Source organism: Rhinopithecus roxellana, chromosome 12 (assembly GCF_007565055.1).
Source record: "Rhinopithecus roxellana isolate Shanxi Qingling chromosome 12, ASM756505v1, whole genome shotgun sequence".
In the NCBI taxonomy this organism is placed as follows: Eukaryota; Metazoa; Chordata; class Mammalia; order Primates; family Cercopithecidae; genus Rhinopithecus; species Rhinopithecus roxellana.
This window is the reverse complement of record NC_044560.1, coordinates 73,946,800-74,018,888: the sequence shown is the minus strand read 5'-3', so window position 1 is coordinate 74,018,888 and position 72,089 is coordinate 73,946,800. Positions and strand designations below refer to the sequence as shown.

At 40.9% G+C, this 72,089-nt stretch overlaps 2 protein-coding genes and 1 pseudogene across 3 annotated transcripts; 1 reads left to right on the top strand and 2 right to left on the bottom strand.

Annotated features, from left to right (window-relative positions):
• Positions 1-18,564: 18,564 nt before the first annotated feature.
• Positions 18,565-18,702, bottom strand: LOC115892430 (annotated as a pseudogene).
• A 3,306-nt stretch (positions 18,703-22,008) lies between these two features.
• LOC104672968 (centromere protein W-like) lies at positions 22,009-22,275 on the bottom strand. Of its 2 annotated transcripts, XM_010376838.1 has the most exons (2): positions 22,150-22,275; positions 22,032-22,109 (listed from the first exon to the last, which is right to left on the bottom strand). In XM_010376838.1, exons 1-2 carry the CDS (start codon positions 22,273-22,275, stop codon positions 22,032-22,034), a joined length of 204 nt encoding a protein of 67 aa, XP_010375140.1. The 2 variants fall into 2 exon arrangements, with proteins under 2 accessions (XP_010375139.1, XP_010375140.1); XM_010376837.2 differs by having other exon boundaries at positions 22,009-22,275.
• Positions 22,276-31,841: 9,566 nt separating this feature from the next.
• LOC104672969 (zinc finger protein 737-like) lies at positions 31,842-54,082 on the top strand. The gene is given in 6 exon segments (XM_010376839.2): positions 31,842-32,021; positions 42,752-42,878; positions 44,021-44,116; positions 51,557-52,914; positions 52,993-53,098; positions 53,101-54,082. Coding segments are annotated over 6 exon segments (1,851 nt in total). The 5' UTR covers positions 31,842-32,018; the 3' UTR covers positions 53,262-54,082.
• Positions 54,083-72,089: the final 18,007 nt, after the last annotated feature.

The window sequence follows — 72,089 nt, the reverse complement described above, 5'->3', positions numbered from 1 at the left end:
ATAGGCATACAGTGAGAAAGGATGCAGGGCCCTGAAATGCTAAGCTGGAACTAGTCTTAAATGGCTTTACCAAAAACATACTTCCCAGGCCATGCACCCATATGTGAAGCTTTGTTGATGTTTAAACATAACATTGTATGGCTGTGTTCCATTCTGAGATGGTATGGATCCATATAGGTGAGAGTAAGTTTATATCTGCAATCCTCAGTGTAGGCTGGGGAATTTTAAATGTTTGTTGATTAATATGTTTTGTATACATAAATATCTCCACAGGTGAAGTCATATAATTCTGTATGTGTGTGTTTATCTGTCTACCCATGACTATCTATATACAGATCTAATTATCATTTTTTCCATATGCAGACAGAATAAAGATATAAGAGGTCAAACGATAAATGGGTGTTGGTACTTATAGCAAGTTAAAGAAAAACTTCAATAAATGCATAATCTTATTTGCCCTTTAAATTCCATCGATAAGAGCACACAAATGGAGGTTAGCACATCTGTTAGCAAAAATGTACTAAGGCCATGAGAGTCATTTATTGCCAAGTCAAAAATGTCCTTTTTAATTCTGGTGAACGTGAAAACATGGATAAACTAGCCTCAGCTTGAAGGCCTTAACACAAATTTGCAAATGAGAAATAATTCTTTTTAAAGCTTCCCTCAAATTTAGGGCTTTTATTTTCAAATATGTGACATAGAAATAGAATCTTTTTTTTTTTTTTTTTTTTTTTTTTCCGATGGAGCTGGGTGTGGTGGTGGGTTCCTGTAATCCCAGATACTCGGGAGGCTGAGGCAGGAGAATGACTTGAACCTGGGAGGTGGGGGTTGCGGTGAGTAGCAATGGAGCCATTGCACTCCAACCTGGGTGACAGAGTGAGACTCCATCAAAAAAACAAAACAAAACAAAAAACTCACAAATGAAAAGTAAATCAGAGGTTATGTCCCTACTCATGCTCCTCAAGATAGATGAATACAATTTCATCAGGCAAATTTAATAAGCCAATAAGCTCAAGTTAGGTGTTTTCAAATAGCAAATTAGCTGAGCCCAGGAGAATCGCATTAGCCAAACAGCTCAGCCCAAGTGATTCCATTTACCCAATCAGCTCAATTTAGGCAATTCCAATCAGTAAATTTCCTCAGCCCAGGTGATTACATTTTGCCAATTGACTCAACCCACGTGATTCCAATCAGTAACTTAGGTCATCCCAGGTGATTTCAAACAGCCAATTAGTTCAGCCTTAACAATTTCAATCAGTCACTGAGATTAGCCCTGGTGAATCTAATTTGCCAATTAACTCAGCCTCGATGATTCTAAACAAAAAGCTCAGCTCATGTGATTTTAGTCAGGAAATCAGCTAGGTTCTAGCGAGTCCAGTTAGCCAGTTAGTTGAAACCCTGTGTTTCCAATCAGTCAATTAGCTCAGTTTAGAAGTATCTAATTAACCAATTAGCTAAAGTTAGCTGATTCCAATAAGGCAATTTGTTCTGCCCAGGTGGATCGAATCCGCCAATAATCTGAATAGTGACTGTAGATTCATTAAGTCAGAATGGTGGATGTAAAAAGCACTTTTCTACACCGAGAAGAAAAGCAGGGCCCAGACATACTAATATCTGGAGTGCAGTGGCACAATGATCTCGGCTCATTGCAACCTCCACCTCCCAGGTTCAAGCGATTCTCCTCCCTCAGTCTCCCGAGTAACTGGGACTACAGGCGCCTGCCACTACGCCTGGCAAATTTTTATACTTTTAGTAGAGACGGGGTATTACCATGTTGGCCACGCTGGTCTGGAATCCCTGATCTTGGGTAATCAGCCCACCTCAGCCTTCCAAAGTGCTGGGATTACAAGCGTGAGCCACCATGCCCGGCAGGAAACTTTCTTCTGTAGATTTAGAAACAGATATAAGACATGTATGGTATGTAGGAAAACACATATAAAAAGTAAGGCTTATATACATATGTCTAATTAATGTCTATTTATGAGTATGTCTTGAAAAAAAAAGCCCCAAAGAAAAGTATGTAACAGGTCATTACCTTACTCATTTTCCTCAAGACATGGTCAATGAACTCAACTCATGTGATTCTAGTCGGCTAGTTAGCTCAGCCCAGGTGATTCCAATCAGCCAATTAAATGAGCCCAAGTGATACCAATTAGTCAATTATATCAGTAAAGGTGAATCCAATTAGTCAATTAGATTAACCCAAGGTGATTCCAATCAGCCAATTTTCTTAGCCTAGGTAGATCCAATCAAACAATTATCTAAATAGTGACTACAGGTTTATCAAAGCAGGCCCAAACTAGTGGGTGTGGAGAGCACATACATACACTGAGAAGGAATGCAGGGCCCTGAAATGCACACCTGAACAGCATGAATAACATGGCTTTGCTGTCAGCTTATTTCTGAAGCCTATGCTACTGAAGGTGAAGGGTTTTTTAGTGTTTATATAAACAATATTGTATGGCTATGTTCCATTCTGAAATGCTACTGACAAAAGAGATTGAAAGTAATTATATATCTGTATAATTTGTATATGCCAAGTGATTAAAAATGGTCTATTGGGGAACATTTCTTGTATATATAAATATTTACCTAGATATACTCCTATAATCCTGTATGTAAGTTTTAAAAATCTATTTACCTGGTCAGCTGCAGTGGCTCAGGCCTGTAATCTCAGCACTTTGGGAGGTTGAGGTAGACAGATCATGAAGTCAGGAGTTCGAGATCAGACTCGCCAATATGGTGAAACCCCGTCTCTACTAAAAACACAAATTTGCTGGATGTAGTGGTGCATCCTTGTAGTCCCAGCTACTTGGGAGGGCGAGGCAGGAGAATCACTTGAACCCAGGAGGCGGAGGTTGCGGTGAACTGAGATTGCACCACTGCACTCCAGTTTGGGCAAGAGAGTGAGACTCCATCCCCCTCCCCCCAAGAAAAGTAACTTCTATACATGTATAAATATATTTGCCCTGTAAACTAGATCTAGAAGAGTACACTAATAAAGGTATGCTCTGACATACATCCTGCTGCATTTAACATATATAAAGGAAGCATTGGTCTTTGTTGCTCACTTCTGGAAGATGAGCATGCACTAACCAACGGAAGTCATTCACTGCCATGTCAAGGTTGATCCATCCCTTCATGTTGAACATATGGCCAGAGGTAAACCAGCCCCAGTCCTAAGATACTCACCTAAATTGTAAAATGTTTATTATTTTTTCTCATCAGGGCTTTCTTTAAGACATGGGATCAACTTCATTTTTATGAGTATGTGATGTAAAAGTACAATTTTGTCTTTTCATCTTTGTGACTGAAGTATCTTTACGGTAATGGGACAAAAGTCTAGCACTCTTTCTGGAAGATAGGCCATCATAGTGAAAGCAAATATGACTGTACATGGTACCAGGCCGCATTTCAACCAGACCATAGTGATCATATACAGAAGTGCCAATGGTGGCTCTTATTAGCTAGCTCAAAACTTCTTTCTTCTTTCTGAGTAAGGATAGTCTTACCGATATCAGACATTCCTGCTTTTTTCAACTGGATGGACAGAAGCCCACTAGGCTGATATATTGAGATTCAGAAATGTAAAGACCTGGGTGCCAGGTAAGAAGGACATTTTCAAATTTATGAAAAAAACAAAAGTGTGGCAAACTTTTGACTTGGATTTTATAAATCTTCACTGAGATAACTGGCTGATTGGATTTATGTAGTCTGGAAGTAAAGAAAATAGAAATGACCTTTTAACCAACATTATTTCAGTGCCTTTTTTCTGTAAATATAAATATGCATATAAGATAGGTTGATGGGTAAACATATACACAAAGAATGAGTCACATATGTATGTATAGGTCAGGTTTATTCGTGCATATGTCCCATGTAGGACAGAGGTCATCTTCATCTCTACCCCTGCATCCCAGATAAGTTAAATAAGCAAATTAGCTCAGCATGCATGATTGCAAAAAGCCAATTAGGTCAGCTCAGGTGAATATAACCAACTGATTAGCTAAACTGGGAAAGTGTAGACATCAAGCTAGGCTCAAAATGATGGATATGAATAATACAGGCATACTCTGAGAAGAAAAGTAAGGACCTAAAATGCTAAGCTGGACATAAAGCCTTATATCACACTACCAAAATATTACTTCACAGGCCATGCTCATGAACATGAAGTTTGTTCATGTTTTGTACATAATGCTTTATGGCTGTGTTCCAATCTGAGATGGTATAAAGCAATACAGGTGAAAAGTAAGTCTTCATCTGTGTCTTCAGGTTAGGCTGGAAAATTAGAAATGTCTATTGATGAATATCTTTTGTATGCATAAATATTTACATATACAAACTAATATAATCCTGTGTGTGTTTATGTACTTACGTATATCTATATCAACATCTATCTGTAATTCTGTTAACATTCATGCAGAATAAAGACATAGCAAGTCAAAGTATAAGTGAGCGGTGGCTCATACCTGTAATCCCAGTACTTGGGGAGGCTGAGGCGGGCAGATCCTGAGGTCAAAAGATCGAGACCATTGTGGCCAACATGATGAAATTCCATCTCTACTAAAAACACAAAAATCAGTTGGGTGTGGTGGCATGTACCTGTTGTCTTAGCTACTTGGGAGGCTGAGGCAGGAGAATCGCTTGAACCCAGAAGATGGAGGTTGCAGTGAGCCCAGACTGGGCCACTACACTCCAGACTGGTGACAGAGTGAGACTCCATCAAAAAGAAAAAATGGAATAAAGGGCATCCAAATTGGTAAAGAGGAAGTCAAACTGTCACTGCTTGTCGATGATATGATTGTATACCTAGAAAACTCTAAAGACTTATTCAGCCGGGCGCGGTGGCTCAAGCCTGTAATCCCAGCACTTTGGGAGGCCGAGACGGGCGGATCACGAGGTCAGGAGATCGAGGCCATCCTGGCTAACACGGTGAAACCCCGTCTCTACTAAAAAAAATACAAAAATCTAGCCAGGCGAGGTGGCGGGCGCCTGTAGTCCCAGCTACTCCAGAGGCTGAGGCAGGAGAATGGCGTAAACCTGGGAGGTGGAGTTTGCAGTGAGCTGAGATCCGGCCACTGCACTCCAGCCCGGGTGACAGAGCGAGACTCCGTCTCAAAAAAAAAAAAAAAAAAAAAAAAAAAAAAGACTTATTCAAACAGCTCCTAGATTTGATAAATAAATTTAGTAAAGTTTCAGGATATGAAATCAATGTACACAAATCAATATCACTGTATACACCAAGTGACTGAGCTGAGAATCAAGTCAAGAACTCAACCCCTTTACACCAGCTGCAGAAAAAATATACTTAGGAATATACCTAACCAAAGAGGTGAAAGACCTCTACAAGGAGTATTAGAAAACACTGCTGAAAGGCCGGGCGCGGTGGCTCATGCCTGTAATACCAGCACTTTGGGAGGACGAGACGGGCAGATCATGAGGTCAGGAGATCAAGACCATCCTGGCTAACACGGTGAAACCTCGTCTCTACTGAAAAACACAAAAAAACTAGCCAGGCGAGGTGGCGGGTGCCTGTAGTCCCAGCTACTCAGGAGGCTGAGGCAGGAGAATGGCATAAACCTGGGAGGCAGAGTTTGCAGTGAGCTGAAATCCAGCCACTGCACTCCAACCTGGGCAACAGAGCGAGACTCCGTCTCAAAAAAGAAAAGAAAAGAAAAGAAAAGAAAACACTGCTGAAAGAAATCAAAGATGACACAAACAAATGGAAACACATCCCATGCTCATGGATGTGTAGAGTCAATATTGTGAAAATCATCATAGTGCTGGAAGCAATCTACAAATTTATGCCATTCTTGTCAAAATACCACAATCATTCCTCACAAAACTAGAAAAACATTCTAAAATAAAAGAGCCCGCATAGCCAAAACAAAACTAAGCAAAAAGAACAAATCTAGAGATATCATATTATCTGACTTCAAACTATACTAGAAGACTATAGTTACCAAAGCAGCATGGTACTGGTATAAAAATAGGCAAATAGACAAATGGAATAGAATAGTGAATAAAGAAATAAAGCCAAATACTTTCAGCCAACTGATCTTCAACAAACTAAACAAAAACATGAAGTAGGGAAAAGACATCCTATTCAACAAATACTGCTGAGATAATTGGCAAACCACATGTGGAAGAATAAAACTGTATCTTCATTCCTCACTTTATACAAAAATCAACCCAAGGTGGATCAAAGACTTAAATGTAAAACTTGAAACTATAAAAATTTTACAAGATAACATCGGAAACACTCTTCTAGGCTTTGGCTTACGCAGAGATTTCATGACCAAAAACCCAAAACCAAATACAACAAAAACAAAGATCAATAAATGTGACTTAATTAAACTAAAAAGCTTCTGCAATTTGGGAGGCCGAGGCGGGCGGATCACGAGGTCAGGAGATCGAGACCATCCTGGCTAACACCATGAAACCCCGTCTCTACTAAAAATACAAAAAAAAAAAAAAAAAAAATTAGTCGGGCGTGGTGAAGGGCACCTGTAGTCCCAACTACTCGGGGGGCTGAGGCAAGAGAATGGCGTGAACCTGGGAGGTGGAGCTTGCAGTGAGCCAAGATGGCACCACTGCACACCAGCTAGGGTGACAGAGCGAGACTCTGTCTCAAAAAAAGGAAAAAAAAAAAAAAAAAAGACTACACATTGGGTACTGTGTACATTGCTTGGGATATAGGTGCACTAAAATCTCAGAAATCGCCACTAAAAAAGTTTTTCATGTAATCAGACATCACCTGTAGCTGCAAAGCTGTCGATATAATAATAAAAACAAATCTCCGCCCCCAAAGTCCCGTAAGATTAAGTTTATATGCTTTGGCATTTAATTTTTTTAAAAACGGTCTCTGTCATCCAGGATGGAGTGAAGTGGCTTGATCACAGTTCATTGCACTCTCCATCTTCTGCGATCAGGCAGTTCTCCTACCTCGGCCTCCTGGGTAGCTGGTACTACAGATGCAGGTAACCATGCCGAGCTAATTTTTGTATTTTTTGTAGACATGGGGTTTTGCCATGTTGCCCAGGCTTGCCTCCAATCCCCGGGCTTAAGCAGTCTTTGTGCCTTGGCCTTCCACAGTTCTGGGATTACAAGCGTGAGCCACCATATCCAACTAGACTCTTATTTTTATGTGGTATAGAAAAGCTAAACATATTTAGATCTGCTAGTTAACAGAGAATTTGAAAAAAATCTATTAAAAATATAAAATGGTTTTTGTCTACAAATACTGATACCAAACAGTTCAAAATTATTTACTAGAGATTTCACTAAAAATTAGGTTTTTAAGAGTTAATGTAATTAATATATATAATTAAAACTACTGGATCTAAGAAAAACAATTTTGCATAGTATGCAAACAAAAGCAAAAATATGTTTTCAATGAAGAAAGTTAAAAATATTTTGTCTTGTTTGAAATTACTTAAAGATTGTCTCAAATTGAGAAAACAAAAAGAACATAGATAAAAATAAAATACAGAAAGTTTAAAAAGTAATTAAAAGAAACCTGGGAGCTGTGGCTCATCCCTATAATCCCAGCATTTTGGGAGGCCGAGGCAGGCGGATCACCTGAGGTTGGGAGTTGGAGACCAGCTTGACCAACATGGAGAAACTCCGTCTCTACTAAAAATACAAAATTAGCCCGACATGGTGGCACATGCTTATAATCCCAGCTACTCGGGAGACTGAGGCAGGAGAATCACTTGAACCCGGGAGGCAGAGGTTGCAGTGAGGAGAGACTGCGCCATTGCTCTCCTGTCTGGGCAACAAAAGTGAAACTCCCTATCAAAAAAGAAAAAAAAAGGTAATTAAAAGAGATTATAAACTATGTATGGAAATCTAGAGTGGTCAAAATGATAGATTTGGTGGATTTATTTATAAAGTTTTGTGAAAATTAGCTTTTAATTTTTTTAATTTTAATTTTTATTTTTTGAGACAGAGTCTTGCTGTGTCACCTAGGCTGGAGTGCAGTGGTGCAATCTCGGCACACTGCAACCTCCACTTCCTGGGTTCAAGTGATTCTGCTGCTTAGCCTCTCTGGTAGCTGGGACTACACGTGCCTGCCACCACGCCCGGCTAATTTTTGTAATTTAGTAGGGACAGGATTTTGCATATTGGCCAGGCTGGTCTCGAACTCCTAACCTCAGGTGATCTGCCTGCCTCGACCTTCTAAAGTATTGGGATTCCAGGTGTGAGCCACTGTGCCTGGCCAAAATTAGCTTTAGTATTGATAACACACTAATAGAAAAGTAAAAGTTGATTTTCTCTTGGAACAAAAATTTTACGTATTATTACTATAACACAATAACATATTTTTATTCACCTTTTTAATTAATTTAAAAAGAGAGAGAGTAGAGATAGGGTTTTTCTCATGCTGTCTTTCTTGGGTCATTTGATTGTAAAACTAAATTTCCTGCATCAAACAATAAATGGTTTTGTTTTTGTAAATCTTCTAATAGGCCAGGCACCGTGGCTCATGCCTGTAACCCTAGCTCTTTGGTAGGCCGAGGAGGGCAGATCACCTGAGGTCAGGAGTTGGAGACCAGCCGGGCCAACATGAAGAAACCCCATCTCTACTAAAAATACAAAATTAGCTGGGCATGGTGGCGCGTGCCTGTAATCCCAGCCACTTGGGACACTGAGGCAGGAGAATTGCTTGAACCCATGAGGCAGAGGTTGTGGTGAGCCAAGATCGTGCCATTTCCAGTCCGGGCAACAAGAGAGAAACCTCCGTCTCGAAAACAAAACAAAACAAAAAACCAAAACAAGCAAACAAAAAAAACCTGTGAGGCCGGGCACGGTGGCTCAAGCCTGTAATCCCAGCACTTTGGGAGGCCGAGACGGGCGGATCACGAGGTCAGGAGATCGAGACCATCCTGGCTAACACGGTGAAACCCCATCTCTACTAAAAACTACAAAAAACTAGCCAGGCGAGGTGGCGGCGCCTGTAGTCCCAGCTACCTGGGAGGCTGAGGCAGGAGAATGGCGTGAACCCGGGAGGCGGAGCTTGCAGTGAGCTGAGATCCGGCCACTGCTCTCCAGCCTGGGCGACAGAGCGAGACTCCGTCTCAAAAAAAAAAAAACAAAAAAAAACCTGTGAGCCCAGATAAGACAAAAATTAATTGACCATTACAAAAGTACTCTGCCACATTTTTAAAGTTATATCAGCCAGTACAGAAATGTTTTAGATATGCTGTTTAAATAAACTCTGTGGTCCAAGTCAAATTAACTATGATAACCTCTCAGGAATAGTGGTGTGCACCTAAATTGGGGGAAAGTAACCCAATGTTTAAGAAATGTTTAAGAAGTGTTTAAGAAGACATAAACTTAATGTTAAGTGTGGACTCACGGAGAACCTAGGCAGCCACTTGATTTTTCCTGAGTTCTTTTTTTAGAATTAAATTATATATATATTTTTTGAGATGGAGTTTCACTCTTGTCACCTAGGCTGGAGTGCAATGGCATGATCTCTGCTCACTGCAACCTCCACCTCCCAGTTTCAAGCAATTCCCCTGCCTCAGCCTCCCAAGTAGTTGGGACGACAGGTGGCTACCACCATGCATATTTTTTGTAATTTTAGTAGAAATGGGTTTCACTATGTTGGGCAGGCTGGTCTCGAACTCCTGACCTCGTGATCTGCCTTCTTCAGCCTCCCAAAGTGCTGGGATTACAGGTGTGAGCCTCCTTGTTCGGCCCCTATTCCTGAGTTCTTGAAGTTTCCATTATTAAAAACTCTGCATTTCACTACTCATCACAGAAAAGATAAAGTAATTAACATTAAATATAAATTTAGTGTGTGTGTGTTTGTGTGTGTGTGTGTGGTGACGATTCTAAATTACTACACTAAGTTAAGACCAATTTTTTTTTGTCAAACTTATAATTCTTAGAAGACAATTAAGTTTATGTATGTTTCTGCTACCTTGTGGGCCATTTAAACATTTATACAGAAATTGTCATTTTTTTTTTTTTTTTTTTTTTTTTTTGAGACAGAGTCTCACTCTGTGGCCCAGGCTGGAGTGCAGTGGCAAGATCGCGGCTTACTGCAACGTCGACCTCTTGGATTCAAGCGATTCTTCTGCCTCAGTCTCCCAAGTAGCTGGGACTACAGGCACATACCATCATGCCTAGCTAATTTTTGTATTTTTAGTAGAGACGGGGTTTCACCATATTGGCCAGGCTGGTCTCGAACTCCTGACCTCGTGATCCACCCGCCTCAGCCTCCCAAAGGGCTGGGATTACAGGCATAAGCCACCTCGCCAGGCTTTTTTTTTTTTCTTTTTTGAGACTGAGTTTCACTCATGTTGCCCAGGCTGGAGTGCAATGGCGCGATCTTGGCTCACTGCAACCTCTGCCTCATGGGTTCAAGCAATTCTCCTGCCTCAGCCTCCCGTGTAGCTAGGATTACAGGGGGCCGCTAATACACCCAGGTGATTTTTGTGTTTTTAGTAGAGACGGGATTTTATCATGTTAGTCTGGTCTGGAACTCCTGCCCTCTGGGGATCATCACACCTCAGTCCCAAAATACTGGGATTACAGACATGAGCAACGGACAGAAAACTGCACACCTGGCAACTGTCATTTTTAATGCATGTTTTCTGGTAGTATAAAAGCTTTCTGATGCAAGAAGGATGATGTTTTAACAGTAGCTAAAAGGATACTAAGACATTTTTTCCCTCATGAAACCTTTCTGAAAAGGTGTCCAATTACAAAGATATTTATTTCACTAGAAAAGTTGTAAAACTGTTAAATAAGGTATTACAGATATAATAGTACTGAGCAAGGCTAACTAAATTCACTAGATTGCTTTTGTAATTGCAATCGATGACAGTCGGATCCATCTAGAGTGGAAAAAAGGTGTTGACCTTTATAAAAGGTCATTGGAAGCCTTTTGTTTTTTGTTTTTTGTTTTTTGTTTTTTTTTTTTTTTTTGAGACAGAGTCTCGCTCTGGCCCAGGCTGGAGTGCAGTGGCCCATCTCGGCTCACTGCAAGCTCCGCCTCCCGGGTCCACGCCATTCTCCTGCCTCAGCCTCCCGAGTAGCTGGGACCACAGGTGCCTGCTACCTCGCCCGGCTAGTTTTTTTGCATTTTTTAGTAGAGACGGGGTTTCACCGTGTTAGCTAGGATGGTCTCGATCTCCCGACCTCGTGATCCAGCTGTCTCAGCCTCCCGAAGTGCTGGGATTACAGACTTCAACCACCACGCCCGGCTTTTTTTTTTTTTTTCAACTAAAGTTGTGCTAAATAAAAGAATGTATCTAGTTTACTTACTGGATAAACAGAGAAGTATCTGTGCAGTTGCTAGTATTTGTAGTTGCACATGGAGAAATACATCGAGTATTACAGAGATACCATTGTAGGAAATTAATGAACAGACTGCTTGGTTGAAATGAGTAGACCATTTAACAAGCTAATTATTTGATCTATTTAATCTTGGTTGGTTCATGGGGTCCTTGGTTAGAAAGCATACTTCAGGCCTGCAGTGGTGGCTCACACCTGTAATCCCAGCACTTTGGGAAGCCGAGGCAGGATCACCGGTCAAAATTCGAGACCAGCCTGGCCAACATGGTGAAACCCTGTCTCTACTAAAAATACAAAAATTAGCCGGGTATAGTGACACATGCCTGTAATCCCAGCTACTTGGGAGGCTGAGGCAGGAGAATCACTTGAACCCAGGAGGCAGAGGTTGCAGTGAGCTGAGATCGTGCCATTGCACTCCAGCCTAGGTGACAAGAGTGAGATTTCATCTCAAAAGAAAAAAAAAAGGCATACTTCTAGCTCTTGACATTATTTTCCTGATAGTCAAAATAATAGTCTCCCTACTGCACTCTATTGTCTCAAAAGTTATAAATCTTTGCATGCAGTCATCTCAAGTGGTCTGTCTTTAACCGGAATGATGAAAACTTGAAGATGTATGTGACCATAAGAACACCATAACCTATGAATGACCTGATAAGAACGGAAACCTAAAATAATGGCAACTGAGAGTGACACTAAGACCCTAAGTTTTGGTGACACTCTGACCTATGTGAAAACTTAATCAAAAGGGGGAAATTTTTTAAACAAAATTATTCGAGGCCATCATTCTGGACTGAGCTTGTTCGCTAGACCCAAACAGACCAAACCAAACCAAAATGGGGTCATTCATGCTAAATGTGACATAGTCAAACTGCAAATTTAAAGAAATAGGTAGATTCTAAAACTGGCCACGTCTTGTTTTTCTTTGGTAGAAAGCAGATTTCAATACAAGGAGGTTTCTTCTACTGTAATCATTTAAAAAAATAATAACCTGAAGTACTTGTTTTCACTTTATAAAACCCACAGTTCTGGCCGGGCGCGGTGGCTCAAGCCTGTAATCCCAGCACTTTGGGAGGCCGAGACGGGCAGATCATGAGGTCAGGAGATCGAGACCATCCTGGCTAACACAGTGAAACCCCGTCTCTACTAAAAAAATGCAAAAATGCTAGCCGGGCGAGGTAGCGGGCGCCTGTAGTCCCAGCTACTCGGGAGGCTGAGGCAGGAGAATGGTGTAAACCCGGGAGGCGGAGCTTGCAGTGAGCCGAGATCCGGCCACTGCACTCCAGCCTGGGCAACAGAGCCAGACTCCGTCTCAAAAAAAAAAAAAAAAAAAAAAACAACTTACTAAACTTATTAAAAAAAAAACAAAAAACCCCCCACAGTTCTGCTATTTTATAGTGGAATTTGAGACTAAATAAGTATTGTAATGGTGACAAAGTAATATCAATGTCTAAAGTTTTGGTTTATTTCTTGAAATTGAGGAGATAACCAAAAGGGAGATACTGCTAAATTAATTATAGCCTAAAGCTGACCCCTTTTATGTTTAATTTTGGTTAATAGGATTTTCTGTACATAGTAAATGAAAACCTAGCTGAATGTGTACATAGATTGTAACCTATTCTTGTATCAACCACTGTGTTTTTGCCAATAAAAGAACATCAACTGGTCAAACCATATTCAAATAAGGCAAATCCCAAGCTGTAATAAATCTGGCTGTTTCTGTACCTCACTTCTATTTCCTGTATATCACTTTGCTTTTTCTGTACATAAATCTTTTTTTCCATGTGGCTGTGCTGGAGTCTCTCTGAGGCTACTAGGGACCCACAGGCTGCTTAATTTGCAAATTATTCTTTGCTCAATTAAACTATGTTAAACTTAATTTGTCTAAAGTTTTTCTCTTGTAAAAGTCTTCAAATGTTTCGTATGATTAAAAAAAAAAAAAAGTGATGTGTTGTTGGGCTTTGATTATCTAAAATAAGTTATGTTTTCCAAATTATTCCATATCAGCTATGTCAGCTACTTTTTCCAAGTTATTCTATGTTCTTTCAAAATGCTTTTGCAATTTCTTTTTTGTTTTTGTTTTGTTTTGTTTGAGACAAACAAACAAAACACTCTGTCTCACTCTGTCACCCAGGCCGGAGTGCAGTGGTGTAATCAATCATGGCTTAATACAGCCTCCACCTTCCAGGTTTAAACAATCCTACCCTAGACGCCTGAGTATCATCATGCCTGGTTAATTTTTTTAATTTCTTTTATTGAGACAGGATCTTACTGTGTTGCCCAGGCTGCACTTGGACTCCTGAGCTTAAGTGATCCTCCCATCTCAGCCTCCCAAAGTGTTAGAATTACAGATATGAGCCACCATGTACCTCAGTAATTTCGTGAGATTTTTCCCAATAGTAAACAGTACTATGTGGGCACAAATCTAAAAGCAATCTGGTTTCTATTTTTGAAGTGTCACTTTCCAGGATTTTAAGAGTCTAGGGCAGCTACTTGAATAGTGCGCTCCGTGGAGGTACACAGGCTTTGGAGTGATAGTTGATGCTGAGTCCCAGCCCAGCCACTTAGTAGCTGTGGGTGTTTGGAAAATTTCTTGATGTGAAAGAGTTCTGTGGACCGCATATGAAGAAAAAGCAGAATGGGCTGGTGCGGTGGCTCACGCTTGTAATCCCAGCACTTTGGGAGGCCGAGGCAGGCAGATCACGAGGTCAGGAGATCTAGACCACCCTGGCCAACATGGTGAAACCCCGTCTCTATTATTAATACAAAAATTAACTGTGTGTGGTGGTGTGGGCCTGTAATCTCAGCTACTCAAGAGGCTGAGGCACAAAAATAGCTTGAACCACTGCACTCCAGCCTGGCGACAGAGCAAGACTCCCTCTCAAAACAAACAAACAAACAAACAACAGCAGAATGATACTGATTGCAAATATGGTAGCAATTTTTCATCCCTCCTGTATTCATGTCCATTGTCAGGTGCTTTTACAGCCATTCCCATCAAGATCCAGAATCTATTTTCCAAACACTTGCTCTGGCTGGCCTTACTTGCTCAGGGCAGTAGAAACCTGGGAACATGACAATGTGTTAGTATGGGGCCTAGGGTCAAACAGTTTTGACTACTTCTGTTTTCCTTTTCTTTTCTCTCTCTGTTTTTTCTCTTTTTTTGAGAAGGAATTTTTCTCTGTCACCAAGGCTGGAGTGCAGTGGCATGATCTTGTCTCACTGCAACCTCCATCTCCCAGGTTCAAGCAATTCTCCTGACTCAGCTTCCCGAGTAGCTGAGACTACAGGCATGTGTCACCATACCCAGCTAATTTTTGTATTTTTAGTAGAGATGGGGTTTCACGATGTTGGCCAGGCTGGTCTCAAACTCCTGACCTAAGGTGATCCACCTGCCTTGGCCTACTAAAGTTCTGGGATTACAGGTGTGAGCCACCATGCCAGGCCTGCTTCTGTTTTTCTTTCAGAATGCTGCCGTCTTCATGAAACAAGCCCATATTAGCCAGCTGGAGGATAAGATACCATGGGGAGGAGAAGCAAGATGCCCCTGTTAACAGCCCAAGACGCAGAAGCTCACCCCTAGAAGAGAGCTGCCTTCCTAGTCAATGAGCAGCTCATGATACATGTCCGAAGGAGCTCAGCTAAGAACAGAAGAATGACCTTCTGTTCCTAGAGTTCTTAGAGAGATGAATGGCTAAATGACCGAGCAGTTCAATTATGAGCTAATCAGTTTTGGGATGGTTTGTTATGCTGCCAAAGGTAACTAATACATGCACCCAGTGCAGATAGAATGCCAAGATTTCATGACAAGTTGATTACTAGTTACCTTCTAATGCTGAGCACCATAAAAGTACTGATATTTTTCCCTATTTAAAGTTAGATGTCTTGTAAGATAATGTTGAGAAATGCAGAACTATTGTTGCTGGGTGTGGTGGCTCATGCCTGTAATTCCAGCACTTTGGGAGGCCAAGGTGGGGCAGATCACCTGAGGTCGGGAGTTCGAGGGCAGCCTGACCAACATGGAGCAACCTCATCTCTACTAAAAATACAAAAAATTAGCCGGGCATGGTTCCACATATCTGTAATCCCAGCTACTCCTCAAGAGGCTGAGGTAGGAGAATCTCTGGAACCCGGGCGGCAGAGGTTGCTGTGAGCTGAGATCATTCTATTGCACTCCAGCCTGGGCAACAAGAGCAAAACTCAGTCTCAAAAATAAATAAATAAATAAATAAATGCATGTGGACATGTGGACATGTATGCATGTGATTGGTGCTTATATTCACTCAGTTTCCCACACCACAGGAGAAGACAGATAACCACAGCCTGACCATTAGGGTCAAGGCCAAATAGCAAAGTATGTTTGCCTTTAATCTATTTTCTTCCTATGTAAACATTAAAGTTCCAGACTGTGAACAGATCTGAAGACATAGAGTTTTCTTCCCCTGTGACCCCATCATCCTTTGTTCACTGTCTGTTCTCTGAAAGAAGGGTGGGCAACAGGTGGTAAGAGTGGTTTACCTGTGGTTATTTCATTCCTGCGGCCCTCAGGTGTGGTATTGATTGAGGTCTTTGGCTCACTCTTTATTTTTACTTTTCAGTCAGGTCGTTTGTTTTATTGTTGTTTGAAAACCATTTCTATATTTTGGATAACAATCCTTATCAGATATGTCTTTTGCAAATATTTTCTTCCATACTGTGTCTTTCTTTTCATTCTCTACAGTGTCTTTCACATAGCAAAAATACTTAATTTTGGTAAATTTGACATCAATTTTTTACTTTTAGAAAATGAACTCGTGGTATTTTATCTAAATTATAATTGCTAAATCCCGGGTCATCTAGATTTTCTCTAATTACATTCTAGGAATTTTTATAGTTTTGCATTTTAAATTTAGGTCTGTGATCCATTTGTGTTAGTTTTTGTGAGGCTGTAATGTTTGTGATTCACACTTTTGTATGTGGATGTCCAATTGTTTTAGCATGATTTGTTGAAAGGATTCTCTTGGCTGCATTACAACTGCCTTTAGTCTTTTATCAAAGATTCATTCAGCATATTAATATGAGCTTACCTCTGGGCTCTGCATTCATTCCATCAACTGATTTGTCTATTCTTTTACCAATATCACACTCTCTTGATTACTATAGCTTTATATTTAATCTTGAAGCTGAGTGGTGTCTCAGTCATCCAATTTTATGTTCTCCTGCAATATTGTGTTGGCTATTCTAGGTCTTTAGCCTCTACATGTAAACTTATTCTAGGTTTTTGCTTGTACATATAAACTTTAGAATCAGTTTGTCAATAGCCCCAAAAGAAGTTTGTGGAATTTTGTTTAAGGTTGTATTGCATCACAGATCAAGCTAGGAAGGACTGACATCTTGACAATATGGAGTATTTGCATTCATGATCATGTTGTATCTCTCCACTATTTTTTTCTTCTTCTGATTTCTTTTATTAGATAAAAGTCTTTCCGGCCGGGCGCGGTGGCTCAAGCCTGTAATCCCAGCACTTTGGGAGGCCGAGACGGGCGGATCACGAGGTCAGGAGATCGAGACCATCCTGGCTAACGCGGTGAAACCCCATCTCTACTAAAAAAAAAAAAATACAAAAAACTAGCCGGACATGGTGGCGGGTGCCTGTAGTCCTAGCTACTGGGGAGGTTGAGGCAGGAGAATGGAGTAAACCCGGGAGGCGGAGCTTGCAGTGAGCCAAGATCCGGTCACTGCACTCCAGCCTGGGCGACAGAGCGAGACTCCGTCTCAAAACAAAAACAAAAAATAAAAAATAAAATAAAAGTCTTTCTTTTTTCTTTCTTTTTTTTTTGAGACGGAGTCTGGCTCTGTCGCCCAGGCTGGAGTGCAGTGGCCAGATCTCAGCTCACTGCAAGCTCCGCCTCCCAGGTTTAGGCCATTCTCCTGCCTCAGCCTCCCGAGTAGCTGGGACTACAGGCGCCCGCCCGCCACCTCGCCCTGCTAGTGTTTTTTTGTGTGTGTGTGTGTTTTGGTAGAGACGGGGTTTCACCGTGTTAGCCAGGATGGTCTCGATCTCCTGACCTCGTGATCCGCCCGTCTCAGCCTCCCAAAGTGCTAGGATTACAGGCTTGAGCCACCGCGCCCAGCCTCTTTTTTCTTTTTCTTCTTCTTCTTTTTTTTTTTTTTTTTTTTTTGCTTGGAAAGAGCCTCACTCCATCCCCCAGGCTGGAGTTCAGTGATGCAATCTTGGCTCACTACAACCTCCACCTCCCGGTTCAAGTGATCCTTCTGCCTCAGCCTCCCAAGTAGCTGGGACTACAGGTGTGTGCCACCATGCCGGGCTGATTCTCGTATTTTTAGTAGAGATGGTATTTCACCATGTTTATTGGTACTTTCACCATGTTATTTCTCCTGCCTCAGCCTCCTGAGTGGCCGGGATTACAGCTGAACCCGGGAGGTAGAGGTTGCGGGTGAGGCGAGATCACACCACTGCACTCCAGCCTGGGCAACAGAGTGAGACTCTGTCTCAAAAACAAACAAATAAACAAACAAAAGTTTCAATATAGGCATAAGACATCTGTTAATTTACATTATAGAACATCCTCTTAAGATTAGTTTTATTGCTGGGCGCGGTGGCTCAAGCCTGTAATCCCAGCACTTTGGGAGGCTGAGGCGGGCGGATCATGAGGTCAGGAGACCGAGACCATCCTGGCTAACACGGTGAAACCCCGTCTCTACTAAAAAATACAAAAAACTAGCCGGGCGACGTGGCGGCGCCTGTAGTCCCAGCTACTCGGGAGGCTGAGGCAGGAGAATGGCGTAAAACCCGGGAGGCGGAGCTTGCAGTGAGCTGAGATCCGGCCACTGCACTCCAGCCTGGGCCACAGAGCGAGACTCCATCTCAAAAAAAAAAAAAGATTAGTTTTATTTCTTTTTTTTTTCTTTTTTTTTTTTTTTGAGATGGAGTCTTGCTCTGTCGCCCGGGCTGGAGTGCAGTGGCCGGATCTCAGCTCACTGCAAGCTCCGCCTCCCGGGTTTATGCCATTATCCTGCCTCAGCCTCCGGAGTAGCTGGGACTACAGGCGCCCGCCACCTCGCCCGGCTAGGTTTTTGTATTTTTAGTAGAGACGAGGTTTCACCGTGTTAGCCAGGATGGTCTCGATCTCCTGACCTCGTGATCCGCCCATCTCGGCCTCCCAAAGTGCTGGGATTACAGGCTTGAGCCACCGCGCCCGGCCAGTTTTATTTCTTTTTTTTATTTTATTTTTATTTTTATTTTTATTTTATTTTTTTTTCCACAAATTATGCAGTCGAGTTTCCCACATTTGGGGAAATCGCAGGGGTCAGCACATCCGGAGTGCAATGTATAAGCCTCGCCCTGGGAAAACCACCTTCGTGATCATGGTATCTCTCCTGCCAGGTAAGTATCAGTTTTATTTCTTATAACAAAGAATCTTTATTTGTTTCTTTTTTTTATAAACAACATCTTACTTTGTCACTCAGGCTTGAGTGCAGTGGTGTGATTATAGCTCACTGTAGCCTGGAACTCCTGAACTCAGGTGATCTTCCTGCCTTGGCCTCCTGAGTAGGTGGGACTGTAGTTGCATGTCAACATGCCCTATTAATTTTTTTTTTATAGAGAGAGACAAAGTCTCCCTATGTTGCCCAGCCTGATCTCAAACTCCTGGCCTCAAGTGATACTCCTGTCATGGCCTCCCAAAGTCCTTGGATTATTGGCATGAGCCACCATGCCTTGCCTATTTTCTCCAAAAGTTTTTTTCTAAAAAACAAAAACAAAAAAAAAAAAAAAAAAAAAAAAGAAAAAGTGTACTGTCTTCTGTTGGTTGCATATTAGAATATAGGTTATATAGAGTATCCTACTTTGAAGCAGCCCATTCCAGAGTCTACACAAAGTTGTTCTTCCTGAACTGCTTTAAGACAATTACCTTATGTGGGACAAGGGCATGGGGCAGTCCCCCAGAAAATTCACCAACTGAAAATAACTACAGAAACAATATGTGCCTGTTCCCAAACAGAGCAAGAGTGTCTGCTGTAGATGGTCAACCTTTCCAGACAGTAGTAACATCTACGTTCACCAAGAGACATATACTGTGAACTCTGAGAACAGGTTACAATGTGTATTGAGTCAGGAGAAACTCATCCATCAGACCATAGCCAAAGACAGTCAAATATTAAACATCTTCTCTGCACATGTGGAAACATCAGATGTGCAAAAATAAAACATTGGGAGACAAGGTCCTCACTGCATATTTGTGAGCTTCAGTCTCCAGTGAGACACATTGAGCCCACATCTCCTATTTCACTACTGCTGCATCTGTCATACACCACATTTCATATATATTTCATACTATGTTTGAATTTTATATTCCATTTGTCTCTAAATCTGTTCATAAATCAAAACTATATTATTTAACTTTTCAGTTCCTTACAACACATCACAGAAGATGTCACTTCACATTTCTTTTCCAAGCCCAGGCTGGAATGCAGTGGCATGATCTCGGCTCATTGCAACCTCCACCTTCCAGGTTCAAGTTAAGCTCCTGCCTCTGCCTCCCAAGTAGCTGGGATTACAGGTGCACCCCACCACACCTGACTAATTTTTGTGTTTTCAGTAGAGATGGTGTTTCACCATGTTGGCCAGGCTGGTCTCAAACTCCTGACCTCAGGAGATCTGTCCGCTTCGGCTTCCCAAAATGCTAAAATTACAGGAGGGAGCCACCACACCTGGCAAAGAGCTGTAATTGTTATTGGTAAATTGTAACTGGAGTAAATTTTTCAAAATATCTTTTTTTTTTTTTTTTTTTTTTTTTTTTTTTTGAGGCAGAGTCTCACTCTGTCGCCGGGGCTGGAGTGCAGTGGCCGGATCTCAGCTCACTGCAAGCTCCGCCTCCCGGGTTCATGCCATTCTCCTGCCTCAGCCTCCCGAGTAGCTGGGACTACAGGCGCCCGCCACTTCGCCCGGCTAGTTTTTGTATTTTTAGTAGAGACGGGGTTTCACCGTGTTAGCCAGGATGGTCTCGATCTCCTGACCTCGTGATCCGCCCGTCTCGGCCTCCCAAAGTGCTGGGATTACAGGCTTGAGCCACCGCGCCCGGCCCAAAATATCTTATTTTTTGTTCAAGTTCAACAGCTCATTTTCCTTTATTCAGCTATGAATAATTGAGATCTATCCATACTGACTTAAAACACCTAAGTTAATTTTTTTTTTTTTTTTTTTTAACACAAAAACGTGGGAGTTAGGCATACCTGGGCCAGTATGGCAGCTTCATGAAGCCCTTAGGGATGTCTCTGCTCCATCACCCCTGACATTCGTTTTCCATTCTTCATGGTCCAAGATGAGGCTAAAGATCCAGAACATCTATTAACATCCATATTTTTGAAAACCAAAAAAGCTCTTTTTAAAATCATTGTTGTTCCATCTATGCAATTTCTGAATTTTATTTTATTTGTGCTGTTTTCTTCAATTTCTATTTTAGGATCAATGGTGTATGTGCAGGTTTGTGAAATGGGTGAATTGCATGTCACTGGGGTTTGGTGTACACATTATTTCATCAGCCAGATAGTGAGCATGGAGCTTGATAGGTAGATTTTTTTTTTTTTTTTGATGGAGTTTTGCTCTTGTTGCCCAGGCTGGGGTGCAGTGGCCTCATCTTGGCTCACTGCAACCTCTCTGCATCCCAGGTTCAAGTGATTCTCCTGCCATAGCCTCCTGAGTAGCTGGGATTACAGGTTCATGCCACCATGCTCGGCTAATTTTTGTGTTTTTAATAGAGACCAAGTTTCACCATATTAACCAGAATGGTCTCGAACTCCTGACCTTGTGATCTGCCTGCCTCGGGCTCCCAAAGTGCTGGGAATATAGGCATGAGCCACTGCGTCTGGCCCAATTTTTGTATTTTGAGACAAGGTTTTACCATGGTGGCCAGGCTGGTGTCGAACTCCTGACCTCAGGTGATCCGCCCGCCTCAGCCTCCCAAAGTGCTGGGATTACAGGCGTGAGCCACCATGCCTGGCAGATAGGTGGATTTTTGATCCTCACCCTCCTCACACCCTCTACTCTCATGTAGACCCTGGTTATTTATTGTTTTCTTCTTTGAGTTGTGTGTACTCAATGTTTAGCTTCAACTTATAAGTGAGAATACTCAGTATTTTGTTTTCTATTCCTGCATTAATTTGCTTATAATAATGGCCTCCAACTGTATCCATGTTGCTGCAAAGGACGTAATTTTACTCTGTTTTATGGCTGACTTGTATTCCATGGTGTACATGTGCCACGTTTTTCTAATTCAGTCAACTGTTGATGGGCATGTAGATTGATTACATATCTTTGCTATTGTCAAAAGGGCTACAGTGAACATATGTGTGCATGTATCTTTATAGTAGAATGATTTATATCCCTTTTGGTATATACCTGGTAACAGGATGGCTGTGTCAAATGGTTTAAAGTTATTTGAGAAATCTTCACACTGCTCTTTCCACAGTGGCTGAACTAACTTACATTCCCTTTGCTCTGCAACCTGACCAATATCACATTGTGGTTTTCATTTGCATTTCTTTAATAATTGTAATGTTTACCATTTTTATTTATTTATTTATTTTTTACTTATAGCCAATATTTAATAATCCCAAATTGATGTGTAAAAAAGTCTTTATGATCTGTTACCGCCCAAAAGAAAGCATCATAATAACTTTCAAGAATATATTCTTTGACTTCTAACCTCTGCTTTTCTTTAGAATTATCTTTGCTGCAGCCAGTACATGCTCCTTGTTAATGACTCTACACTTACTCTCACAAGCGTTTGTCCTGGACTCTTCTGCTAATCGATGAACAAACAGTAAGCAGTTCAGATGGACCAGTAAGTCACCACTTTTCTCCAGACGAAGTTGAGGCTTCTGTAGCTTGAAGACTCGCTTTAGAAAGCCACGGGGAGCCTTCCGCTTTATCTGCTTCTTCTGGGAGACTATGGTCACCAGCGCCATCCTCTCCGTCAAGTACCAGCTGCCTCAGCTTCCGAGGTGCCCTCTGTATCGCACACAAGCTCCGGGGACACTGGGCCAGCGATAACAATCCGGTCCCTCTTACGCTTCTTCCATGTTTACCATTTTTAAATGTGCTCTTTGGCTTTGTGTATGTCTTCTTTTGAGAAGTGTCTGGTTTTTGTTTTGAGATGGAGTCTTGCTCTGTCACCCAAACTAGAGTATAGTGGCAGGATCTCTGCTCACTACAACCTCCACCTCCTGGGTTTAAGCGATTCTCCTGCCTCAGTCTCTTAAGTAGCTGGGATTCCAGGCACCCACCACCGCGCCTGGCTAATTTTTGTATTTTTAGGAGAGATGGGGTTTTATCATGTTGGCAAGGCTGGTCTCAAACTTCTGACCTCGAGATCCACCTGCCTCAGCCTCCCAAAGTGCTGGGATTACAGGCGTGAGCCACAGCGCCCAGCTGAGATGTGTCTGTTGATGTCTTTGTTCATTCTTTAATTGGTTGTTTATATTTTGCTTGTTGATTTGTTTATGTTTCTTTATAGATTCTGGATATTAGACCGTTTTCAGATGCATAGTTTTCTTTTTTTTTTTTTTTTGGAGACGGAGTCTCGCTCTGTCGCCCAGGCTGGAGTGCAGTGGCCAGATCTCAGCTCACTGCAAGCTCGGTCTCCCGGGTTTATGCCATTCTCCTGCCTCAGCCTCCCAAGTAGCTGGGACTATAGGCGCCCGCCACCTCGCCTGGCTAGTTTTTTTTTTTTTTTTTTTTTTTTTGTATTTTTTAGTAGAGACAGGGTTTCACTGGGTTAGCCAGGATGGTCTCGATCTCCTGACCTCGTGATCCGCCCGTCTTGGCCTCCCAAAGTGCTGGGATTACAAGCTTGAGCCACCGCGCCCAGCCCAGATGCATAGTTTTCAAATATTTTCTCTCATTCTGCAGGTTGTCTATTTACTTTATTGATGGTTTTTTTCAGTGTGTAGAAGCTCTTAAGTTTAATTAGGTCCTGCTTGTGAATTTCTGTATTTGTTGCAGTTGCTTTGAGAGTCAGCATCATGAAATCTTTGTCAAAACCTATGTGCAGAATGGTATTTCCTAGGTTTTCTTCTAGGGACTTTACAGTTTTAGATTTTATATTTGAGTCTCTAATCAACGTTAGGTTAATTTTGTACATGGCGAGAGATAGAGGTCCAGTTTCAAACTTCTGCATATGGCTAGTCCATTATCTCGGCACCATTTATTGAATAAGAAGTTATTTCCCAATTGATTGTTATCATCAACTTTGTCAAAGATAACATACTTATAAATGGGTAGTCATTCTTACATCAGACAAAACAGGCTTTAAAGCAAAAACAGGTAAAAATAAAAAACACAAAAAGGGACATTATATAATGATAAAAGGACTAGTCCAACAGGAATATATCACAATCCTAAATATATATGCACCTAACACTGGAACTCCCAAATTCATAAAACAATCACTACTAGACCTAAGAACTGAGATAAATGGCAACACAGTAATAATGGGGAATTTCGATACTCTACTGACAGCACTAGACAAGTCATCAAGACAGAAAGTCAACAATAACAACAAAAAACACAACGGACTTAAACTATATCCTAGAACAAATGGACTTGACAAATACTTACAGAACATTCTACCCAACAACTGCAGAATATACATTTTATTCATCAGCACATGGAACATTCTCCAAGATAGACATACGATAGGCCACAAAACAAGTTGCAATAAATTTAAGACAGTCAAAATTATATCAACTACTCTCTCAGACTGCAGTGGAATAAAATTGAAAATCAACTCCAAATGAACCATCAAAACCATGCAAATACATGGAAATTAAATAAATTTTAGAAATTAAATAAAACCATGGAAATTAAATTAAATATAAATTTAAGATCCACCCGTTTCTGAATGATCATTGGATGAAATCAAGATGGGAATTAAAAAATTTTTTGAATGGAACAATAATAATGGCACAACCTATCAAAACGTCTGGGATACAGCAGAAGTGGTGGTAAAAGGAATGTTCATAGCATCAAGAGCCTCCATCAAAAAAAGTCTGAAAGAGCATAAGTAGACAATGTAAGATAACAACTCAAGGAACTAGAGAAATAAGAACAAGCCAAACCCAAACCCAGCAGAAGAAAAGAAATAACAAAGATCAGAGCAAAACTCAATGAAACTGAAACCACCACCACCAAAATCCAAACCATAAATGAAATGAAAAGCTGGCTCTTAGGAAAGATAAACAAAATTGATAGACCATTAACAGCATTAACCAAGAAGAGAGAAGATCCAAATAAGCTCAATTAGAAATGAAACACAAGATATTGCAACCCATGCCACAGAAATACAAAAGATCATTCAGGGTGACTGTGAACACCTTTATGTGCACAAGTTAGAAAACCTAAAGGAGATGAATAAATTCCTGCAAATGTACAACACTCCTAGATTAAAAAACAACTCTGAACAGACTAATAACAAAAAGTGAGATTGAAATAATAATTTTTAAAAATTGTCAACCAAGAAAAAAAAAAAAGTTCAGAACTAGGTGGATTCACGGCTGAATTATATTAGACTTTCAAAGAAAAATTGCTGGGGGCAGAGCCAAGACAGCTGACTAGAAGCAGCATCCCATAAAAAAGAACTATAATAGTTTGTGCATCCTGCACCACAACCTGAAGTATCCAGGTTCTCTCATCAGAACTGACTAGGTGGCTGGCGTGACCCATGGAGAGGAAGGAAGAGCAGTGTGGTGCGCAGCCCACCTGACACCCACATGGGCCTGGGGAGCCCCGACCACCCAGCCAAGGGAGGCAGTGAGTGAGCGTGCTACCCATCCTGGGAGACTGTGCTTTTTCCATGAAACTTGCAACCCATGGATTAGAAGATTCCACTCATGAACCCACACCACTGGAGCCTAAGGTCCCAAGTGTTGGAAACAAGAGCTCAGAGTCACAAAGCTGAGAGTTGCAAAGAAAAAGAGCACTGAAACAAGGAAATTCTCAGCAAGGCAAGGCAAATTTACTTCTGCAGAAGGGTGCCAGTCATGTCTCTGGCTGTTGTGAGAGCACAGCATACAAGGGAGGGAAGGGGTTTTTATCCCTAACACAGTCCCTACTTCTGTGTCTTGCCCTCTTTGGCTGGAGTCAGACCGCACAATATAAACTAACTCGATGGCTATTTTAAATCGAGACTGGCAGGAAGGTTGTTTACAGAGCAAGTAACTAGGAGCGAGGAGCACTTCTTCCAAATAAGGAAGAAATGTGGGTTACAGATTGCGAAGGGGAGAAGAGATGTTTACAGAGCAGGTAGCTAGGAGCGGGAAGGTACAAGGAAGTTGATTTTGAGAACAAAGAACAAGGAAGTTACCCTTTGAAGAGGAACTTATTATGCCTGACACAACCCTGGAGCTGAGCAGATTCTCAGCAGCCTGTGAGCTAGAATGTGCTTAAGCCTGCCAAGTTCCCACTGGAGGGGTGACCAGCACCACAGTTGCAGCTGGCTGCTGTCTCAACTGTTTGAGCTTCTTGGGGGAGGGACAGCAGCCAGCACTGGGACTTGAAATGGCCTAACAGGCTAAGCTCCCTGGGTGGGGAAAGGGCAGCAGCCATCTCCATAGCTCCTGGCCGCACTTTTCCCCTGCTAGATCCAGGGAAACTGGATAGCTTGGTCTCAAGAGGTGTCCCCCACAGCCCAACACACTAGTTGTTCCAGACTGTGGCCAGAATGTCTCTTGAGGCCTGACCCGTCCCTCATCACTGGGCAGGGCCTTCCTGCAGGAACTCCAACAACTCCAGCCAGAGGCTCAGGGACAGAACTCTGATGTTTCTGGGCCTGAGCCCCTAGCGGGAGGGGTGGCTGCGGTCCCTGTGGACCAGCAGACTTAGCCTTTCCTCCTGCTAGTTCTGAGGAATTTGGGCAGCCCAAATGAGTGGGTTTCTCCTCAGCAAAACACCCCCCTCCACAAAGGAACAGTCAAAGTGCTTCATTAAATGGGTTCTGCTCCCCGTGCTATCCCCTGGTGACCCTTCAACAGGGCTTGTCAGACACCCTATACAGGAGCGATCCTACTGGCATCAGGTTGGTGCCTCTTGAGGGCAGAGATCACAGAGGAGGGAGCAGACACTCTGCTGTTCTCCAACTTTCTTGAGTGACATCTCCAGGCACAGGAGTAAACCAGATGAATAGGGCCTGAAGTGAACCCCCAGCAAACTGCAGCAGCCTACAGAAGATGGACCTGACCATTGAAAGAAAAACAAACAAACCGAAAGAAACAACAGCATCCAAAACAAAAAAGCACCCACAAAAACCCCATCCAAGGCCGGGCATGGTGGCTCACACGTGTAAAAAGATTAACTTGTTTTTGTGCTTGGCTATTGTTTTTAAATAACTAACATATAGAAATAGTTTGAAATAGAAATTTCTCTGAGACAACGCTGGATGAATGCCTAAAGGGACTCACACAACCTGTTCCGAGACTTGGTGACCATTGTTTGTGTCCATGTTCAATTGAGTTCAAATTTAATATTTAACTTTTCCACTACATTTGGCCTCAGTTGGATACTCAATTGTATTAAAATACCCTCACAGATATATGGGGAACACACAGTTGATATAGATTACAGACACGAGGTAAGCACAGGAGAATTAAAAGCACAATTAATAAAAATTAAACCCAACATGGCTTTGCAAGCAGAGTAATATTGTGAGACTTGCCAGGTATATACACACCACATTCAGTATGCAGTAAGGCCCAAACCCCTCCTTGGGCTCTGGTAAGCATCTCTAATACCATGTGATTTTGCAACACAACAGTACACAGCTGAGCAAATTCATCTGATAACAACATAAGGCCAGTGCTACTACCATTAAGAGCTTTTTCTACATGTAAGGTAAATGTTTTAATCTATTGCTGAAGCAGGATTGTATAGACAGCAGGGGAGAATACTGTGATAGGGTACCACCGCCAGGGAGGCCAGCGTATTTGTAACCAGCCAGGTTTGTAAGCATCTAGATTACTGGGGAGGGGAATATTATCGTGGATAGTGAATGAAATTAATGACCACACCCAAGTACATCTCCCCAGCAAAAGCGGCAGCAGGTATCAGCACCCATAGGATCTACATACACAGAGGGCCCCCCTGGGGACAGCAGTGGAGCTACCATAATCATAGTGTACTAATTTCTTATTAAAATAGGAAAAGGGATTGTGGTTCACTGGGTGCAATATTGTTGATTTGGAGTATGTGTTGACAATTGACCGGAGAAACCCCAGAGAAACATTAGAGAAGTCATTTACGGCCTCCAGACAAAGCAGGGGCTATATGGAATCCGGCCACCAGCACAGCAGGTTTCCAAAATATACGGTTCCAGGACTATTGGGCAGGATACCAGAGCTTTCAATACAAGGTGAGGGTGCCGTTCACCTTTTGTCTGACTTGGCAAAGATAGATTCTTTAGTGTGGTCAAAGGAAGTCCAGGTTGGATTGCAACTGTTGTTGTTATGGCCCCATTGGTAACGACATAGCCATTCAGAAATACTGTCAGGGATGATTCTCCAAGTTTGCCCATTTTTGGCGGCCTCCGGCAACTCGACGTACAGCCAACATAGATTGCAGTTGGCTTCTGTTGCAGCAGTGGCTACCCAGGTGATGAATTTATTCTTGGCCTCAGACACAAAGACACAGGTGCTGACCACTAGTAGATAGGTTATTCCCTGTAATAACAAAAATGGAGGGGAACATGATACTGTTTTTCATCTTTAGGAAATGGTACTATGCCTTCATTTTCTGCTTTCATAGCTACAAGGTCACCAGCCTTAGGATCGGGATCTGATGGACGCTGTACCCATATTTTGACTCCAGGATTTAAGCTACCTGTACCAGGGGAGCTGAATCCCCCAGTTCTGCATGTAGACTCTATTGGACAGAGATTTCCTCAGGGGTTGATTGTGGACAAGGTACCACTAACAATTGAGCAACCAGCTTCTGTGGTTTTATAGCAAAAGAATCTGGAGTGGTATTGTGTAAAATGACCTTTAACTCTCCCTGGTAATCGCTATCAATTATACCACCATACGCTAGAATGCCTCTCATTGCAAGGCTTGAACATGTTGCAATCCATTTACCTGCATTCAAGTTTGCAGTTATGGTGGAAATTTTGACCTGTTGATCTTTCTGCTGATTAAATAGTCTGTCAAGAGAAAGCAGAGATGCCTGAGCATCAACATGGAAAACAGGGTCGGACGCAGTGGCTCATGCCTGTAATCCCAGCACTTTGGGAGGCCGAGATGGGTGGATCACAAGGTCAAGAGATTGAGATCATCCTGGCCAACATGATGAAACCCTGTCTCTACAAAAAATACAAAAATGAGCTGGGCATGGTGGTGCGAGCCTGTAGTCCCAGCTACTCGGGAGGCTGAGTCAGGAGAATTGCTTGAACCTGGGACGTGGACGTTGTGGTGAGCCCGGATAGCGCCACTGCACTCCAGCCTAGCAACAGAATGAGACTGAGTCTTAAAAAAAAAATTAGCTGGGCATGACGGCCCATGCCTGTAATCCCAGCTACTTGGTAGGGTGAGGCAGGAGAATCTCATGAACCTGGGAGGCAGAGGTTGCAGTGAGCTGAGATTGCATCACTGCACTTCAGTTTGGTGAAAGGGCTAGAAAAAACAACAACAACAACAACAACAACAAAACCAAACATGGAACACAGTGATAATGGTAGTGTGCACCAGGATTCAGATACCTTACCAGTATTGTTCTCACCAAACCTCTTTATTCCCAATTAGCCATTTATTTCATTGCCAGTGGGGCACCCAGGTGGTAAGACCATTTGCTACTGACCAAGAGTTGGTATACAAGTGACAAATCCCTCTGGTCTCCTCCTGAATAGCTTAGAGGATGGCTACCAGTTCAGCTAACTGAATGCTCCCACCCCTTCCTTCATCAGAAATGCTTATGTTTTTAAGAGGATTATAAGCCACAGCCTTCCAGCATCAGGTCCCACCAATGTATTTGGTGGATCCAACAGGAAACCAAGCATATTTCTGATCCTCTGGGCTTAGTTCTTCAAAGGATATGCCCCATTTGACAGGCATCACGGGGTGGTGTTTCCCTCTGTATCTGCAGAACTTATTCAGTGTTTCCTGCACTGTCAAGTTTTGTCCATCCTCATGTAAAAGTAATACCCCCTTTGGTTTTGGCTTAGCCTGGTTTTGTATGTCCCATTTCCATTTTATGATGCTACTTTCTTGAGTGTGGGTTTGGTGGGTTTTGGGGGAACTCATGTCTCAGGTCATAATAGCAATTTCAGGCCTCATAAAAACATCATGGTTGAAGCAGAGGTGTTCCATTTGGAGCAAAGCCCAATAGCAAGCTAACAATTGCTTCTTGAAAGTGGTATAAGCTTTTCCGGCCTCTGGTAGTTTCTGGGTCCAAACCCTGAAAAGTACCCTCTTCCCATCTTGTTTCTGCCCAAGGCTCCAATTAGCATGTTGATCTAGGACAGTTACTTGGAGTTCTACTGGCCCATCCCGTATGGGCCATAGATCCAGGGCCAGTTGCACTGTTTGTTTAGCTTGTTCCAACGCCATGCTGTCTTTCTCTCCCCAGTGAAAGTCATAGCGTTTTCCAGCGATTGCATGCAGAGGTTGTAAAATGTTACCTAGGTGGGGAATATGATGTCTCCAGAATCCAAACAAGACAGTACATTTCTGGGCCTCCTTCTTAGTGGTGGGGTTTGCAAATTCTAGTATTTTAGCTCTAGCTTTTGGTAAAATGGACTATTTCTTTGCATTCCATACAACACCAAGGGATTTTACACTTTGTGCAGGTCCTTGAATTTCACTAGGGTTAATTTCCCATTTTTGAGATAGGAGCTGGGTTTTTACCTGCTTCAAGCCCCGGTTGACTAGTTCTTCAGTTTTACCCTGACCAGGCCGCCTGGACAACTGCTTTTTTCAGCAAAAGGCTGATAGCTTTGAGCTTGATCAGTCAAGACATTGACTGGCATTGGGCCAGGGCCAGTCTGGAAGTCAGATTAGCATTTTCCTTTTTCAGCTTACATTTCTCTTGTAGCAACCAGACTGTATCTCGATAAATTAATTTATAAGCAGTAAGCAAACACCATCCACTTTGGGATGACCCCTCAGCATCTCCCTTGCTGACCAGAATCCCCTGCAGCACTTCACGCACAGTCAAAGGTTTAAATTGCACTAATTTAGATTCCCAATTCTCACAAAGGCCAGTTCCCCTGGACCATTTACTCAACAAGAAGGAGAATTGGGGGAGTTCCCATCCTGGGATATGGGAAATCCCTGAGCCTCCAGCCCTGTCCTTCTGGTCAAAAAGGGGCACACTTTTGTTTCCAAATCCTATTTGTGATGCCAAAAATGTTCTGTGCTGGAAATGTTGAGAGGGAGAAGAAAAGACACACACACAATACCTTTAAGGGTAAACAACCTTTATCCCACGTAAATGGCAATGCAGACATTATAGACTAATAACATAATAAGCAAATGACATAATAAGAAAATAAATATAAGCAGATTGATATAATAAGCAAATTGCAATAAGAAGAGGAGACAGGAAAAGATATATATTTACCCTCACCAGGCTATGGAGGATTCACCACCAGAAAGGGAAGCAACAGCCACGACTCCAGAGTCAGACACCTGTCTGTGCACAGATTCACCCGTCCTCCACAAATCACCCTGGCTTGATGAATCGGCTCTGTCTAGGCAAAGGGCAAGGTGAACCCCTTGGGCTGTTACACAACCTCCGCCTCCTGGCTTCAAGCGATTCTCCTGACTTAGCCTCCGGAGTAGCTGGGACTACAGATGTGCACAACAACAAACGGGTAACTTTTTATATTATTAGTATAGATGGGGTTTCAACATGTTGGCTAGGCTAGTCTTGAACTCCTGACCTCAAGTGATCCACTCACCTTGGCCTCCCAAAGTGTTGGGATTACCGGCATGAGCCATCCGTGCCTGCCCCTAAATGATTTCTTTCTATCTCCTATAGCAGTTTGAAATTACTTAAAGGTTGTTTCAAATTGAAAAAATAAAAAGAATGTGGATAAAAATAAAATATAAATAGATTAAAAATTACAAGATATTACAAAATACATACGTAAATCTGGAGTGGTCAAAAATGACAAATTTGATTTATTTATAAGGTTTTATTAAAATTAGCTTTAATAAATAATATACTATTACCAAAGTAAAAGTTATGATTTTCTGTTATGTATTATTAACATGACAGCAAAATACTTCTGGTCACCTTTTGAATACATTCAACAAGAGAGAGATTTAAAAAAAGAAATAAAATTTTCCCACGCTCTAGGGTGGGCGTGGCTCAGCTCAGGGAGGAAGCCCTGTTTGAAAAGGCTGCTGCTTAGGCTGTCGCTCTTTGTTCACTCAGCCCAGCGTCTAATCACATCTTCTGTCACTCAGGGCCTGAGGGGGCGAGGCCTTAAGCATTATCCAATCAGGGACGCTGGGCTGGAAACCGTCCAATCAGGCACGCAGCCAGAGTGACCCGTAAGGCTTCCGGGTTTGGCGGGGCCTTTGTGTCTCGCTGTAGCCGGAACTCCAGGTGTCTTCTTCACTGCTGTGTGTCCTCTGCTCCTAGAGGCCCAGCCTCTGTGGCCCTGTGTCCTGCAGGTATTGGGAGATTCACAACTAAGACGCCGGGACCCCCTGGAAACTTAGAAATGGTGAGAGTGCCGGTCCGACATCCCGAGAGAGGGGGACGCGCTGGTTGGAACCGGTGGGAAGTAGCTGTGGCGGGACTCAGGCCTCCGGGCAGTCAGCTCCACAATCTGCACCCCAAGTTCTCCTTGCCCAACTCGGCCTCAGTCCCGTTCAGCCATAAGATGGCGGCTACGCTGACAGCCGGGCCCACGGGCCTCCTGTCTCTTCCCTGCGCAGTGACCGTGCTGTGGCCCGGAGCGCTCTGTGGGCAGCTCTGCACCCGCAGCGCCCCATCCCTCCCAGAATGTGCAGGGACCACCGGAGGGTCGTCAAGGGAGAATCCTGACTCGGGGTGCGGGTCAGGGAAGAGCTGGAAAGGGAAAAGCTTTGGTCCGTGGGGTTCACAGTTTCTGTTTTCTGCGATTAAAAATTTATGGGGCCGGGTGCGATCGTTCACGCCTGTAATCCCAGCCCTTTGGGAGGCCGAGGCAGGCGGATCACTTGAGGTCAGGACTTGAAGATCAGCCTGGCCCAAATGGGGAAACCCCATGTCTACTAAAAATGCAAAAATTAGCTGGGTGTGATGACAAATGTCTATCATCCCAGCTTCTCAGGAGGCAGGAATGAGAGAATGGCTTGAACCCAGGAGGTGGAGGTTGCAGTGAGCTGAGATCCTGCTACTGCACTCCAGCCTGACAACAGAGGAAGACTGTCTTAAAAAAAAAAAGTAAGCACCTTAAAATTTCCTTCTCTTATGTAAACTGTGTTTGAGTAACTTCCCTGGATTTTTCAAACACTTAGTTTCAAAAACCAAGTGAATAACTGATATGGAAATTAAAGCTTGAACCTAAGAACTCCAAGCTAAGGCTAATATTAAGCCTGCAACAGGATGTTATTAAAGACTCAGTTTTTTTCTGGGGAGCCTCCCCTGCAGATTTCCCAGCTTGCTCATCCCAGCCATGGAAGGAGCCTTTATCCTGAGAGAAGCTACAGAGCCCTAGAAAGCTGGGGATCCACGGGCAGTTGCAGTTGAGATTAAGATGAAAGGAAACTGAGAGGGTCTTACTGATGATGAAGTTTTTATGTTTTGCGGCACTTTCTACACTTCGTAAAATAAAAAACATTAGATTTATGTAAAAAAAAAGAATTCCAAAAAATTATTGCAACAGCAGAAAGTGCCAACTAAGTATAAGATCTTTATGGCTTGCAAAGATGTAGGCAGAAAAGGGCGTTCTTTTTTTAGGGAGGAGCAAACAAGATTAGAAAGGAGGTGGGAAGGGAATAGCAAATGGAGAGTGAAAAAGTCAGATTTTAGATCAGAGAATGTCTTACCCTGAAATCAGCGTGTTCTTAGGAGGGACGTAAAATGGGGTTGTATGTTGACTCAGACTGAGGGTAGCACAAAGTTCAGGAGCCTGAAGGAGGGAGATAAGCTTAAGAAAAGTTTGACTAAGGATTATTTTATTTTAGGCTAAGTGTAGTGGCTCACGCCTGTAATCCCAGCACTTTGGGAGGCTGAGGCAGGCGGACCTGAGGTCAGGTGTTTGAGACCAGCCTGGCCAAAATGGTGAAATCCTGTCTCTACTAAAATACAAAAATTATTGGGAGGCTGAGGCGGGCAGATCACCTGAGGTCGGGAGTTCGAGACCAATAAATAAATAAATAAAAATAAAAATAAAAATAAAAAATTCAGGTATGGTGGTGCATGCATGTAATCCCAGCTTCTCATAAGACTGAGGCAGGAGATTCGCTTGAACCCAGGAGGTAAAGGTTGTGGTTAGCCGAGATCGCAAAACTGCACTTCAGTCTGGGTGACAGAGTGAAGAAATATTTTATTTTGAGCATGGAAGACAAATTCAGCTGATTTTTTTAATGAGAAAAAGGAGAAAATGTTCAGTGTGTGTGTCTGGCTGTGTGATAAGTAAGAAAAGAGAGCACCATCTAAGTCATAATGGGAAGAGTGTTTCTTTCCATAAACTGTTCCTGGAGCACACAAAGGATGGAGAATTTTATTAATCACAAATACTTTCTAGGTTTATCTATGTGTTTCATCTTTCCCCATCTCTTTTCTTTGTTCTATGCTTTTCTTCCATTTGGCTTTTCCTGGGCTGCATCTCATATATGAAACTGGTAAACCTAACTACAGTGTTTTGCTGAGCTCTGTGAGTAGCTCTACCAAATTATCGAACTTCAGGGAGATTATGGGACTCCCCAGTTTTTAAACAGTAGCTCAGAAGCATAGAAAAGCCCATGGGGTTTGTGACTGGCATCTGCAGTGAGGACAGTGTTGTGGGACCAAGCCCTAAATCAGGGTCTGTGTTGACGCTGGGTGGTGTCAGAATTCAAATATCAGACAATGTGTTGGTGTTGGAGAATTGTTTGATTTTCAGCAAACTCTACAAATTTGGTGCCAGAAAAAAGATATCACAGAGGCCTGGCCTGGAATAAAACTCTAGGTGTTTGGGAATGGGAGCTCTGCTGTCTGGTACACAGGCTGTCACACTGCCCATTGTCCTGTGATTCCAGGTATTCTCCCAGGGTGACAGAGGACTGAAAACTTAGAAGAAAGGAGCTCTGATGACAGACCCCCTTTTCCCACAGCTGCCACCACGGGATTCCTACCCACTCACAAACACACACAGTAGACATTGACATGGCCACACTCCTCTGAGGTGTAGGCACCACCCTCAGGAACTTCACCATGGCATTTTTGATCCTAGTGTTTCTTGGCAAGAACCCACAAGTCTCTACAAGTCTCCTGACATATCCCCACCCCCAGATATTAAATCTGCAGCAGCAACCTGTTTTCTCTACCAACCTAGCATTTTGGACCAGCTGTTCATAATCTCATATGTCTGCATGCACACAGTAATAAATCAGAGTACAGCTGCATTGGGACTACTATCTGTAGCAAAAATCGGTCCTCTCACCCACATTGCACTCTCCCACCCAGGGATTTAATTTTTTTCTTTTAGTTTTTATTTTTGTTTTGGGGTATACTTGGGTTTGTTTTGGTACATGGGGGTTTTGTGTACAGATTATTTTGTCACTGAAGTATTAGCCATAGCACAAAACAGGTATATTTTCTGATCCTCTTAGTCTTCTACCCTCTACCCTCAACTAGGCCACAGCATCTGTTGTTCTCCTCTTTGTGTTCATGTGTTCTTATTATTTAGCTGTTACTTACAAATAATAACATGCATTTGGTTTTCTGTTTCTGCATTATTTTCTTTTTATTTCTTTTTTTTTTGGAGACGGAGTTTCACTCTTGTTGCCCAGGCTGGAGTGCAGTGGTGTGATCCAGGCTCAGTGCAACCTACATCTCCCAGTTTCACGTGATTGTCCTACCTCAGCCTCCTGAGTAACTGGGATTACAGGTGCGTGCCACCACGCCCAGCTAATTCTGTATTTTTAGTAGAGATAGGGTTTCTCCATGTTGGGAAGGCTGGTCTCAAACTGCTGACCTCAAGTGATCAACTGCCATTTGACTCCCAAAGTGCTGGGATTACAGGCATGAGCCACTGCACCAGGCCTCTGCACTTGTTTTCTAAGAATAATGGTCTCTAGCTTCACTGATGTTATAGGAAACAACATGATTTTGTTTTTCAATGGCCACAAAGTATTCCATAATATTTATGTACCGTATTTTGTATTTATTTTATTTTTGAAGACATGGTCTCCCTTATTGCCCAGGCTAGAGTGCCATCGCATGATATTGGCTTACTTTAGCCTCAACCTCCCAGGCTCAAGCAATTCTCTCCTGCCTCATCCTCTTCTTGGGACTACACATGGGCATTACCACACCTTGCCAATTTTTCTTTTTGTATTTTCCGTGGAGACAGGATTTTGCATTGTTTTCTCAGACTGGTCTGAAACTTCTAAGCTCAGGCAGTCCACCTGCCTCAGCCTCCCAAAGTGCTGGGATTACAGGCATGAGCCACCGCATCTGACCATACCATGTTTTCTTTATCCATTCTACCATTGATAGGCATTTAGGGCCTGTCCATGTCTTTGCTATTGTGAATAGTGCTGCAGTGAACATGCATGCGGATGTGTCTTTATAATATAATAATTTATATTTCTTTGACTGTATACCCAATTATGAGATTCCTGGGTCAAATGATAATTGTGCTTTTAGTTCTGTGAGGAATCACCACACTGCTTTTTATAGTTGTTGAACTAATTTACACTCCCACCAGCAGAGTATAAGCATTCCGTTTTCTCTGCAACCTTGCCAGTATCTGTTATTTTTTGACTTTTTAAAAATAGCCATTCTGACTGGTGTGAGGTGGTATCTCATTGTGGTTTTTCTTTTAATTTCTCTAATCATTAGAGATGAGCATTTTTTTCATATGCTTGTTAGCCACATGTATGTCTTCTTTTGAAAAGCATCTGTTCATCTTTTTTGCCTACTTTTTAATGAGGTTGTTTGTTTTTTTCTTTTAAATTTGTTTGTTTCTAATAAATTCTGGATATGAGATGTTTGTCAGAGGCAAAGTTTGCAAATATTTTCTTTCTTTTTTTTTTTTTTTTGAGACGGAGTCTCGCTCTGTCCCCCAGGCTGGAGTGCAGTGGCCGGATCTCAGCTCACTGCAAGCTCCGCCTCCCGGGTTTACGCCATTCTCCTGCCTCAGCCTCCCAAGTAGCTGGGACTACAGGCACCCGCCAACTCGCCCGGCTAGTTTTTTGTATTTTTTAGTAGAGACGGGGTTTCGCCGTGTTAGCCAGGATGGTCTCGATCTCCTGACCTCGCGATCCACCCGTCTCGGCCTCCCAAAGTGCTGGGATTACAGGCTTGAGCCACCGCGCCCGGCCGCAAATATTTTCTTTCTTCCGTAGGTTTTCTGTTTACTCTGTTGATAGTTTATTTGCTGTGAAGAAGCTCTTTAGTTTAAATAGGTCCCATTTGTCAATTTTTGCTTTTGTTGCAGTTGCTTTTCGTAGCATCATCATGAAGTCTTTGCAGGTTTCTATGTCTAGAATGGTATTTCCTAGGTTGTCATGCAGTGTTTCTTATAATTTTACATTTAAGTGTTTAATTTATCTTGAGTTGATTTTTGTATATGCTGCAATGAAGGGACCTAGTTTCTGTCTTCTACATAGTGCTAGGTAGTTATTCCAGCACCATTTATTAAAGAGAGAATTCTTCCCACATTTCCCTTGTCAGCTTTGTCAAAAATCTGATGGTTGCAGGCGGGTGCCATTATTTCTGGGCTCTCTATTCTGTTGCATTGGTCTTCAGCTTGAGTCTCTCCAGCCTGGCTTATCATTGGGCCGATAGCCCAGGGTCACTGGAAATTCCCTCAAAATCACGTAGGTGTCTTTGAGGCATTTGAGGATGTTCAGAGCAGAATTATGTTAGGCTGACAAGAGTGGTTAATTTTCCTTCTGTCTCAGTGTAAGAGAAATGAGTCATCCTGTGTTTGTTCATCCCCTTGTTGGTTGGTACTCAGATGAGGGTTTCTCCAGTTTTCTGGTACTTGGACGATAAAGAAGGAAAAGATCTGGAGACCCAAATGGATAAACTAGTTGCTCCCATTTTATAGGGCCATTAAAAAAAAACTATTAAGCAGTCTTGGTTCCTACAATCCAGAAACTTTTAATCTAGACAAGCAACTGGATAAATAATTGAATTATGCATCATACGCTTGGTACAATAAATAGATGTGTCCAAAATCTGAGGCTTTATTTAGGCCACTTTCTTTATATTTTTGAGACTTCTGATGTCTACATCTGAAAGCATATTTATGAACAGAATAATTGTTATTATAAGTTCTTTTTTTTTTTTTTTTTTTTTGAGACAGAGTCTCTGCCACCCAGGCTGGAGTGCAGTGGTGTGATCTGGGCTCACTGCAACCTCTGCCGCCCTGGTTCAAGCAATTCTGCTTCAACCTCCTGAGTAGCTGGGATTACAGGTGCCGGCCACCACTCCCAACTAATTTGTATATATCTTTTTTTTTTATTTTTGTATTTTTAGTAGAGATGAGGTTTCACCATCTGGTCAGGCTGGTCTCAAAATGCTGAGGTCGTGATCCACCCATGTCATCCTCCCAAAGTGCTGGGATTATGGGCATGAGCCACCATGCCTGGCCGTATAATTTCTATTTCTTTTACCTTGCCAAGTGTACATATTTATTTTCTAATAAAATTACCCTAGAAAAGCTGGGTGTGGTTGCTCATGCCTGTAATCCCAGCACTTTGGGGGGCCAAGGCAGGTGGATCACAAGGTCAGGAGTTCGGGACCAGCCTGTCTAATATGGTGAAATGCCATCTCTACTAATAATATAAAAAACTAGCCGGGCGAGGTGGCAGGCGCCTGTAGTCCCAGCTACTCGGGAGGCTGAGGCAGGAGAATGGCGTGAACCCGGGAGGCGGAGCTAGCAGTGAGCTGAGATCGCGCCACTGCACTCCAGCCTGGGCGACAGAGCGAGACTCCGTCTCAAAAAAAAAAAACAATTAGCCAAGTGTGGTGGCACGCATCTGTAGTCACAGCTACTTGGGAGGCTGAGGGAGAAGAATCACTTGAACCCTGGAGGCAGAGGTTGTAGTGAACCAAGAAGGCACTGCTGCACACCAGCCTGTGTGACAAAGTGAGACTACATCTCAAAAAAAAAAAAAAAAAAAAAAAAAAAGGCCGGGCGCAGTGGCTCAAGCCTGTAGTCCCAGCACTTTGGGAGGCCAAGACGGCCGGATCACGAGGTCAGGAGATCGAGACCATCCTGGCTAAGAGGGTGAAACCCCGTCTCTACTAAAAAATACAAAAAAAAAAAAACTAGCCGGGCGAGGTGGCGGGCGCCTGTAGTCCCAGCTACTTGGGAGGCTGAGGCAGGAGAATGGCGGGAACCCGGGAGGCGGAGCTTGCAGTGAGCCGAGATCGTGCCACTGCACTCCAGCCTGGGTGACAGAGCGAGACTCTGTCTCAAAAAAAAAAAAAAAAAAAAAAAAATTACCCTAGAAAGCCTTAAAGGATTTGTTTAAATTGCGTATTAGAATGTAGTATAAAATAGTATAAAGTTCATAGGTTTTCTAAGCTAGAAAATATTAAAATTACAGAAATTCTGGGATTTAAGGGGTTTTTTTAGGTAAGCTTAGAAAAAGCAAAACTGGTAGTACCGCAGTGGCATAGAGAGCAGAATTTTACATAGGGTCCTCACCCTGCTCCAGACCTGTTCAGATTCACCCTTTTTGGAGGTCTTGCCTCAGGTAACTGATTAGAAGAGATCAGAGTTTTGGCTGGTGAATCTTGCTGCCTTTCTAGAGCCGGTGGTCACAATTTCCTGAAACCGCAAAGCAGATAAATGGGATAAATAAAGTATGTATTTTAGGGTCCTAGTTTTTAAATGTTCTATTAAAACCAGTGCTTGCAGAGACATTGTATTTAGAAACTTGTTTTCTATTCCTGCAGATCCAATAGTTGCTCCATAAGTCACAAAAAAGTAAATATAAACAGAATAAAACTTCGTCTAAACTACATTAACCTCTTTCTATCTCTCTTTCATCTGTCTATATTTAGCTTTTATTCTGTACAATTTTTAAAAAATTGATGACAGAGAAACAGAAGAAGAAATAAAAATGCTGGGCCTTTTACCTAAATCTTGAAAATTGTTAAATCCTTAGTACCAGCTCCCAGGGTGTTATAAGAATTTAATCACATAATGTGTTATGCCCAGCACAGTGCTTTGTATCACACTCTTGAGCACATAGTACCTGCTTAATAAACATTGCATCAGCACATGGGTATATATTGTTTTTTAAATACAGACTTATTCAGACATTTCTGCCTTCTGTTTCCTCTTGTAAACTTTAAAGAGCCAGCAAAGAATATAAAACTTTAGGATGGAGATGGGTTGTCCTTGTTTGTACAAGTATTTAGTTGTGACAAGTGCTGAGTGTAAGGGACCCTGTGCTGTGCCTGCTTCTCTGACTAATGGTAATAATGAGTCAATGGGGAGCAACATCAGCATTGACAGGGGGCTTGTTTAAACACCCATTCATGGACCCTTTTCAAACCTCCAGAGTCACAATACATAAAGTGGCACTGAAATTACCAAGTGAATTACAAGCTCGTTAAAGCTTGAGAGGCAATACTTAGCTTAGTGGTTATCAGCCCAGGCTTCTCATTAGGATCACATGGCCAATTTGCAGAAATCTCTTATGCCCTCCCCACAGTTTGTTTATTGTTGTGGGTGGAAGCATCCATGTTGTTTTAATAAAGGGCCTCATGTGACTGTAAGGTGAGGCCTGAATCAGATATGAAGGCTGCAAAATGCATTCATGAGAATTAAGTTCCACCTTTGCACTAAAGGGTGGCTGCGGGGCCTGTTCTGTTTGGGTTTGATAGGGACACGTCAGTGTGGCACATTTTTCCATTACTGTAGCAGAAATGGGTGATGTCTGTGGCAGGGGAGGGCACCTGAGGACAGGAAAGGAGAAACTTCTATTTTCATCTTCATGGAGCATCTCATTGTTCCTGAACCTCTTCTGTTTTAAAGGACAGAAATGGGTGGACTTTTTCTGTCTTTTTCTGCCAGTTGATGTCATGCTAGCAGGTAAACATGTGGTACTGACACTTTTAAAGACATATTCTCCAGATGCAGGTGTAATTAGTCCACAGAATCTCATCTGAGAAGGAATTCCAGTGAAGGAGGAGATAGGGAAAAAAAAAAAAAAAAAGGCTTTTTCTTCAGGTAAACATGCCTCAGCCTGAAAAGCTGTGTCCACTCCTCTGCCTCCTGGACTGCCATGCGTTTAGTACTTTCAACCCTTTACTTCTCTACTTGTGTTTTTCCTCCCTAAGGATTTTGGTTTAAGTGCTTCTTAAAATTCTTATAAGAGTCAAAGGTGTCTGAAAAATATTTCTTTGCTGTTTCCCAGAGCGTTTTCTTCATTCTCTAAATCACAATTTCTCATATGCCATGCAGATTTCTCAACAAGAATTTATGATCTGCAGTATTAAAAATGTTCCCTTTGTGGCTGTTGAACATGGAAAGATGTGGATATTCAAGATTTCTGTTGGGGAAAACTGTGGTCCTTAGTAAAGACAGAGAACATGTAATGTTGAGGTTCTATTCGTGTGTGCCATCAGCTGTATGCGGAACAGGATTAAGAAATTGCTTATTGGCCGGGCGCAGTGGCTCACGCCTGTAATCCCAGCACTTTGGGAGGCCAAGGTAGATGGATCACCAGGTCAGGAGATTGAGACCAATCTGGCTGACACGGTGAAACCCCGTCTCTACTAAAAATAGAAAAAGCCAGGTATGGTGGTGGGCGCCTGTAATCCCAGCTACTCAGGATGCTGAGGCAGCAGAATAGCTTGAACCTGGGAGGTGGAGGTTGCAGTGAGCCGAGGTTGCAGTGAGCCAAGGTTGGGCCACTGCACTCCAGCCTGGGTAGCAGAGCGAGACCTTCTCAAAAAAAAAAAAATAATAATTGCTTATTTAGGTTGGGCGTGGTAGCTCATGCCTGTAATTCCAGCATCTTGGAAGGTCGAGGTGGGCAGATCACCTGAGGTCAGGAGATCGAGACCAGCCTGGCCAACATGGTGGAACCCTGTCTCTACTAAAAATACAAAAATTAGCTGGGCATGGTGGCAGACCCCTGTAATCCCAGCTACTCGGGAGGCTGAGGCAGGAGACCCGCTTGAACCCAGGAGGTGGAGGTTGCAGTGAGCCAAGATCACACCATTGCACTCCAGCCTGGGGGACAAGAGTGAGATTTCACCTCAAAAAAAAAAAAAAAAAAAAAAATTTGCTCATTTAAAATGGGATGGCATTTATTACCCAGAAAGTTCTGAAAAAAACTTATTAGGAGATACCTGCTCTCTAGGGTGCTAAATGAAGCCTACTTAAAATTACTACTAAAAATTACAGAACATAGGAGTTACCTGTATTTTGAGGTTTGTGTAAAACTGATGATTCTTTATGATTAAATCAGATTTTATTTACTTTTTTGAAAGAGGAATATTTCAATAGTGATGCTGTGTTCTTCTCTGTGCATTAGCACATCATAAAAATTTCTCCTAGTGCAGTTAATGGTTAATGATTCACTTGCTTAAATGGCTCTGACAGATTTTTTTCACTATATAGCTGATTATTTTTCTCTTCATTATTAAGTATATTTATGCAGCTCATGTGAATAAACCATCACATTTAATCTGGCAGTTGTCCTTTTTTCTTAATTTTGTCTATATATTTTTCTTTGGAAAATATATCTTATCTTTGTTACAGGCCAGAAAAACTGAGAAAAACACAGGCTCTTCCACTTACTGGATGTTTGACAAAATTTCCTTCTTGGGCCAAAAACATTGACATTATTGGTGAGCTTGTTAGAAATTCAAAAAATCAGACTTTATTCCAGATCTTCTGGAAAAAAACCCCTGCACAATAAGGTCTTCAACTTATTGTATATATTTAAATTTGAAAGGTGCCTTCTAACTCAACATATCTTTTTCATCTGAATATTCACAACTCATTCCATATGGTGTAAACATAGCACTCAAAAATGTACATGTTTGTGTTCCTTAATTTTACACTTTACTATCTAGAAAAATATATGAACTGATGTTATGGATCTTATGCTGTTCTTTTTCTCAGAGAATACATTAGATAATATTTCTGTTTTGAAAGTTATTTTATTGGATAATTTTAGTCCTATAAGTCAGAACCATTTGTCTTTACTCTCTCATTTCACCTTAAGTCAAATTAAAAATTCCACTCATGATCACTTGGTAAAAACGTATGTGTGTGTGTTTCAGGGGCCGTTGCAATTTAGAGACGTGGCCATAGAATTCTCTCTGGAGGAGTGGCATTGCCTGGACACTGCACAGCGGAATTTATATAGGAATGTGATGTTAGAGAACTACAGAAACCTGGCTTTCCTGGGTGAGGATAACTTTAATACATTATTCATAATATACACAAAAGGTTTTATTTCTCTTTTTTGTAGAATTTTTTTAGTAATGTATGCTTTTATAAAAGAGTTTCAGATCCACTTTTTCAATAAAATCTTCAGAATTCGGTCATTTAGAAAAGAAACTCTTTGGTGCCTCTTGCCTATAATCCCAGCACTTTGGGAGGCTGAGGTGAGGGGATTACCTGAGGCCAGGAGTTCAAGACCAGCCTGGCCAACATGGTGAAACCCCATCTCTACTCAAAGTAGAAGAAATTAGCCAGGCATGGTGGCACGCGGCTATAATCCCAGCTACTCAGGAGGGTGAGGCAGGAGAATAGCTTGAACCCAGGAGGCAGAGGTTGCAGTGAGTTGAAATCATGCCGTTGCACTCCAGCCTGGGCAACAGAGCAAGATTTCGTCTCGAGGAAAAAAAAAGAAAAGAAAAAAAATTTCTTCAAGATGTTTCATCTTAATCCAAGCTTTCCATATTTCTTTCCATATTTCATATCCAAGCTGTAATCTTTACTCCAAATTAGTGGTAATTCCAGAAATTTAGTGGCATAAAATATTGTAGCTTCCACCTGAAAACCTAATTACCACCACCAATTTTTGATTCAGTAGTGCCAGGCAGGAAAATTAAGAAACCTACAAATTGAAAGTTATTTTCTTTCTTTCTTTATGTTTTTTGTTTTTGAGACGGAGTCTTGCTCTGTCACCCAGGCTGGAGTGCAGTGGTGTGATCTCGGGTTACTGCAACATCCACCTCCCAGGTTCAAGCAGTTCTGCCTCAGCCTCCCGAGTATCTGGGACTACAGGCGCACATCACCATGCACAGCTAATTTTTGTAGTTTTAGTAGAGATGGGGATTCACCATGCTGGCCAGGCTGGTCTCGAACTCCTGACCTCGTGATTCACCCGCCTCGGCCTCCCAAAGTGCTGGGATTACAGGCGTGAGCCACTGCACCCGGCAAATTGAAAGTATTTTCTAAATATTTAGAAATTTCTGTTATAAATTTGTATTTTGGTATTAATTTACTAGAATATTTTATTACATTGTCTTTGCTGAGCACATTACTAGCTTGCAAGTGCAGAATATGAGCAAGATTCATGTTATTTGTTTTTAATAAAACAGGTATTGTGGTCTCTAAGCCAGACCTCATCACCTGTCTGGAGCAAGGAGAAAAACCTTTGACTATGAAGAAACATGACATGGTAACCAACCCCTCAGGTAGGTGCGAGTGAAAATGAATACAACAGATGACACAGATAAGAGGTCCTGAGGTCAAAGAGAAAGCCAGTCCTTAAAGTGTGATTTGGGAAGCTGTGTTCCAAAGGAAATAGTTCCTGGGCAGCTGTTTTTGTTTTTTTTTTATTCTTTTTTAAAATTTTGCTCTTTTAAAGGGGCATCTTCTGCTTATGCTTTTAAATTCTGTAAAAATTCTACTTTTCTTTCAGTGAGCTCCCTTCAAGTTCACAGTGAGAGCCAAAGTCCTCTTCATGGCATGTGAAAGACTGCACAATCTGGCTGCTTTTTCGTTGTTTTGGGGACACATACATATCCTCATGATTTTGAGAATTACTTCTCTTTTTGCATCAGGTCTGAAATGTGTGAAAGTAGTAGTTTCTGTTGAATTTTTTTTTTTTTTCTGCTTAGTCCTTTCTATTTTTATTACTACATAGTTTTAAAATGTAGTTTGAAATTATAAGATGATATCCTTCTGCTTTGTTCTTTTTTTTCAAGATTGTTTTGGCTATTCAGAGTTTATTTTAGTTTGATGTAAATTTTAGAATTGTATTTTCCATTACTGTAAAAAAAAAAAAAAACACTGCAATTTTGACAGTAAGTTTATGAAATCTATAGATCACTTTGGATAATATGACGCTTTAATAAGATTTATTCTTTCAGTCTCTAGACATAAAATATTTTAAAATGTATTTGGATCTTCTCATTTTTTCTTTTTTTGTTGTAAACATTTTCTTACCTTCTTGGCTAATTTTTTTCTCAGAAATTTATTATTTAATGCTATATTAAATAAGATTTTTTCTTCCTCTATTTTATCAGATTGTTTTAAGCATATGAAACCATACATACACTTGTGTGTTAATTTTATATTTTGCTAATTTACTCAGTGTATTTGTTAGTTTAGGTAAGTTTTAATGTACTGTTTATGGTTTTTTAAATATAAGAGGTATGATCCACAAACAGCAACTTTTACTTATTTTTCTTCAATTGCAATGGATTCTTTTCTTTTCTTTCTTTTCTTTTCTTTTCTTTCCTTTCTCCCCCCCCCCACCCCCACCCCCACCAAGATGGGGTTGGGTTTCACTCTTGTTGCCCAGGCTAAAGTCCAATGGCATGATTTCGGCTCACTGCAACCTTTGCCTCCCAGGTTCAAGCGGTTCTCCTGCCTCAGCCTGCTGTGTAGCTGGGATTACTGGTGCTCGCCACAACACCCAGCTAATCTTTTGTATTTTTTTGGTAGAGACCGGGTTTCACCATGTTGGCAAGGCTGGTCTCAAACTCCTGACCTCAGATGATCTGCCTTCCTTGGCCTCTGAAAGTACTGGAATTACAGGCATGAGACACCCCTTCTAGCCCAGTTGTGTGGGTTTCTATGTAGGCAGAACTGACCATAAACTGTGGCTCAAGTAACTGAAACTGAGTCAGGAACCACTTCAGAAACCCCAATAAAGGCCAAGGTCTGCAGGCCTGCCTACATTGCTGTAAATGGGTGTCTTCTTCTAGGTCTCTGGAATGGAAGGACCTCTGCCAGACTGTGGCTGGGAGTTTGGGGTGGTTACAGAGTAAGTTCAGAATTCTCAGTGGGACTAAGTTGGGTGAATCCTGTCCTGGTCTGTAGCCATGAACTAGGGTCCTGTAGTTTCCCACCTGAATGAGAGCCTGCCTTCTGAATAGAACACTTCTCAATCTTCAGCTTTAACAGCATTTCACAACTCCCTCCCTGGCTCTCAAATCTCCCTCAGAGGCACTTATTTTGGAGATGGCATCTTGCTACATCTTTGATCTGGTCTTTGAGACCCAGGCTGGTCTCAAAATCCTGGCCTGAAGCAGTTCTCCAACCTTAATGTACCATGGAGCTATCATTACAGGTGTGAGTCATAATCCTGGTTGTCTCATAAAAGTATTTTGTCAGAGATGGCTGACATTGTTTTGCCATAAGGGAATATGAAAATACAGCACTTTTAATCTTTTCATCTCACTGACGCCACTCTCCCTGTATGTTTTTACTTTCTATTTTCTCTGTCAGATTTATTTGTAATTTTAGATTCAGATATTTAAGACAATATGCTAGACTTTGCATGGTATGCCTGAAGTAAATTGCATAATTAGTAGGCACCCATAGTTACTAAAATAGTTATTTATAAATTTAAGTTTGCTGCAGGCAAAAAGGAATTATAGGATGTTCATCTACTTTTTTCAGCCTATATCTCCATAATAAAATAGTTTATTTCCTAATATTTGTTTTACAGATCAGAGGGTCTAACACTACTCTGGAAAATACATATTTTTTTATTTAACAATGTAAGGCTACTCTTTGTTTCTAAAGTTGGATTACAGCAGTTTCATTTTGTGTAAGAATACCATATATTGAAAACATTAAAAATAACTAGTTTCTTTTAAATGCTAATTTATTTTCTCATTAGAATCTTCTATTTATAATTATACTGTATATTCTCTGAAATTTTATGGCCACACAGTGGATGCCAATGATTCAGAATACTTGCATTTAGTGAGCACATACTAATAGTTAAATATTGCAATTATCTAGAAATTTTTTTTTTTGAGATGGAGTCACGCTCTGTCACCCAGGCTGGAGTGCAGTGGTATGATCTTGGCTCACTGCGACTTCCACTTCCTGTGTTCAAACTATTCTCATACTTCAGTCTCCCAGGTAGCTGGGATTACAGACATGTGTCACCATCCCCAGCTAATTTTTGTATTTTTAGTAGAGATGGGGCTTCACCACGTTGGCCAGACTGGTCTTGAACTCCTGACCTCAGGTGATCTGCTCATCTTGGCCTCCCAAAGTGTTGAGATAACAGTTGTGAGCCACTGCGCCTGGCCTGACAATTTTTTTTTTTTGAGACGGAGTCTCACTCTGTCGCCCAGGCTGGAGTGCAGTGGCCGGATCTCAGCTCACTGCAAGCTCCGCCTCCCGGGTTCACGCCATTCTCCTGCCTCAGCCTCCCGAGTAGCTGGGACTACAGGCGCCCGCCACCTCGCCCGGCTAGTTTTTTGTATTTTTTAGTAGAGACGGGGTTTCATCATGTTAGCCAGGATGGTCTCGATCTCCTGACCTCGTGATCTGCCCGTCTCGGCCTCCCAAAGTGCTGGGATTACAGGCTTGAGCCACCGCGCCCGGCCTGCAATTTTTTAAAATTATACATCAATGTTGAATACAAGATTTTATGAGTAAACGTTTCTCTTGTTTTGAAGTTTTGAACCCCTCTGGGGTTCAAGTGATTCTTCTGCCTTGACCTCCTGAGACGCTGGGACTATAGGCATGTGCCACCACGCTCAGCTAGTTTTTGTATTTTTAGCAAAGATGGGGTTTCACCATATTGGCCAACCTGGTGTGGAACTGCTGACCTCGGGATTTGTATGCTTTGGTCTCCCAAAGTGCTGGGATTACAGATGTGACCCACTGCACCTGGCCTCAGTGTAGGTTTCTTAACATTAGTTTATTGGGTGTTTTGGGTTTATTTATGTATTACAATTTTAGAGAATTTGCAATTCTTTTTGTACATTTTAAGTCAATTTAAGATAATAAATTATGCATATCTATCACAATCAGATTACATATGTATGTGTATTTATCTATAAATATTACCCTAATTTTAGTATGGCTCATGCTGTATTCTTTCTTATCTGATTTTTGATGGTAGTTTTATCTTGTCTAAGTGACTAGTCATCAAGATAGTCTTATTTTCACCATGTGTTTAATGATGACTATATATTTGCTTTTGTGAGAGAAACACTTCTATGATTTGAAAGTAATTTTCGAAAAGATATATAATTCTGGTGGTTTTTTTTTCAGTTTTTCTTTAAAAAAAATTGTCGTAAAACACATAACATAAAATTTACCATCTTAAATCTATTGAAGTGTGCATTTCAGGGCCAGGCTAGGTGGAGGCTCTTATTTGTAATCCCAGGATTTTGGGAGGCCAAGACTGGAGGATCCCTGGAGCCCAACAGTTTGAGATCAGCCAGGGCAACATATGGTGACCCCTCTCTCTAAAAAAAATAATAATAATAGCCAGGTATGGCGGTGTGCAGCTGTGGTCCCAGCTACTTGGGAGATTGAGGGGAAGTCAAAATTGTACCACTACACTCCAGCTTCGGTGACAGAGTGAGACCCTGTCTCAAAAAAACAGCTGTTCATTTCAGGCATGTTAAGTATATTCACATTGTATACAAAAGATTTCTAGAAACTTTACACCTTGTAAAACTAAAAGTCATTGACCATTAAGTACTAAATGCTCATTTTACCCTCTCTCCAGGCCTTAATAGACATACCTTCCACTTTCTGATTTTATGATTTTGACTACTTAAGATAGCTCATATACATGGAATCATACAGTATCCATAATTCTGTCACTGGATTAATTCAGGTGACATAATATTCTCAAAGTTCATCTTAAAATTGAGAATATTGTTTTTTCTAAGGTGGAATAATACTTCATCATATGTATATGTTACATTTTTTGATATGTTTATAAATCAAGAGACATCTGGGTTGCTTTTGTGAATACTGGTACAATAAACATGGATTTTCAATTATATCTTCCAGGTTTTGTGTTGCATATTTTGTTTTTTTGTTGTTTTCCTTTTTTTGAGATGGAGTCTCACTCTGTTGCCCAGGCTAAAGTACAGTGGTGCGATCTCGGCTCACTGCAACCTCTGCCTTCTGGGTTCAAGTGATTCTCCTACCTCAGCCTCCCAAGTAGCTGGGATTATAGGTGCATGTCACATCGCCAGGCTAATCTTTTATTTTTAGTAGAAATGGTATTTCACCATGTTGGCCAGGCTGGTCTCAAACTCCTGACTTCAGGTTATCTGCCCACCTCAGCCTCCCAAACTGCTAGGATTACAGGCTTGAGACACTGCATATGGCCTGTGTTACATATTTTGGATATAGATTTATACATGAGGAACATTTATAACATTTTAAAATAATAGCTGTGTCTTTGTTTTCCACCAGCAATCAACATCAGTTTTATTTTCATTGCACCTAATGGGTGTAAGTTGATTTTGTGTGTCATTGTGTTTTTTTTTTTTTTATTTCTCTACAAATTAGTAATTTTGTATGTTCTTTCAAATGCTTTTTCCCATTTGTGTATTTTTTTTTTTTTTTTTTTTTTTTTTTTTGAGACAGAGTCTCCCTCTGTCGCCCAGGCTGGAGTGCCCAGGCTGGAGTGCAGTGGCCGGATCTCAGCTCACTGCAAGCTCCGCCTCCCGGGTTTACGCCATTCTCCTGCCTCAGCCTCCTGAGTAGCTGGGACTACAGGCGCCAGCCACCTCGCCCGGCTAGCTTTTTGTATTTTTTTAGTAGAGACGGGGTTTCACCGTGTTAGCCAGGATAGTCTCTAACTCCTGACCTCGTGATCCACCCGTCTCGGCCTCTCAAAGTGCTGGGATTACAGGCTTGAGCCACCGCGCCCGGCCCCATTTGTGTATTTTTATGTTTAAGCATTTTATTTAAAATATGTAATTGGCCGGTTGCAGTGGCTCATGCCTGTAATCTCAGCACTTTGGGAGGATGAGGCAGAGGGTCATGAGGTCAGGAGATCGAGACCATCCTGGCTAACACGGTGAAACCCCGTCTCTACGAAAAATACAAAAAATTAAATGGGCATGGTGGTGGGCACCTGTAGTCCCAGCTACTCGGGAGGCTGAGACAGGAGAATGGTGTGATCCCGGGAGGCAGAGCTTGCAGTGAGCTGAGATTGCCCCACTGCATTACAGCCTGGGTGACAGAGCGAGACTCTGTCTCAAAAAAAAATAAAATAAAATATATTATTGTATCATTCAAGGAAATAAACAACTTTATTTTATCAGTGTTGATATTGTTTTCAACATTTTTAAAAGAGATTATTTCTCTCTATTTTGTATGCATGGCAACTTTGTGGAAGATCATCTGATCATAAAGAAGGGTTCATTTCTGAGCTCTCTATTCTGTTCTTTCATCTGTTTATCTTTGTGTCAGTGTCACATCGTTTATGTTACTGTAGGTTTTTTTTTTTTTTTTGAGTCAGAGTCTCACTGTGTCACCCAGGCTGGAGTGCAGTGACGCAATCTTGTCTCACTGCAAGCTCCGCCTCCCAGGTTCACGCCATTCTCCTGCCTCAGCCTCCCAAGTAGCTGGGACTACAGGCGCCCGCCACCATGCCTGGCTAATTTTTTGTATTTTTAGTAGAGACGGGGTTTCACTGTGTTAGCCAGATGGTCTCAATCTCTTGACCTCGTGATCCACCACCCCAGCCTCCCAAAGTGCTGGGATTACAGGCATTAGTCACCGTGCCTGGCCATGTTACTGTAGGTTTTAACTGTAGGTTGTATTGACATCTTTGAAAAATGAAATTTTTTGCCCTCTGAGCAAGAATATGTTGTAGAGTATGTTTCATTTTCATGTATTTTTGAATTTTCCAGTTTGACTTTTGCTTTTAATTCCTAGTTTCATTCAATTTTTGTTAGAAAACACAGTGTATACTTTTAGTGTTTTTAAAATAATTGGTGGTTGTTGTTTTTTGAGACAAGAGCTTACTGTCACCCAGGCTGCAGTGCAGTGGCAGAATTGTGGCTCACTGTAGCCTCAGCCTCCGGGGCTCAAGTGATCCCCTTTACCTCAGTATTTTGAGTAGGTAGGACTGTAGACATGCACTACCATGTCTGGCTAATTGCTTGTTTGTAGTGTTAGGATCTCACTATGTTGCCCAGACTGGTCTCAAACTTTTGGCCCCAATCAATCTCCCAAAGTATTAGGATTATAGCCAAGAGCCATGGCACACAGTCAGTATTTTTAATTTAACAAAACTTGGTATGTGTCCTAACAGAATACACTAGATGCAAATAGGAATATTGTGTATTATCTTGGTTTTGACTGGAGAGTTTTGTGTGTGTCTGTGAAGCCTAGTTGGTCTATAATATGGTTTGGATGTCCATGTTGTCCAAACCTCATGCTGCAATAGAAATCCTCAGTGTTGGATGTGGGACCTGGTGGGACATGTTTGGGTCATGGGGGCGAATTTCTCATGATCCACCCGTGTCAGCCTCCCAAAGTGCTGGGATTACGGGCATGAGCCACTGCATCTGACGGGGAATTTACTTTTAAAGGCATAATGTTATACTGGAGAGCAGGAAGAGCTGTGTTGTAAGTAACAGGCTTTTCTTTATCTTCTATGTGATTCTTTGCATTGTGCTCGCCTGGGGCCCTTCATGCACTTAACTGACTTATAAATTTTTTACAAATGTATTTTGGGCAGTATGTTTTTGTTACATTTACGTGTCCAGGAAGAAATTACAGCTTGCGATATTTTGCTGTGTCATCTTGCTTAGGTAGTTTGTATAGCTTTATAGGTTAGATTTGTAAAGTATATTTATCTGAGTCTAGCAATTGAAGTAATGTGTTTTTGTTGTTTCTTTCAGTTTTGTGTTCTCATTTTGCCCAAGACCTTTGGCCAGAGCAGAACATAAAAGATTCTTTCCATAAAGGGATACTGAGAAGATACGAAAAATGTGGACATGACAATTTACAGTTTAAAAAAGGCTGTGAAAGTGTGGATGAGTGTAAGGTGCACAAAAGAGGTTATAATGGACTTAACCAATATTTGACAACTACCCAAAGGAAAATATTTCAGTGTGATAGATATGGGAAAGTCGTTCGTAAATTTTCAGATTCAAACAGACATAAGATAAGACATACTGGAAAAAAACCTTTCAAATGTATAGAATGTGGCAAAACTTTTAACAAGTCCTCAACCCTTACTACACATAAGAAAATTCATACTGGAGAGAAACCCTACAAATGTGAAGAATGTGGCAAAGCCTTCAACTGGTCCTCACACCTTACTACACATAAGATAATTCATAGTGGAGAGAGACGGTACAAATGTGAAGACTGTGGCAAAGCCTTTAGCCGGTTTTCATACCTTACTGCACATAAGATAATTCATAGTGGAGAGAAACCCTACAAATGTGAAGAATGTGGAAAGGCCTTTAAGCGCTCCTCTAACCTTACTACACATAAGATAATTCATAGTGGAGAGAAACCCTACAAATGTGAAGAATGTGGAAAGGCCTTTAAGCGCTCCTCTATCCTTACTACACATAAGATAATTCATAGTGGAGAGAAACCCTACAAATGTGAAGAATGTGGCAAGGCCTTTAAGCACTCCTCTGTCCTTACTACACATAAAAGAATTCATACTGGAGAGAAACCCTACAAGTGTGAAGAATGTGGCAAAGCCTTTAAGTACTTCTCATCCCTTACTACACACAAGATAATTCATACTGGAGAGAAACCCTACAAATGTGAAGAATGTGGCAAAGCCTTCAACTGGTCCTCACACCTTACTACACATAAGAGAATTCATACTGGAGAAAAACCCTACAAATGTGAAGAATGTGGCGAAGCCTTTAAGTACTCCTCTTGCCTTACTACACATAAGATAATTCATACTGGAGAGCAACCCTTCAAATGTGAAGAATGTGGCAAGGCCTTTAAGTGCTTCTCTATCCTTACTACACATAGGAGAATGCATACTGGAGAGAAACCCTATAAATGTGAAGAATGTGGCAAAGCCTTCAACTCGTCCTCACACCTTACTGCACATAAGAGAATTCATACTGGAGAGAAACCCTACAAATGTGAACGATGTGGTAAGGCTTTTAAGCGCTCCTTTATCCTTACTAGACATAAGAGAATTCATACTGGAGAGAAACCCTACAAATGTGAAGAATGTGGCAAAGGCTTTAAGTGCTCCTCTACCCTTACTACACATAAAGTAATTCATACTGGAGAGAAACTATAAATGTGAAGAATGTGGCAAAGCTTTTAACCCACTATCCTTTTTATACATAAGAAAATTCATATTGGAGGGAAACTGTACAAGTGTGATAAATGTGGCAAAGCCTTTATTTCATCCTCACACCTTAGTAGACATGAGATAATTCATGTGGAAGAGAAACCCAACAAATAAGAAAATGTGACAAAGCCTTTAAGGACACCTCTGCCCTTACTAGACATATGATAATTCATACTGGAGAGAAACCCTGTGAGTTTGATGAATGTGGGAAAGCCTTTAGCCAGCTATCAACTTTTACTAAATATGAGAATTTATATGAAACATAAACCCTACAAATACAAAGAATGTGACAAAGCTTTTAGGAAGTTCTGAACCCTTCTTACACATAATTCACACTGGACAAAAATCGTACAAGTTTGAGGAATGTGGCAAAGCCTATAACAAGTTTTCAATTTTTTTTTTTTTTTTTTTTTGAGATGAAGTTTCATGCTCATCACCCACGCTGGAGTACAATGCCATGATCTCGGCTCACTGCAATCTCAGCCTCCTGGATTTAAGCCATTCTCCTGCCTCAGCTTCCTGAGTAACTAGGATTACAGGTGTCCTCCAACATGCCCACCTAACTTTTGTATTTTTAGTAGAGATGTGATTTCATCATGTTTGCCAGGCTGGTCTTGAACTCCTGTCCTTAGGAGATGCACCCGCCTTGGCCTCCTGAAATACTGGGATTACTGGCGTGAGTCATGATGCCTGGCCACAAGTTCTCAATTCTTAAGAGACATGGCGATAATTCATACTGAAGAGGAAATCTACAAAGCTAAAAAATGTGACAGTGCTTTTACCAGAACCTCCAACTTCTCTATACATAACAATAATTATACTAGTGTGAAACCCTAGAAATATATAAAATGTGTCAACGCCTTTATATGGTTGCCACACTTCATTGTAGGTAGGATAATTCATACTGGCAAAACTCCTACAAGTGTGAAGAATGTGGCAAAACTTTTAATCAGTTCTTAAACCTTATTTCACAGAAAAGCTAGTATCCTTGAAAAAAACTGTACAAATAGAAGGAATATGGAAAACCCATTAATTCCTACTCACATCTAACTCAACATAAAAAGGTTCCTTTTAATAAAAGCATTAAGGCCGGGCGCGGTGGCTCAAGCCTGTAATCCCAGCACTTTGGGAGGCCGAGACGGGCGGATCACGAGGTCAGGAGATCGAGACCATCCCGGCTAATATGGTGAAACCCCGTCTCTACTAAAAATACAAAAAACTAGCCGGGCGAGGTGGCGGGCGCCTGTAGTCCCAGCTACTCGGGAGGCTGAGGCAGGAGAATGGCGTAAACCCGGGAGGCGGAGCTTGCAGTGAGCTGAGATCCGGCCACTGCACTCCAGCCTGGGCGACAGAGCGAGACTCCGTCTCAATTAAAAAAAAAAAAAAAAAAAAAAAAAAAAAAATAATAATAAAAGCATTAAAATTGCAATTACTGTCAAACTTTCAGAAAGTATGTCTTTAAAATGAGTATTTTTTGTGAAGACAAGCATTACAAATATAAAGAGGGTTATAAAGTACATTTACTTGTATCACAGATTTTATTGCACACATTTTGTACTGAAGGAAAACCCTAAAGCAGTTGCTCAAGCTTTGTTCAACATCAGGGAATTTATATTGGAGATGAGTCCTACAAATGTATTAAGTTTAGAAACACTTTTTTTTTTTTTCCTTCAGAAACTACAGCTTAGAAAACACCAGAGAGTTTATACTGAAATATAATTTTGCAGATGCAGTAAATATGAAAAACTATTTAATTCAAAATAGATTATATATAAATATCAGAGAAGTTACAGTAGAATAATAAGGCCCTGATATTTCAGACATTATACTAAATCAGAGCATTGGGTATAAAAACTAATCCACAGCAGCAGTTTTTAGGTAAATGATTTCTATGTAACTTTAAAAGGAGTAGATTTTTGGAAGCATTGTAATTCCATTGAAAGTGTATTTGTTTCATTGAATTAAATTTTTTAAAAGCTGAATAATGATGTAATACAGATTTCAAATTATGCTGTTATTTCTATTCACGTGAGAAAGCATGTGATCAATTGCTTCTGCATCAGAGATATCAGAGGTTTTAACAAATTATTTGGACATTATGACCTTTTCTATAAAACAATAAGAACATTAAAATGTAAGATCCATAATAAAAATACAAGTGGAGAGGCTCTTTGTAGTAAAATTCTATTAAGTAATGTATAAGATAAATGTTCAGAGCAATAACTTTATTATAGTGACAAAGAATTATGTTCAGAACTATATTAAAATAAATGAGCATATTACTTTACTACTTGTACTTTTATGTACTAAAATGCAGTACATTTTAAAACTGTTAGGGCTGGGCTTGATGGCTCACACCTGTAATTTCAGCACTTTGGGAGGCCGATGCGGGTGGATCATCTGAGGTCAGTAGTTCAACACCAGCCTGACCAACATGGAGAAACCCAGTCTCTACTAAAAATACAAAAAAATTAGCCAGCCATGGTGGTGCATTCCTGTCATCCCAGCTACTCAGGAGGCTGAGGCAGGAGAAATGCTTGAACCCGGGAGGCAGAGGTTGCTGTGAGCCGAGACTGTGCCATTGCACTCCAGTCTGGACAACAAGAACAAAATTGTCTCAAAAAAAAATAAAATTGTTAGATTGTGAAGTTTATTTTATTTTATTTTTACCATATTAAGACTGTTGTGCATTTAATGAACCATTATTGTGCCACTAACTTTATCCCACCTCACTCAAGGGTGTAGGTACAAGATGGTAGGAATATAATATACTATTTGGCACATAGTAAAATAACATCTCTATTAGTCACTTTGTTAGTGGCTTTAAACTGCAAATGAGTTAAAGAATATTGTTCCCATAGGTTAAATGTTTACTCTTTTTTCTTATTGAAATTTTTTATTTGTATTCGTGGATATGTAGTGTGTGTATATATTTATGCCTTATATGGCATCTTTTGACTCAGGCCTACAATATGTAATAATTACATTATGGTAAATAAGGTATCCATCACCTCTAGCATTTATCTTTTGTATTACCAATAGTGTAATTATATGCTTTTTCATTTTAAAATGTACAATTAAATTGTTATTGACTACAGGATTATTTTTATAGTCATAATAATTATACAGAAGTATAAATAAAATACAGCCAGGTGCAGTGGCTCACATCTGTAATTCCAGTGCTTTGGGAGGCCGAGGCAGGTGGAATGCTTGAGGGTGGGAATTCAAGACCAGCCTGGCCAACGTGGTGAAACCTTGTCTCTACTAAAGATACAAAAATTAGCCAGGCATGGTGGCACATGCCAGGATGCTGAGGCAGGAGAATCGTTTGAACCTGGGAGGTGGAGGTTGCACTGAGCTGAGATCATGCCACTGCACTCCAGCCGGGCTGACAGAGTGAGACTCCATCTCAAAAAAAAAGAAAATAAATCTATACATTTCTGAGTCCTGAAAAATTATTAATATTTGTAATACAGTGTTCCTTGAACATGTTGTCTCTGCCTGCAAGCATACAGACTTTTAGTTTTAATTTACATAGAGTTAAATATACACATATTACTCTGAAGATAAACCTTAGGTGTAAGAAAATTATGAAGTGAGTGTTTTTGTGTGAGTATAGGTTTGCATATATTTTCAGAAGAAAAGGGCAATTACTGCAACAAGACAAATTATGTTAATTAGGTGATTAACAAAACTAAACACTTTAAAAATGCTGAAAGCAAATCTATACTCTGCTTTGTATTGAATTTGTTAATATAAAATGTTCTGGCTTGTGATTCGGATTCTCCCCAGAATCTGCCTATTAAAGCACAAGCAACTTTGTCTCCAGAAACAACTCTCTTAAGTACAATAGTAAAAGCTCTCTTCAAACAGAAAAAAAAAAAAAATCATTTTTAACACGTATTTAAATGAACATTCAATCAAAATTGAATAATTGGATATATTTTTATTGTTCTGTGTGTGTGTGAATATATAAACAGTGCATAAAAAATTAAGCCAGAAAAAGTGTTAGTTAATATTTGTAATGAATAAAACTGAAAAGTAGTTAATTATTATATCCAGTTGATATCTTTGTTTATGTAGATAACAAAAGCAGCAGAAAGACTTTTTTTTTTTTTTTCCAAGATGGAGTCTCACTCTGTCGCCCCAGCTGGAGTGCAGTGGCGTGATCTCAGCAACCTCCCCCTCCTGGGTTCAAGCAATTCTCCTGCCTCAGCCTCCTCAGTAGCTGGGATTACAGGCGTGCACCACCACGTCGGATTAATATTTGTGTTTTTAGTGGAGACAGGGTTTCATCATATTGGCCGGGTTGGTCCCAAACTCCTGACCTCATGATATGCCTGCCTCAGCCTCCCACAGTGCTGGTATTAGAAGCATGAGCCACCATGCCTGGCGAAAGACGATTTTAAAAGTTTATTATGGTGGGTAGGCAACATTCTAAGATAATACCCTGGATTCCCAGTCTGCTGCACACCTGCTGTGTAATACTTTCCTCTTGAGTGTAAAAAAAAATGTGTGACTATGGTGGGAAATCACTTATGAAATTAGGTTACTCATCTGTAGACTTAATCAGAGGTGGTTTTAAGAGAAAGAGACACATCACAGAAAAACACCCCTGCTGACCTGAAAGTAAGTGACTTCTAGGTAGAACATGTTGTAAGCTGGTTGTGGGTGGCCACATGGCAGGAAACATATTTGTAGATTGTCATCATTCCTGCCTCCTGCATGTTGATTCCAGTAAGGAGCATAAGAGGATTCTATGGCAGAGGGTAAAAAAAGGCAATCTCATTCATTCAATAAATAATCACCTCTTATGTGGGATAGCTTAAGAAAAACCAAAGACCACAACAGGACCACATTAATGGGAGAAAAAGGGTAACCTGGGTAAAAGTGCTCTCTGACATTATGGAACAATATTTAGTAAGCTATACTGAATGATTGGCCTCTGGGATACCAATAGTCTACCAACAAGGATGAATTTATTCTATTTCAATCAGCATGTCTGTACTGTTCTTGTGACCCAGGTTTACACTATTTATGACAGAAATGCCATGAAGACCAGTGAGTAATGTCCTGGAATTGAACTTGCTTCAAAAAGCATACCTAATTGTCTGTTTTCAAATTTGAAAAACCTTAAAAACAATACATTTATAAATAACTTCTAATTATAGAGGATTCTACTATACTGTAATGCAAGATTAAACTGTAAACACCTTAATATGAGTAGTTTTTGAATGCATGATTAGTTATGTAGATAGTTTCTTTTAGGTTGACATGACCACAGTAACAATTAGAGAAAACATTTGAAATGGAATAAAATTAACCAAAACCACATTTTTTCAGTGGCTTGGCATAATTGCCATACTTATGGAAATGGAAATGGCCAGATGACTAACAAGAAACAAAGACAAGATTTAGGCTTTGTTCAATGATTGTTTTTTACCTTTTGAAATCTGAAATCCTGGCTAAAGTATTCAAAGGGAGTATGGGGCTTTCCAGGGTTTCCAAGTAAATGAAAAAAGAATTTATTTTATTTTATTTTTTAGATGAATTCTCACTCTGTCGCCCAGGTTGCACTGCAATGGCACGTTCTCAACTCACTGCAACCTCCGCCTCCCTGGTTCAAGTGATTCTTCTGCCTCAGCCTCCCAAGTAGCTGGGATAACAGGCACTGCCATTATGCCCGCATAATTTTTGTATTTTAAGTAGAGATGGAGTTTCATCATGTTAGCCAGGCTTGTCTTGAACCCTTGACCTCAGGTGATCCACCCGCCTCAGCCTCCCAGAGTACGGGGATTACAGGCATGAGCCACTTTGCCTGGCCAGAAGAATTTTGGTAGGCAGGAAAATGCACATTATGTACACACATTACTCTTCTCTGATTTGCTTCAACACTGAAAAACTGAAGATTGTAAACGTAGTCTCAATTTAGAGTGAATTAACAAAAGATTTGTTTTTCAAAAAAACAAATGTATAAAATTAATGGGTAACAGATGCCATTAACTGCTAAAAAATAGTATGACTAATGTTAGTATCTATGCAAATAACAGCCCAATTAAATTAAGACTCTAATAGCTGCATGTGGAAAGCATTGCTGTGCAGTGTGGTGCACCTCCACTCAGCATTTTCTGCCTCTTTACAGACATACCAATTTCCCCTGAGTGACTCAGGGTACATACTGGTGTTAGAAATGCTTTTCTCTGGTGCTGTAAAGAAATAGCACTTGAATATAAATTTAATTTTTCTTAGCAAGGCCATTTTTACTTTTTGCAGAAAGGGTACACTTACCAGCAGTTTTGTCATGAGAGTACACTCAACAAAGGAGACGGGGTCATTTATAACATGACATGTCCACCCTACTGCTGTGTCTGGTTTTTATTGGCTGGAATAGGACCTCACATTCTGTATTTGTCCCAACTGTTTAGCAATTTAGAACTTTTTTTTTTTTTTTTTTGAGATGGAATCTCGCTCTGTCACCCAGGCTGGAGTGCAGTGGCCGGATCTCAGCTCACTGCAAGCTCTGCCTCCTGGGTTCACGCCATTCTCCTGCCTCAGCCTCCTGAGTAGCTGGGACTACAGGCGCCCGCCACCTCGCCCGGCTAGTTTTTTGTATTTTTTTAGTAGAGACGGGGTTTCACCGTGTTAGCCAGGATGGTCTCCATCTCCTGACCTCGTGATCCTCCCGTCTCGGCCTCCCAAAGTGCTGGGATTACAGGCTTGAGCCACGGCGCCCGGCCAATTTAGAACTTTTTAAAAGAGGCAAAGGCAGAGGAGAACAAAGGAAAGAGGAAGTAACTTGTGGAATGCTGATAAAGGTAAAAACACCTTCAAATAAAGAAGAGGAACAGGCTATAGCCTAATGCTTGCTTGGATTAGTATAAGCATGCCAGGGCAAATATTTAGGCTACACTGGGGGAGCTAAGAACATAAAGTACATTGATTTTTTTTTTTATTATGGCTAGCAGATATTTAAGAATGTTAGCACAGGTCTTTGAATAAACTTTGCTTCTAAGAGAAGTTACTATTTGTTCCTAATTAGGGAGAAAAGTCTTTAAAGAGGAACCTCTACTTTACTTTTTACACTGGAAGCTGAGAATGCTGTATTCAGAGTGATTGCTGAAAACATGGTTAATACACTTCTTCCATATGATAATAAAATGTTATAAATCTTACTCTACCTCAGAAAAGCTTTTACTAAAAGATTATCTATAGTACTTGATTTGAGTTCATGAAAAATTTTAATATTCCAGATAATTCAGACAGTTAAATGTCAATGAAATCTCATAAAACATTTGAATAAGATAAAGTCTTCTTAGCGAAGAATTTTATATTACCAGTAAATTGAGAAAAAAAAAAAAATAGAAAACCAGGCTGAATGCAGTGGCTCACGCCTGTGGTCTCAGCATTTTGGGAGGCCGAGGCGGGTGGATCACCTAAGGTCTGGAGTTCGAGACCAGCCTGGCCAACATGGTGAAACCCCATCTCTACTAAAAATACAAAACATTAGCTGGGCATGGTGGCAGGTGTCTGTAATCCCAGCTACTGGGGAGGCTGAGGCAGAAGAGTTGTGTGAACCTTGGGAGCAGAGGCTGCAGTGAGCTGAGATCATGCCATTGTACTCCAGCTTCGGCAACAAGAGCAAAACTCCATCTCAAAAAAGAAAAAAAGAAAAAGAAAAAAACATCTTAAGTAAAAATAACAGTGTTTGACATGTGAGTAGCAACCAAACAAGTACTATTCGTGACCACTGGTTTTTTTTTTTTTTCTTGTTTTGAGACAGAGTCTCTCTAGATCACCCAGGCTGGAGTGCAGTGTTGTGATCTCAGCTCACTGCAACCTCTGGCTTTCAGGTTTAAGTGATTTTCCTGCCTGAGCCTCCTTAGTAGCTGGGACTACAGGCGCCCGCCACCACACCCAGCTAATTTTGTTGTTTTGAGAGGAGTCTTACTTTGTTGCTGAGGGTGGAGTGCAGTGGCATGATCCTGGCTAACTGCAACCTTGGCCTCACAGGTTCAAGAGATTCTCCTGCCTCAGCTTCCTGAGTAGCTGGGATTACAGGTGCCCACCACCACGCCCAGCTAATTTTTTGTGTTTTTAGGAGAGATGGGGTTTCACCACATTACCCAGGCTGGTCTTGAACTGCTGACCTCAAGCAATCCACTGGCCTCGGGCTCCCAAATTGCTGGGATTACAGGCGTGAGCCACTGCACCGGGCAATTTTTGTATTTTTAGTAGAGACAGGGTTTCACCATATTGGCCAGGCTGGTCTCGAGCTCCTGAACTTGTGATCCACCTGCCTCAGCCTCTCAAAGTGCTGGGATTACAGGCATAAACCATTATGCTTGACCTGATCATTGTTAAAGTAGCAACAGCACCACGTGCGTTTCTAGGACCTGCTGGCCTGTTTTCACTGATATAAAGTGAAGAAGGCATTGAAATAACAAAGGCAGGTGATATAAATTGAATACTCAGATGAAATAACATTTTAAATAAAAATTAGTATTTGATGTCATATAACTATAGGTGAGACTATTAGTGTGAGGTCATATTTTTACTTATATTGACAAAATAATCATTCACAATATTCTTATTTAGATCACTTTTCCTTTTCTACTGTGTATTTGCTAGCTTTTGATCAAATATTACAGGAGCTCAATGGAAATCAACAAAATGAATCTTTATTTTACAAGAAGCACTATTGATGCACATGCCAATTTTATTTTTTCAGTGTGTTCTTTATTACGGAGAAGTGGCCCTCCTGCCAGAAAACTGCTACTCTCATCTGTACCCACACTGACTAGTAATGAGAGGAAGTGAAGTGGATAAAAAGCAAATGTGTCTTCTCTATATCTTTTTTCATTCATTGGCTGAAGAACAGGAAAATGTGGAAAATAAAAGAAAATATAACCCCTGAAAAATCATGAAGAACGTCTCTTAACCAGACAAAAAACCTTATAGGGGATTTGTTTGTTTGTTTTATTATTGTACCATCTGCTTCTATGAGTTTAGTTTTTTCTTTACACTTTACATAGAAATAGGATTATGTGGGCCAGGCACAGGGGCTCAAACTTGTAATCTCAACACTTTGAGGGGCCAAGGTGGATGGATCACTTGAGGTCAGGAGTTTGAGACTAGCCTGGCCAACATGGGGAAACCCCATCTCTACTAAAAATAAAAAATTTGCTGGGCATGGTGGCATGTGCCTGTAATCCCAGACTGAGGAGGCTGAGACAGGAGAATCTCTTGAACCTGGGAGGTGGAGCTTGCAGTGAGTGGAGATGGTGCCACTGCACTCCAGCCTGGGTGACACAAACAAAACTCCATCTTAAACAAAAACAAAAACAGGATTATGTTTTTTTGTTTTTTTCTGTGCTGACTTATTTTACTTAGCATAATGTCTTTCAGGTTCATGAATGTTGTTGCAAATAACAAGACTTTCTTGTTTTTAAGGGCTGAATAGCATTTCATTGTGTACATATACCGTATTTTCTTTCTCCATTCACCCATTGATGGACACTTAGTTTGATTTCATACCTTAGCTATTATGAGTAATCAACTTCCTTCTTGCTCTTTTATTTTGTTGTTGTTTGGTTTTGTTTTGTCTGAGATGAAGTCTCTTTCTGTCACCCAAGCTGGAGTGCAGTGGTGCAATTTCAGCTCACTGCAAACTCTGCCTACCAGGCTGAAGTGATTCTCATGCCTAAGCCTCTGGAGTAGCTGAGATTACAAGTGTGCGTCACCACACCAGGCTAATTTTGTATTTTTAGTAGAGGCAGGCTTTCACCATATTGACCATGCCTGTATATACATACAAATGTTTGTATATTTCTTTCTTCCTTTCCTTCTTTATTTCTAGAAGTATTTTAATTTTAATATATAAATTATGACTGGTAAAAACCTTCATTTCTCTGTCTTTGCTTACTATTATGGCTGATTAAAAAATAAGTTTTTGAAATTTCCTGGATAAAAGTTATTACTTTATATTTAACATAACTTGAGACAATATAGAAAGGAAAATCAACATTTGTTAGTAAAATGGAAATTATCTAGCTACTGGTAGTCATTTAATCTCTCACCCAACATGAATGCTACATCTTGGTGCCATCTCTCCCAGTTGTATGGAAGAGGCTACTGATCAAATTGGTCAGCATAACATTTTTTAAAGTTTAACACATTTGTTCTGAAAAGTAAGCTGATCTACTACCAGAAAAGTAGATTTTTTGACACGTGTAATTTGACTCTATTTAAATTCTTCAGAAAAATTAAACTAACAACATTTATTTAAAAGTTTTTGGGAGCCGGGCGCGGTGGCTCAAGCCTGTAATCCCAGCACTTTGGGAGGCCGAGACGGGCAGATCACGAGGTCAGGAGATCGAGACCATCCTGGCTAACACGGTGAAACCCCGTCTCTACTAAAAAATACAAAAAACTAGCCGGGCGAGGTGGTGGACGCCTGTAGTCCCAGCTACTCCGGAGGCTGAGGCAGGAGAATGGCCGGAACCCGGGAGGCGGAGCTTGCAGTGAGCTGAGATCCAGCCACTGCACTCCAGCCTGGGCGACAGAGCAAGACTCCGTCTCAAAATAAATAATAAATAAATAAATAAATGTTTTTGGGAAATTAAAAATGCTTAAGAAACATTTATAAAAACTAAAAGTAAAAATAATTTTAGATTCTTAACATCTCTAAAATACTTCAAGTTATCATCCTCTAACTGTATATATATATAGAGAGAGAGAGAGAGAGATTTTTTCTTTTTTTTTTTTTTTTTTTTTTTTTTTTTTTTTTTTTTGAGGTGGAGTCTCGCTCTGTCGCCCGGACTGGAGTGCAGTGGCCAGATCTCAGCTCACTGCAAGCTCCGCCTCCCGGGTTTACGCCATTCTCCTGCCTCAGCCTCCCGAGTAGCTGGGACTACAGGCGCCCGCCACCTCGCCCGGCTAGTTTTTTGTATTTTTAGTAGAGACGGGGTTTCACCATGTTAGCCAGGATGGTCTCGATCTCCTGACCTCGTGATCCGCCCGTCTCGGCCTCCCAAAGTGCTGGGATTACAGGCGAGATTTTTTCTTTTTTTGAGACAGAGTTTCACTCTTGCTCAGGCTGGAGTGCAATGGACGATCTTGGCTCACTGCAACCTCCACGTCCCAGGTTCAAGCGATTCTGCTGCCTCAGCCTCCTCAGTACCTGGTGTTACAGGCGCCATCAAGCGTGACTAATTTTTGTATTTTTGGTAAAGATAGGGTTTCACCGTGTTGGCCAAGCTGGTCTCGAACTCCTGACATCAAATGATCTGCCTGCCTTGGCCTCCCAAAGTGCTGGGATTACAGGCATGAACCACCGGCCTGGCCCAGTGTTCAACTTTTCTGAATCAATTAACTCAGCTCAGATAGTTTAAATCAGCCAAGTAGCTTACCTCAGGGGATTCCAAGCAGCACATTAGCACACCCCAGGAGAATCCAATCAGCAAGTTAGCCCAGCTGATTAGCCCAGGTGATATCTAACAGTCAACTAGCTTTTTCTAGGTGATACCAATCAGCCAGTTAGCTCAGCTGATAAATTCAGCTGATAAGTTTAGCACAGGTGATGTTCAACCACCGATTCACTCAGCCCAGGTGATTTCAATCAGTGAATTAGCTCAGCACAGGTGATTCCAATCAACCAATTGCTCAGTCCAGGTGAATTCAGTTAGCCAATTAGCTCAGTCTGGGTGATCCCAATTAGCCGATTATCTAAATAGCGACTACAGATTCATTAAGGTATGCCCAAAATGGTAAATGTAAATAGCCCATGCACACCAAAAAGAAATGCAGGGCCTTATATGCTAACCTGGACAGTGTATATCACACAGCTTTACAAGGCCTGAAACCTAAAGCTGAATCTTTATGTTTCTGTAAACATTGTATGATTATGTTTAATTCTGACATACTATTGTGCAAAACAGAAGGCAATTAATTCTACATCTGCATTCTTAGTATATGCTCTATAATTTAAAAAGTGGGAAAATATTGTATGTATACATTAACATTTACATAGACACATTCATATGTTTGTGTTTATGTATTTACCATGTATGTATATTTATATATATACCTACATATATAAAATATATATGTATGAAGCTGGAACAATCTTTGTATGTATGTTCATACAGAATAAAGACTTTGTGGAAGTATTGATACCTATTGCTATAAACAGTAATAAAAAACCTTCCATACATGTATAAAATATTTTCCCTATAGAATACTATATCTAGAATAGTATAGAAATAGAGGAATGCTCTGATATACATACTGCTGCACTTAACATATTCAAAGGAAGCATTGGGCTTTGTTGTGCACTTCTGGAAGACAAATACTTACTAAGGCCATTGGAGTTATTTACTGCCATGTCAGGGCTGACTTTTCTTTTATTGTATGTAGGGTCACAGATGAACCAGCCCCAGTGCAAAGGTCCTAACCTAAATATGGAATACTTATTCTTTCTCTTTAGAACTTCCATCAAGACAAGTACTGTATTTACTTCCAAGAATGTGTGATGTAAAATCACACTCTTGTCTTTTTGTCTTTGTGGCAGAAGTTGGGTATTTATGGTAATGAAAAAGAAGTCTAGGTCTCCTTTTAGAAGACAGATGGTGACGATGGAAGCAAATATAATGGTACATGGTACTTGGCCACATTTCAAATAAGTGATAGTGAACAGTCACTGAAGTGCCATAGGTGGCTCTTATTTGCCAGGTCAAATCTTTGTGAGGAAGGCTCAGCCCACTGATGTCAAGCATTTCTGGCGGTTCCTAAATAGATGAACAGAACCTCATGGGGCTGGTTTAATGGGACCAGAATTAAAAACAACCAGGTTCCAGGTTATTAAAGACATTTCTACATTTATGAAAAAAATATAATGTGGTGTGTGGCTTGGTTTGAATAAATCTTCAGAGCTCAGTAGCTGATTGATTTACCTAACCTGTAGGTAAAGAAAATGGAAATAACCTCTGATCAAGTTTATTTTACAGGCTTCTTTCTGTACATATAGATATAAAATAGGTGGCTAGATAAACATATACACAGAAAATGAATCACATGGTTATGTCTATGAAATGTTTATTTGTGCATATGACCCTTAAAAAAAACCTCAGAAATAAAGTAGGTCAGATGACATCTCCGTATTTTACCCCTGAAGCTGAGATAAATTAAATAAGCAAATTAGGAGAAACTTGGTGATTGCAATGAGCCAGTTTGCACAGCCCAGGTGATCCCAACCAGCCAAGTAGCTCAGCCCAGGTGGATACAATCATCAAATTATCTAAATGGTGACTGTGGCTTTGTCAAGACAGGCCCCAAATACTGGATGTGAACAGAACATGCACACACTGAGGAGACATGCAGAGCACTGAAATACTGTCCTGGACAGATGTGTTCCATGACTTTATTTTCAGCTTATTTCTGTAGCCTTGCCTTTGAAGATAGAGCTTTGTTGATATTTACATAAACAAAATTGTATAACTATGTTCCATTCTGACATGTTATGTAACAAAAGAAAAAAGAAGTAATTCTACATCAGCATCTTTAGTGCATGCTAAAAGATTAAAAATGTCTTTTGGGGAACATGTTTTATATACATACATGTTTAGATAGAAATATTTATAGACTTCTCTATGTAATTGTCTTCCTATGTATATTTATATCTAGATGTATAAATCTTTGTATTGATATGAAACACTATGAATAGTGAGATAAAAAGTAACTTCCTGCCGGGTGCTGTGGCTCACACCTGTAAGCCCAGCATCTTGAGAGGCCGAGGCAGGTGGATCACTTGAGGTCAGGGGTTCAAGACCAGCCTGGCCAACATGGTGAAACCCTATCTTTTCTAAAAAAAAAAAAATACAAGAAACTAGCCAGACTTGGTGACAGACATCTGTAATCCCAGCTACTAGGAAGGAGGAGGCAGGAGAATTGTTGAACCTGGGAGGTGGAGGTTTCAGTGAGCCAAGATCGCATCCATACACTCCATCCTAAGCAATAGAGCAAGATTCAATTCAAAACAAAAACAAAACAAACAAATGATGGTACGTAAAACCTTTAAAGTACTTTTGTAGAATATAAAAAACAATATGTAAATCCACATAAATACGTTAATAGATACACTATATACAATAATTTTAATATCAATAAACTGGAAAATATAGAGGCATAGTTTTGTATTCAATTGAAGTTGTTATGAGATTAAAATATATTGCTTTAACTTTAAGATGTATGTAATCTACAGTTTTCAAGATGATTACAAAGATAATATTTATAGAAAGTATGCAAAAGACAATAAAAAATAATCAAAGCATGCCAGTACAAAATTAAAGAGAGTAAAAAAGGAAATGCAAAAAATATACTACTAGAAACACATAAAACAATAACACTATAACTGGCAATAACAACTTCATTTCTTTAAGCAATCATTTTAAATATAAACTTATCAAACTAATTAATAAAATGAAATGTAAGCTTAGGACTTTGGAAGGCCAAGGTAGGCTGATCACTTGATCCCAGGAGTTCAAGACCAGAATTGGCGACATGGCAATACTGTCTTGATAAAGAATACAAAAAAGTTAGCTGGGTGTGATGTCACATACTTGTAAGGCAGCTACTTGAGAGGCTGATATAAGAGGATCATCTGAGTTTGGGAGATTCAGGCAGCAGTGAACTGAGCAAATCAGTCTGGTTGACAGAGTGAGACACTATCTCCAAAATACACAAGGCCGGGTGTGATGGCTCATGCCTGTAATACCAGCACTTTGGGATGCCAAGGCAGGTAGACCACCTGAGGTCAGGAGTTCAAGGCAAGTCTGGCCATCATGGTCAAACCCCATTTCTACTTAAAATAGAAAAAATTAGCCAGGTGTTGTGGCAGGCAACTGTACTCCCAGCTACTTGGGAGGCTGAGGCAGGAAAATTGCTTGAACCTGAGAGGCAGAGGTTGCAGTGAACTGAGATCACACCATTGCACTCCAGTCTAGGCAACAAGAGTGAATCTCCATCTGAAAAAAAATATACACACACACACACACATATAAAAATTATATATATATATAATTATATAAAGAAAAATATATAGAATGCCTGAGTGGTTTTTTATAAAGCATGCAGTATGCTGCCTACAAGAGACTAATATATACATATACATACGATGAAATATTATTCTACCTTAAAAAGAACAATCTTGTCACATTTTAAAATGACCCTGAGAATATTATATCACCTGAATTAATCCAGTAACAAAATTACGGATACTCTATGGTTCCACTTATATGAGGTATCTTAAGAAGTCAAAATCATGCCGGGCACGGTGTCTCACGCCTGTAATCCTAGCACTTTGGAAGGCCGAGGCGGGCGGATCACGAGGTCCGGAGATAGAGACCATCCTGGCTAACACAGTGGAATCCCATCTCTACTAAAAATACAAAAAAATTAGCCAGGCGTGATGGCGGGCGCCTCTAGTCCCAGCTACTGGGGAGGCTGAGGCAGGAGAATGGCATGAACCCGGGAGGCGGAACTTGCAGTGAGCCGAGATTGCGCCATATCACTCCAGCCTGGGAGACAGCACGAGACTCCGTCAAATAAATAAATAAATAAATAAGAAGTCAAAATCATAAAAAGAGAAAGTGGAAAGTTTGTCTGTCTAGGGCTGGAAAGAGGGTAAAATTAGCAGTTGTTACTTAATGGGTATTGAGTTTAAGTTTTACGAGACGTAAAGTTTCTAGAAGTCTTTTGCATAACAATGCGAATATACTTAACATGCCTGAAATGAACAGCTTTTTTTTGAAACAGGGTCTCACTCTTTCAACCAAGATGGAATGTATAGGCACAATTTTGACTCTCCCTCAATCTCCAACGTAGATGGGACCACAGGTGCACACCACTACACCTGGCAATTATCAATTTTTTTAATAGAGACAGGTCTCCATATGTTGCCCAAGCTGATCTCAAGCTTTTGGGCTCCAGGGATCCTTCTGTCTCGGCCTCCCAAAATCCTTGGATTACAGATGAGAGCCACAACCATGCCTGGCCGTGAAATATACACTTCAATAGATTTAAGGCGGTACATTTTATGTTACGTGTTTTTAAAACATTTCTTCTAAAGAAAACCTGAAAAAAATACAGAATTATTTTTGAAAATTACCTTCAAATCACTAAAGTTTTTCTCTCAGAAAAGGAAATATATATTAATCGTTAAACACACGGTAAAAATAAGACTATATCCATGACAACTCACTTAGACAAGATAAAACTACCATTGAAAATCAGCTAAGAAAGAATATAGGATAAGCCATAACTAAAATTGAGATCATATTTATAAATATACATACATATGTAATCTGATTGTGATAAACATGCATAATTTATCTCTTAATTAAACCTCAAATTGACTTAAACGGTACAAACAGAATTTCAAATTGTATAAAATTGTAATACAAAAGTAAAACCAACAGACACAAAAAACTGATGTTAAGAAACCTACACTGAGGCCAGGTGCAGTGGCTCATATCTGTAATCTTAGCTCCTTGGAAAGCTGAGGCATGAGAATTGCTTTGAACTCAGGAGGTGGAGGTTGCAGTAAGCCAAGCCCGCACCACTGCACTCCAGCCCGGGCTACAGAATGTGACTCCGTCTCACAAAAACAAAAAAATTATCTAGGTAACTGGAATATTTAACTATTACTGTGTACTCATCAAATGCGGGTATTTTGAATCATTGGCATGCACTGTGTGGCAGTAAAATTTCAGAGACTATGCAGTATAATTATAAATAGAAGATTCTAATGAGAAACTTTTAATAAATAAGCATTTAAAAGAAACTAGAGTTATAGTTATGTTTTAAATATATGCTATTCTTACACAAAATGAAACTGCTGTAATTCAACTTTAGAAGCAAAGAATAGCCTTACATTGTTAAATATAGAAAATATATGTATCTACTTTGCAGAACAGAGTTAGACCCTCTGATATGTAAAACAAATATTAGGAAATAAACTATGTTATTATTCAGATATAGGCTGAAGAAAGTAGAGGAAAATCCTATAATTCCTTTTTGCCAGCAGCAAAATTAAATTTATAAGTAAATATTTTAGTAAATATAGAGTACCTACTAATTATCTAATTTACTGCAGGCGTAATGTGCAAATTCTAGCATATTGTTTTAAATATCTGAATCTAAAATTACAGAAAAATTTGCAGTAGAAAATAGAAAGTAAAAATATATAAGGAGAGTGACATTAGTAAGATAAAAAGACTACCTGGGCGCAGTGGCTCACGCCTGTAATGCCAGCACTTTGGTAGGCCGAGGCATGCAGATCACGAGGTCAAGAGATTGAGACCATCCTGGCCAACATGGTGAAACCCCTGTCTCTACTAAAGATAACAAAAAATTAGCCAGGCGTGGTGGCGGGCACCTGTAATCCCAGCTACTTGGGAGGCTGAGGCAGGAGAATCGCTTGAACCAGGGAGACGGAGATTGCAGTGAGCCAAGACCGCACCATTGCACTACAGCCTGGGCAAAAGGAGCAACACTCCATCTCAAAAAAAAAAAAAAAAAAGAAAAAGAAAAAAAATTGCAAAAAAAAAAAAAAAATGAAGACTAAAGTGTCTGATTTTCATATCCTCTTACAGCAAAAAAAAAAAAAAAAAAAAAAAAAAAAAATCAGCCATACCTGACAAAAATGCCTTTATGAGAGAATCAGGCACTGTGGCTCACACCTGTAATGACAGCTACGTGGTACATTAAGGTTATGAAACTGCTTCAGGACAGGATTTCGAGACGAGCCTGGGTTATGTAGCAAGACGCCATCACCAAAATAAGTACCTGTAAGACAGATTTGAGATCCAGGGAGGGAGTTGTGAAACACTGTCAAAGCTTAAGATTGAGAAGAGTTTTATTTAGAAGGCAGGCCCTCATTCAGGTGGGAAACTACAGGACCTCTTTTCTGGGCTACAGACCAGGATAGGGTTCACCCAACTTGGTCCCACTGAGAATTCTGAACTTAACTCTGTAACCATCCCAAACTTTTCCCAGCCACAGTCTGGCAGAGGTCCTGCCATTCCTAGACCTGGAGGAAGGTACCCATTTACAGCCATGTAGGCAGGCCTGCAGACCTTGGCCTTTACTGTGGTCCCTGAAGCAGTTCAATGACTCAGTTTCATTTAACTGAGCCAAGTATGTGGTCCGTTCTGCCTATATAGAAACCCTTACAGGGTTACTTGAGGAAATGCTCTCTAGTACTCACTGAAAGCCATACTCATCCACATCCTTACCATAAGCAGTCCTGACTGCATAAACATGCCCTAGTGTCTGCCCTGTGGAGCAAAGTCCTGAAGAATATTCAGTCTAAAAATAAAATGGAAATTACAACTACCCAAGCCCCTGTAGCAAGCCAACTAAAGGTGGACCCTAGTGGAGACCCAGCAGCCTTGTGACCAGGCTACAACCCCTCTTCAGTACAAATTCAGAGAAGATCTCATCACCCTAAGGGCCAACAAAAGAAGATCTTTACCTTATAAAATCAGTTTGTGAAAACTTGAAGAACTTGCTCCATTGAATTCAGACACCAATACAAAACTATATTGTGCCCATTGTCAATGCTTCTTTTTTTTTTTTTTTTTTTTTTTTTTTTTTGTGAGATGCAGTTTTGCTCTTGTTGCCCAGGCTGAAGTGCATTGCTGTGATCTTGGCTCACTGCAACCTCTGACTCCGGCGTTCAAGAGATTCTCCTGTCTCAGCCTCCCAAGTTGCTGGGATTACAGACTCATGTCACCACACTCAGCTAATTTTTGTATTTTTAGTAGAGACAGGGTTTCATCATATTGGTCAGACTGGTCTCAAACTCCTGACCTCAGGTAATCCACACTCTTTGGCCTCCCAAAGTGCTGGGATTACAGGTGTGAGCCACAGAGTCTGGCCAATGCTTCTATTTTAATGTAGCACTGGAAGTATGTGGCAGAAGAATTAGTCATAGAAATAAAAAAAATCAGCCAGGCGCGGTGGCTCAAGCCTGTAATCCCAGCACTTTGGGAGGCCAAGAGGGGCGGATAATGAGGTCAGGAGATCGAGACCATCCT

What these genes read in the sequence shown, in the direction of transcription:
- LOC104672968 (XM_010376837.2), bottom strand. Translation starts at nt 22,275, where the DNA reads ATGGCGCTGGTGACCATAGTCTCCCAGAAGAAGCAGATAAAGCGGAAG.